Below are 72089 nucleotides of genomic sequence, written 5' to 3'. Positions count from 1 at the left end.
GGGCTATGCTTTCTTTTCATGGATCGTTTTGCTTTTCGAAAGATAATATTGTATACACAATTTCATCCTATATCTAGGAGTATATATTTCAAGACAATGGCTAGACAGCAGATACTTTCTCATGATATACACCTTTTTAATTTCATTTTTTCAAGCATCAGAGGTTTTAATTTATTGAAATATGTACATGTATGATTATTAAACCAAGCAATTTTTATTGAAGTTTTTCAATCTCCTGTGTAATGGATTAAGCTAATTATATGAATGAATTTTGTCGGGAATGCATTCACAAACACTGTCTGCTACATTACATCTGGAAGAGTCCACCCTAACTTAAAGAACAGCCTAGTGGGGACAAATGCCATCCATTTGCACCAGTTGCTTGGACAAAGGCTCAGCCGGGGAAACAATTTAAGCAACGCATAATGTAAATTTGCATTTACACACGGCCAGGCTTGGTTAAATTTACACTTCCTATCAATAAACCACAAAACCAACAGCTTTGGTAACTATGCACACATGCATATTTGTCAGGTGTTATGCCCGCCTGAGCGCCACACAACCACAGTCAACAACAATATTTGCTCAGTCAGCGATGGCTGCTTAAAGTGAATCGCAGAGCTTTTGCTAAAAATTAATGTAGCATACCGCACGGCGCACAACGCAACTCACTGGCAGGAAGCGCATACAATTAAGACGAAACTGGCGGAGAGAAAAAAAAATTAAATCAAATACAAAGACGCAAGGAAGTTATAAAAATAAAATTTTACGATTTTCCTGCAAGTGCAGCGGCTGGAAATTAATAGGCAACTACAAGACAATACGAAAAACTTCGGCTAACATATTTCAAGTTGTAGCGCCCACCCCGACCACGCCCTGCGACGGTGAGGCCGGCCAGCAGAAACGGAAGTGCGACAAATGGGGCGCGCCAATAACAGTAAAAACCAATTGCCAATCGTTAGTTTTTACAACACAAGACATTTCTCGTGAGCTCAACATCAGATTTCTTCTTTCCAATCTCTTTTTTTTTGCGTTTCGCCTAAAAGCTGATTAAATCACTCAAAGAAAACTCATTTATACTTGTGCAAGGACGACGCAAATCCGAGTCAAAGGGGCCGAACCGCACTGACCGAAGTCAATCACGAGGCTAGTTGGTCAGAACGGAAATGTGTCGAAACGTAATTGTTGTATGGGACGGAAGGAGGAATCAAAAATGTATATTGCCTAAAAACCGATTGGAGGGGGTTGCATTTTTCTAATTGCGCCGCCAGAATTAAAGATCATTCGCAATGTGGTTAGAGCTCTTCTAGCGTTGCTATAATAATTTTTGTGATCATTGATATCCCAACCAGCTTTGATTGAACTGTTTTTCTTTCAAAATTTGAAAAGGTTCTTAATTGTTTTGTAAAAACAGCTATGATATTTATATCAAGCAGTTACGATTTAGCTGCCCATTTTCTAAAAAATTATTTTATTTATATCTATTTAGACGCAGCGTTAAGAGCACAAACTATTGTCGAATGACATGAATGATGTTAGAAATAAATAAATTAAATGTTCATTTAATATTTTTACTAATATGAATAAAAGTGCTATTTATCGCAACGTACAATATATTATAATAACATTTCATTAGAAAATCATCTGCTGGATATTTTTTCAAAAATATCTTCTTTCTTTGGGTTTTCTTGTTCGGAACAACGACAACGATGCATAATCCTTACTACAAAATATAAATTCTTACGACCTTATCTGATACTCACAGAAACAAACAAAGCCACACAATTGTATATTAAAGTATTAAATTGAAAAATATATGACACACATGATGTAATTTTCAATTACAAATAAATTTAAATTCATCTGCCTTGCTCTGAACCTGTCGCTGGCCGTTTTAAAATCCCCAACATCATTTAGCGACGCAGATATTTAATTTATATGCCACACACAAGGCTCAAAGAAAACAATTAACAATTAATTTATTATTTTAAAATTAACAAAAACCACGCAGAACGAATCAGGCGATTATAATTGAAAGCAAGCATGAAAAAATCGAATCAAAGTCAAAATGGCGATTATGGTTCATTAACATAAAACCATAACCACAAATCGGATGCCTGGCCCCGAAGCCCCGTCCCGCTTGTTTAATGAATGTGGCAGCACCGATCAGGCCCGTCCTATCGATGGCTAATGAATCACATCGTCTTGACAGTTATCAAAACGTTAATGATTTTCAATCAAAACCAAAGCATGGGCGAAGGGAAATGCTCTGTCTTCCGTGGCTGCTGCTGTTACTTTTCGTCATGGTCTGAACGACCTCAGCTTCGGCTGGTGTCACATGTCAATTTGTGGAAAACCCCGAAATCTGTGGCGCACTCTCTAATGACATAGCCGGCCAAACGAAGGGGTGTCAAGAAATTATGGGTGCTGTTTCGGAAACGACAGCTTTCTTGACAGGCAGCCCAATATTCTCGTAGCGTAGTACCAGATCCATACACTACGCCCAACGTGTTAAATCTAGCCGCTGATATTAATAGTCTATCACGTTGCGCTGCGTGTTGTACGTGACTTTTTCTTAACCCTTTCCATGCGGCTTCTGGCTGCGACTCACACATCACATCACATCACATGCCGAGTCTAGTTGTTTGCCTTATCGTTTGATTTGTAGACATTTTATTGCTTTATTGATGCGTTTTTATCAAAAGCGCAGCATTTTTTGTTTGATGGATTGTTCAAGTCTTGCCCATATTCCTACCTTGAGGCGCAACCCTAAACATCATTTTATGCTGGTATATGGCTATGCCAAGCAATTCGCCTTGGGAAAGTTTTTCCTTTGTCAAATCTTGTTTGATTGGCACTTATGGGTAAGCAGGGGTATGTTTATGCGGCTGTTATGGGAAAATGGGAGTGCAAGCCAAAAACACGCACACCGCTCGTATTTTAATAAAGAATACAAAAAAAGGGGATTTTTCTCGAACAGTTGTAAAATTTTATGTGCTTAGAAAAAAATATTTAAAAACATAACGAAGTGTCGTTGCCACATTGTGCATCAACCTAAGACTCATTTTCATATCTCGAACCACTAATAAATTACTAATGCGCAGCTACGAGCTCAACCACACTCCCGAGCTGTTTGAAACTTTGCACAAAATATTAAATTTTACGATCTTAATTTGTGTGCGTGTTGAGCTTAACCGGGATGCCCATTACCAGCAACACTGCCGTTGCCATAGAGAGCCCAACAAGCATGCCCAATTGTCAATTACCACGATTGAAAAATGGCCAAGTGGCAAAGCCAAAAACTTGTACTTGCGCCGCGCATAAACCAATTTTATTGAGCACAGGCTCCAAAAACGAAGCCCTCGAACTAATCTTCTTAACAATGCGATGGGCACAGTGGGTCCAACGCCTTTTGGCCATCGAATAATTATTTCATTTCCGACTAATTATTGAACAAAAACATAAACATATTTTTTTAAGCAAGCATAACCATTTGGACTGCAATAAATATAATCAAGCTAAACCAATTCTCTTCAGTTTGAAAAATACAGATCATTTGGCGGAACCCAAAATACCGTTCGATAGAAAATTTAAAGAATCTAACAATTTAATGGAAAGTTAACATTCATTTAATTTTTCAGTCACATCAAACTATTTTCATTGCAATATTTTTTTGTTTGTTATGTTTTTATTATTATTTGTTTTTGGCTATTTTTTTATTTATTATTTTGATGTTGTAAATCTGACATTTTTGTGACCACCCTTTCAGAATTCAAAGACTGCAAGGTTTTTTAAATCATGCTTATGCAATTGATGGCAGCGCCGTGATTCGAACCGAGTGTATTTATTATTTCTTGACATTCGGAATCTGCAAAATCCTTTAGTTATAAATCTATTATCAGTTCACAAAATGAAGCCCACAGTGCAGTGGCAGAGACAGGCATTAGGGATTGGGAGAGCTGATGGGTCAACCTCCTGTGTCTATTCATATTTCAAAAAGCCAACGCTAAGTTGCGCGACTCGCAAAATGGCGTCATTAAAGTTTACGATGTTGCTTGTGCGCCGTAAAGTATGCAAAGCTGTTTTGTAATAAAGGGTATTTGCCGACATTTCGACATGAATTTTGAAATTCTGCTTGGCGCATACTTCAGTTTGGCGTCGGCCACTTTACGAGTGTATCTTTCGTTGTGGCGGCTATTGTTTTGCCTTTGCCACTTGAGTCTTTGGCCAGACAGCAAGTGCAAGGACTTACGAGTATTGTATAAGCTGCAGGCGCAGTTGCCATATATTTTGACATGTCTACACCCAAATCAACAGCCTGGCCGTCATACGATGCCACAAATGTTGGCATAAAATCAACAAAAGTCATCAAAGGATGCGCGCCGACTCAAAACTTTGCATATTAAATGTCATTTCGTAAAGTGGAATTAAGGAAGCGTACAGATATCTCAGCTAAACACAAACATACACACACATGGAAGGAAATGCGTCTACTTGAGGTTGTGGATGGAAGCGAACGCTGTCACAGCAAATTATGTCGAAATGCGTCTGCCAGGATACTCGCATGCTGCACATTTGCACGTCGTCGTCCTCCTCGTTGTCGCGCATTGAGCTATAAATGAAAACTAAACAGGATTATGCAGGGGAAGAAGTTGATGCAAATTTTATGAGCTAATTTTAATGAAGTTGCTCCAAAACTTGATGAATGTTGACAACATGCAGACAGCATCATAAATTATGCAAAAGAGTTGTACAGAAATTTGTTGATAAGCAGCACATTTTAAAAATTGCCCGATTCCATGAACTTCCTATGGCATCGCTTGAAATGCAAAACCAACGACTCAAGCGACTTGCTGACCTCTCGGGAAAATTGGTAATTAGTTACCAGTATGTAGATTTAGTAAGCCATAGAGCAAGGCAAGATATTTCGTCTTAACTGCTCAACTTTCTTCAGCCTCTTTTGATAAAATTTGATTAAAACGAGGCCATGCCTTTTGTAGCTGCTTATTAGAACAATTTTCATCTTTAAACAGTTAAGACTATTATTTTTTAATATTTTTCTGCAACAATAATGTTACGTTTGTTCAAACCTATATACCCTTCTCTGTGACTTCCAAGTTTTTCCATACCATCTTATCTTTTATCAAAAATCATTTGTTACCTAAAATTATAAAACATTCTACTACTTATAAACATGCACTATGAATACAATTTAGAAACCAACAAGTTTCTGATTCAGAAACTATTGTGATATGACTCTTTGAACTGATATTTGAAAGCAAAACTTCAAAGCACGTTTGTCATGGTCTTTAAAAATCATTGACCACACCTGATGGCAGCCTATTAGGATCATCATTAGAATCCACTTTGCAGAGCTGTGAAATTGTGGGAAAAACGATCGGAATTTCATGCTCCATTAAATGATTATGTATCGGATAATGAGAAGAAGAACAAATAGGTTTCAATGGCCAAAAAATACTTGCAACAAGGAGAGCAAAATCTAATTAAATTAAAATCAAAATCAAAATGTCTAACAATGCAGCCCAGCATCTACTCAAGTAGCTGTAGGGTACTGATGGTTAGCTGCCTACGCAGCAGATGCCATGGGGGAAGCACCCCGCTCGGAATCTGGAGAGGGCCTCTCATGGAAGCGTGACCATTTTCATTGATGTGCGCGCCCCGTTTATTATTTGAAGTTGCGCCGAGTGTCAAATCAACATCATTATTCATTGCGAGATAAATTGCTGTTTCTGTGGTAAGTCGAATCACAGTTTGGGATGCTAGTTTTAATTGAAGTCGGATTGAAAGGGGTTTTGGTTTGATACGAGCGTGTTTTAACAAAGCAATCAATATTGAGGGCATAATTAAATAAAACTAATGATGCCATTGACAGCATGCAAAGGCTAATGGTGTTGTGGTCGGTGGAGTAACGACTTGAACGCTGCAAGATCTAGAATAATTCACTTCTAGGTTAGGTTTGCCTTTTTAGTAACCTTTGTCATTTCTGGCGCTCATAGTTGACTTGACTTCGACTCCCGGCTCAGGCAGATTCAGATTTTTATGTAGCGTAACTAAACGTTAATTTATGTGCGCGAACCCCAAGCAACAACTTTCCCTCCGTCCCCAGCCCCCCTCGCTTTCCATTTGCGTGCAGGAATTAAAAAGAAATTAACACGCTTCCCAAATTCTGCTCGTGGGTGTGTCGAGCTCGTGTGTAGCCAACTGAATTTTACAACTCTCGCCCCCACCCACTCGTCTAATTGAGTTTATTTTTTGGCTTGCTGTGAGAGTGTTTGTGTAAGTTTGTCTTAATTTTAATGCACGCTCATAAAACAGGCGAAAAAATTGAAAGCCATAAAATGTCGAGTCCGGGACGAGCCAACAAGGAAAATTAAAATAAACACATAAAACTACGGCGCGATCTCGAGCTGATAACAAGTATATATACATACATATGGCAAATTGTAAGAGATACTCTCACACATGCCCTGCCACACCCCCACACCGCACACCGACTCACACTTGCAGACGACCGTGTGCGCCTATAAATCAAACGAAGCGTAAAGCGCGTTTTATCCTTTTGCCGGTACTCGGTTTATAATTTACATGCAATTTTACAAACGCACAAGTTGTTGGGAATGATTTTAATGGCTTTACGCGCCGCATTTTGTACGCTTGTAGACTTTTATGGGCTATGTATTTTGTACTTTGAATTTAAAGCGAGTGACAGCAATTTCTAATATGACGCTCGCTGCTCACACACTCATCGGTGCAGGACTCCTTTCACAGGTGCAAAGATAGTGGCCACGTTATTTTTTTAATCGTGTATTCAATATTTTCGAAAGCCGACATTTGCTGTACCAGCGAAGAAAGTAAATATCACTCATTTTTTTAGCATTGCTTTCCGAGTGTTTCTTAAGGCTTTTTAGCTTCAAAATATATTACTATGAGGCTCTTTTGCTGAATTTTTATTGCGCTTGCTTTTTAGACTTCATTGGTATTTACGATATATCGTTTTAGGCACTTAGTCTAGCTCTAACCACATGTTAGAGATTTTAAAAAGAGTTGTATACGTATTTATGAGTTAATTAAGGTAATAAAGCTATAGCAGCGCGCGTTTTAAACTGGAGTAGGTGTATTAATTATATACATTTATTCGGTTTTAGCATAGGTCTAGGGAAATTAAAAATTTGTCCACCTTTAGTTTTAAACTATATTTTATCTTGTATTATTTAATTATTTTAATTTAATTATACTTCTTTGTCTTGTACTGCTTTTTTTCTTCTCCTTTTCTTTTTTGTTAGGTTTAAAAACGTCTCTCTCTCTTTTCTGTGAATAGGAGCATAGCTGGCCGTTTGGCAAATAAAATTCCCTCACCGAGTCGGATTCGTTATCAGACATTTTTGTTATTTCTATAGGTTTTGTTTTTCTTTAGTTTTATCTAGTATAAGTTCTGTATTATTTTGATTTTTTTTCTTTCTCAAATCGACAGCTCTGTTTGTCGATAAAATAAAATAAATAAATAAATATATTGATCAGAAATTATATTCTGTTGTTTTTTTTTTTTTGACTTAAGAAATGCTATTGTATGTTGGAAGTTGGTAGGTGCTGTTACTTAATTTATTTATTTATCTTCTTATTTGAAATCGGAGCAATCTTTCGTTTATAATATTTTACCTTATGCGAACTTAACGTTTCATTAATATAATATTTTAAGTTTTTATACTCTACTACACTCCATTCAGATGATTTTGAAAACACACTTCAAAAAGAATTCACGGTACTTAATTACATTCTGCCAGCATTTTATTGTCAGTCCAAAAAAACGTATTCAAAAATGCCAGACACAAACTGAATGCTCAGATTTATAATAAACATTTATTTGTATTATTATTATTATTGACCATTAAAGTTAGATGCTATTTATAGTGGCTCTTCCACAGAGCTGGGAGTAGTAATATTTATAAAATACGATAAAAAAGACAGCAAACCCTCGTTGAGACTCTTATGGGCATAGTTAGAGACTTCGTAATCGAAACCAAGAAATAAATACCACCAGATGAAGCGTTTCATTTCTGAAAAATTTGTGCCAATGAGTCCGCAGAACTTGTCCAACTTTGCTAAGTGAATGCATTTTGTATGCAAATTTATTTTCGTAATGCAGATTTCAAGGTTTGAGGCGTACAGATCTTACAGTCAGGGGGTATTTGCACAGACATTTGCAATTAAACACATTGCCAATACGAGAAGTTCCCCATTGCCATTAGTTACTATCCCGGTCGTCGCATTTACAAAACAAACAGAACTACTCAAGCGTCACGAAAACATGTCATTTAGAAAATTATGAAATACATATAAGCTAGAGACCATAAGGAACATTTAGCAGTAGATGAAAAATTATATGTTGACAAAGGCACGCGACATGGTCATGGGTTGAGCTCGGAATGATGATGACTCTCGCGCGTAAAACAAACATAGAACAGGCCATAAATTAGCCCGCATTCTGGCATCAGGCATCAGGTGGGTACGCAATGATTGCGTAGACAATGCGACACGGAGAGGACAATGGACGGACAGAAACGGAAAGTGCTTTCATGTAGTTTTGCTGTGGGTTGTCCTCTGGGTAGGTGGTAAAAAATGCGTAAGGCATAGCAGGCTGTGTCTATAGAAAACTACCGGGGAAGTTCCGAGGGGGCGATTGTGGGCGACTTGTTGTCAAGCCATAAAACAAAGTGCCCTCCCATTCCGGTATTGTGTCTGCTGTGTCTACAAATAATTCGACTTATTCGTGCAGAACAAATCGTACGTCATTTGTTGTGCCACTAAAAAGTTAAAATGCCGAAACAGGCTGCCAACTCACACCAAACTGTGCACAGTGTGACTTTTTTTGCAATTGAAAAATGGAAAATATATATATTTGTTTGTAGTTTTTAAGAATAGTGTTTAGTTCTTAATGAAACAAACATATTTAAAAGATTGCAAATATGTTCATAAATATTTTCGCTAAGCGGCAAAGTAGGAGAACATATATTTTAATTTTAGTTTAAAGACATTCCCACAGTACAGAAAGTATTCCAGCGACATTTTTCAATTTAACTAAACATTTTAATGGTATTATATACGTATAAGTGAAGTCTACCTTATTGGAGTTTTAAGGTGTTCTCGTAATTAATTTCCATCTTAGCACACATTTTTCAATAATTCCGTAAATTGCAAGCGATATTAAAAATAAAAAATAACATCTTCAATTTTTACATTCACAAACAAAATGTTTTGCTGCATAAAAATAAATAGTTAATGAATTCCTTTTATAGTTTTCTAGAATCTGTTCTTCAATCTTTTAATTTTATTTATTATTGTTTTAATTTTATCTAGTTTCTTAAGATATTTAAACGCAAAGTTTTCCTGATGAACTTTCTTGATTGGAGGTTTTTGTGCTAACTGGAGTATTTTTCTACACACAATTGTAAAATCAATGCCTTTTGCGATTGCTTCGGGCTTTTTGTTCACTTTTTGGTTCAAACTATTACACTGTGCGAAACCATCGCCCCCTCCTCGCAGACTTTGGCAATTGCGCAATTAATGTTTTTGCAGCGTGAATTACTCGTGTACTCGTATGTGTGTGAATGTGCGTGACAGCCAGAGACAAGAAGGCGCTGACAATGACGTTTATGTCGTTGCCACTGATAGAGCCATAAAACCTAGGCTTCAATTTCCAATTGCTTGTATCTTGTGTGCCGTCGCTTTTACGGCTTTCCACATGTGCTTGGTTACCAATTGCAGTTGACAGGCCAAGTTTTATGACGCAAGTCGCGGCTGTCGTCATCATCCGTTTAGTTCATGCTTTGCCAAATTAAATCATAAATTTATAATTAATTTGCATATGCATTTCGTGCCAACATTTTGCCATAGAAAATTGGCATCATGGCTCAATTTTAATGTGCCTTGTGTGGCACAGAAAAGAGGAATTAAAATTAATTTATTACCAAATGTGTAATGGGCGTCTTGTGATGCGTCTTTTGTTTGTTTGTCATGTGAGAGCATTTAAATTATTCGTTTTGTTTTGTGGAATTTTGCATAATTATATAGACATTTTAATTGCTTTTTCAAGTAGTTCTCGGTGGTGGAGTACAAGTATGTCCATACGTGAGGAAGAAATACAAGTAGATTTATTTTAGCTTGGCATAAATGTTGGACCATTTGTGACGATGACGCCATCGAAGACAACTTTTTTTGGATCATTCACATTACTGTCTATTATTAGGTTTTTTTAAGCCAAGAATAAAGACAGGAATACCATAAATTATTAAGTGTACAAGTATTATGATGATAACTCAAAGGCAGATTATTGCCTGACACAACGAATTCAATAGTAGGAATATTCCTGATTCCAAATATCCCGAAATAAATCACTCTGATTACATTTTAATATTCATAATATTCATATCCCGTACTTAAGTGCAACAGATCTGTTAATTCCTTACTCTGTATTGTTCAAAGCCGAAGCATTTCAAAGCACTAACATTTTCGCTTTAATATCCCAGAAAATAACAAAATTTGTGTGCAGTTAGGCTCGTTCAAGGGAACAATTCACAACAGCAAGATAAAAACTGACCAAGTTAAATAAAAGAACGAACATTTAACGATTAAGAATTTGATACGAGTGTTTATATTTCTAAAGGTAAACAGCTGTTATAACTTTTTAAAGGAACTCCAGCTGAGCAAAACTTCACATGAAAATATACGTTTTTAATAAAATATTTAAAATCTCGTAGATTGACAGTGTCCTTCTTTATAAAAACGGGTAATCATAAACCCCTGACAGCATCAGGTTCGAAAATCATCAACAACAACAAGTGTGGCAAGAAGAACACATCAACGCTTACACTGTCTCGAGCACTTTATTGTTATTCATTAATTTTAATGTTTGTACAACCTGTGTGGAAATGCAATTCAAAAACATACCGAATTGAATTGAATTTCGAGTGCCCGGCACTGAGACAGAGCCAACCAAAATGAAATGAAATAAAATGAGAACCGTCTGCTCCAGTGGCGCGCACGATAAAGCCAAAAGCCAATGAAGCTAAGTGCGGTTATGAACCCTTTTCGCATTTAGTTGAAACAACAAAGGGCCACAGGAGTGCAGATTCGAGAACGTACGAGTACATGCCACTCTGTAGGTATGGGCGGGCGTGTGGACGGATCAGGAGTTTGCTAACGCATTTGCGTAATGGGCGGCTACTAAAAGGTATCGGCACCAGCACCAGCAACAGCACTGGCTTTAAACATTTAAGCCAGCAGCAGTTCAATAAACCCGCAGCAAGCACAAAAAGTATTCACATAGAAATGTTTTCACCATTGTACGCATATTCTAGTAAATAATGCCCAGTAGTACGTACAAATATAATTGCCCGATTGATGCTTCGCCAACATGCAAGCCGTGTAACAAAGAAGACCGCGTTGGGCACACAATGTGCGGCAATTAAAATGCATACGGAATGGCGACACCGAAAAATTATTTTATTATTAGAACATAAGCGTCTAAATAAATGACAATTGTCTGTTTAAATGCAACCATAAGTTGGACAACCCTCTGTACAAGTGACAGACCCTCCCCCTCCTCGCACACCACCCGCACAAAATATATGCGTCCCCGATGCAGAAATGTGGAAAATGTTGCATGTAGTGGGGCGTGAAAATGTGAGTACAGTTGCTGCTTCGGAGCAGAGTCTGGACCACCACCTGAGGCTGTTCATATTCGCTTTTCATAACATGTGTCAACTCAGCAGCCGGAGTCAGCAGCTCAGCAGTGTCTTGTCATCGAGAAACTAAAACCGAAATACCTGTATCAATGTCATAAAGGCGGGCGCACCATAAACTCATCTTCGTGCACAGTGGGCTGCATTATGTAATGTTATGGGCAAATATAACCTACAGCGGCATTGCTAATCAAGACGAATTAGACAATTCTAAATAGCAATTAGATCCCAATCAGATATTTTTCTACGCCGTGATATCTCGGGGAAACGCTCTGCTAAAAAAATGATGAAAATGTTATGTTCGAGGAACCACTCTTTAATATTCGAAGTTAGAAAATCTAACAGCATTTTGTATTTGCAACTAGCTTAAGCTGCCATATTGGCAGCAGAATAGTTTAATAATTGTAATATAATTGTTTACTAAATTGTAAATAATTTTTTATAATAAAAAAAAAAAAACAGCATGCATTTTGTATTCTAAATATCCCATAGACTTTTTTCAAAAATGAGACACACATTTTTGTGTGGGATCATTTTTAGAAAATGTTACATAAATATGAATATGAATATCTACTGCCGCCGTCTATAGATATTTCACAGGTATTTATATCAATGATAACTTACACGTATATCACTACAGATATCACTGCTTCAAAGTTATGCATATTTGGAAAATTGCAGTACCATTACATAATATTGCTTGTATATGTGTGATGAAAGAAAGATATGCAGCCAATTAAATTTGAATAAGTTTGTAAGCCTGAAGACAAGCTTTTCAATTAAGATTATTACAAGTAAATAAAAAGAGATTCTAGCTTTATATATGCACATTAAAAATAAATACATGTGAATACCAAATCAGTGTACTAGTTTTCAAGAAAAATACTTCACCCAGTTTCATTTCAAAAGCGTGTTATAATAAAACCGACTCAATTAATAATTCAAAACAGTTTGTTATTTACTCTCATTTCTGTTCATTTCAATTCTTTCTCAAATAAAGTCTTTGATCAACATTCCCATTTCACACATAAGAAAACAAAAGACAACTTTTTAAATGATACTTTATGTGAAAGCAGAAGAAAGCACCCCATACGATATTTGCCCACTTGTTTGCATATCTATACCACTGTGTGTTGCGCCTTTGTAGAGAAGCGACTGAGCCTGAACATATGTGCGTGCGTGAGGGCGTTAAACTTTCTACGTCTGCTGCCGTTCTATGAGCACAGCATGTAATTTGTTATCCAACAATTTATAATTGCATCAAAATACACAAACACAGACACACATACTCGTACACACAAATGGAGAAACACGCACAGGAGTAGTGGGAGATGAGCTGACTTTTTGAGAAATTATTATGAAAGCATACATGTTTCTATTTTTGGTTAGATGGCTGAAGGACTAGAGTTTGGACGGAGTGCAGCCCCTAAGTGGTTAGAGAGATGTTGGAACTGTCCAATACAATTTTATGCTATGCTTCACAATTTGTATGTTGCTCGGTTTTGTGGTTGTTGTTCCTTCTGATCTAATTTAATGTTGCCGGCTTGTTTGCTTGGATTTTCACTTTTGGTTGATTTATGAATTTTTAAATCAATTTGACAACTCGCTAGGGACTGGGTCGCAATCGACGATAGTTAATTGAAGTCATGCGATAGTTGACTACTGGATAAAAAATATATGTATGAATAGTATTAATTCCTATTCAATAGCAGACAAAATACAAATTCCTTGATAGCGATAGAGTATTATTCAATTCCCTGTTTTTTTACTCCCCGATGCCCAGTTGAAATCAATTACAATGCCTTTCTCATTTAAATTATAACACTTTCCCATGAAATTTCCCATCAACCGGGCCGGATGTTCCATCAAAATTTAGATTGAAAAGCGAAAGGGACACGCATTTAACATGCATTTTAAAGTACGAGCAAGCGACCAACGCTCGGACCCGCGCCACTGCGGATTGTGAGATTTTTTAACATTCTCTAGATTGATGACGTTGTCGAGCGAGTGGGCGGGGTTGGCAGGCATACCGAAAGGCTCGACGGTGACGAGCCCATTGAGTAATACGTCATTTCAATTGTCAAAACGAAAAATAAAATCCAAAACCAACGACGCCTGCCGCGGAGTACAGAAACGCTGTTGTTGCACGTGGACGCGTTTCCGCACAAGTTGCTGTCGATCAGATGGCGGCTAAGGCTATAGATACGGCTACTGGTTCTGGTGCCGGTGCTGGTGCGGGAACCAAGTTCAACATTTTAACATGTTCCGTCACGCCTGGAAATTACATGTTTGATGTTTGATTTCAAATATTTTTAGAGCAATTTTAAGTAGCGTCTAAGTTGTGAGCGTTTAAAGTGCAATCTTTTGTTTGTTGTTTTTTAAGGGATACTTTTCAATAAAAACATTAAAGATTTCAAATTATTGGGGGTGTGTACCATGAACTATTTCTAAACATTTTGTACGCTTGTCAAAACTTGTAAATGTCAGAAAGTTATGCGATTAAGCTGACAGACAGTAGCAGTTGGATGTGAATTGAAGCTTTGTGGTGTAATTAGTTCGATACAATGCCCAGCATTTGGGCAGTTTTTTAACACAAATTTGGAAAGCGGAAACTACAATGATATCAAAAAAGGAGAAGAAGAAAACTTATTTTCACAGTCCAACAAGCCAGATTCTTCAAGGCTTACATCAGCGAGAAGAACGACAGGATTCCAAGCAAAGTAATCTTGCAATGGGGATTTTATACTCCACAATAATAAGCAATCTTTAAATGAACTAAATGACACCATATTTATATACATTCGTTATTGTTCAAAAAATTTATTAATTACTTTTTTTCTTAATGGAAAACTATATCGAAATAACAAGCGCTATTTTATTTTAGTTTATTCATTTTTGAATTTTTAAAATGTAATATGATATTCTCATGGGTTTTCCGTTCATTAATAAAATGTAAAAGAAGAACATCACTCCCATTTGTGGGTAAATGAAATGAAAAATGACAAAAACCAATGTTATATTAAAAACAAAAAGTTGTTAACTAATGAAAAAAACTAGCAGTGCTTTCGACTTGCCAAACTTTTTTTTTCGAGCAATTTGAGCTTTGCAATATAAGTATTGTCTTCAATATTTGAAAACTTGTTTGAGACCTCACCATCAATATACATATAATGGAAAGCAGAGCAAACCAAATGCCATCATCAGCATTCGTTCACCCAAAACTAATTACAAACACCCGACCACAAAGCGACAAGTCCAAGTGATTCAACCAAACCACCATATCCAACTAAACACCGTCACGAGTTCGCTGCAGTGCGCTGTTTTTGTCAACCGTGCAAAAATTTGGACAAGCAAAAGGCAACGACAACTGCCAAAGCCAAAGGCATAACCAAAACCAAAACCAGAGCCAGAGCAAGAGCCAGAGCAAGCGCCAGAGCTCGGCAAAAACCACTCGACATATCAACTGAAATGGAAACACGGGTAGCAAACTTTTCGGTCTCTCTCGCCTGGCGTCTGACATGAAAAGGACATGTCACACCGTATGGGCACATTAAGTGTAGCCACAATTTATCAAGCCGCATAAATCTAAATAGAGTTGCACAGCCAGCTCGGTGTGGGCGCGCATCAAAAAGTCAGAAAGCTAATTTGCATTTAAAAGGACAACAAGCAGAAGGACCCAGCTGCCAACAATCCAACTGTCAATGCCTGGCTGTCCATGCACAATATTTAAAGTAATATTTTCAATTTAATAAGCCAAGATAAATGAAGAGCGCAAAGTCTGATAGCTTTGGCCAGATAGCTCTTGGCCGGGCTCATATGCAAAAATATTGTATGCCAGGCAGATTGAAGCGCTTTGCACATTTGGCGCCTGACTTGGCACATGTGTCCGCCTTATTTACATAGTTTGTTAGCCAGGCTACATATGTATTACTTGTACTGTCAATATTTTATGCACTTCATCAAATGACTGTTCCGGGCGATAAGACAGCGTCTTTTGTTGTGCGCTCAGTCGGCCATTTTGTGGTTCCTAGTCAAAATTTCGAAAAGTTAATTGACTTTTGTTGCTTGGCTTAAGTTCACATGAGCATAAAAAGCTAAGTATTTTTATAGCCTGTACCCAAAGGGTGAAAGGCTATACTAGTTTTGTGCGCATGTATGTAACACACAGAAGGAGGCGTGACAGACCCCACAAAGTATATATATTCTTGATCAGGATGAGAAGCCGAGTGGATATAGCCTTGTCCGTCCGTCCGTCTGTCCGTCTGACCGTCTGTCCGTCTGTCTGTCCGTATGAACGCAAGGATCTCAGAAAGTATAAGAGCTAGAATAACCAAACTTGGTTTCCATATTCTCCTCAGACCGAGAAAGTACGAGTTTGAGTTTTTTTTTCGATGCACCCCCCCACTCCCCCGCAATTCATGTTTTTTCTTATAACTTCCGTAATTCTCTGAATTTTGAAATAAATTTTGGTAGGTACATCCAGTTGGTACTAATGTGTCCGTGTGCCAAATTTCATCATGATAGGTCAATTCTGAAGAAAGTTATAGCCATAAGTAAAATCGCTGCTCATGCGCTGCCTCTGTCGGCAGCGCTGCCCGCAGCTGTTGTTGTTCTTGCTGCTTTGGTTCAACTTTGTGCTGCATACATGCTGCACACATACATACATATAAACACGCATAGGTACGTGATGTAAATGTATGCTGTTAAAACTGAACATAAACATGTATTCTAATTTAATTTAATTAATTCATTCATTCATTTTTTTTTTAACTTATTTTTTTTTTAATTTTTTTTTTAATTTTTTTTTTTTTTAATTTTTCTTTTTTGTAGAGAGTACAGGCTATTTTACTGTCGGGCTTGCTCGACTGTAGCGTTCTATCTTGTTCATTTTGTGTCTCTGGATATCGAACAGCAAAGAGTGGTCGGGTGTTTGCAGTAAGCAGCTGACAATGTAACAATATAAATAATAAGAAAATAAGTTATATTTTTAAAGAATATGGAATATTGTTTCAAATAAGAAATGGAAAAAATATTGAAATAGTTCCCAAAAAACAAATGGAAATAAAGTAAATATATGCGTCTATAAGTATAGTGACGATTGAACAATAAAAATGATATTTGATATTTATCTTTCAAATTCTTAAAAAAAAAAGAAGAAAGACTCAGTTTAGACTCACTAAGTTGGTTCTCAGGAATTATCTAAAACCAATTTAAAATATTTATTTTAAACTTTTGTGATATAGCTTTAAGAACTATAAATAAAATATAGCGATTATGCAGTAGGGAAGTTTGTGTGCAAAGTGAAAATAATACAATTATTATTATTATTGATCTTTATATTAAACGCAATTACATATTTGTTCACTTAAGATGATAAGAAGCGTCAAAAAAAATTATTCAGAAATATTTATTCACTTAATCATCTGTACTTTAAGTTGACTGCTTTTAATGTAATGGAATCGTAGTCGCTTTCTGAATCAAGTATGCGAGTATGTAGAAATTTCCTGAGGTGCTTTCATGAAAAACTCGCCCCAGTACACACACTACGAGTAACTCCCTCCCAAATCTCAACTGCCTTGGGCAAACCAAATTAGACTGAACTGTAAAATTAGCCCATAATCAAATAAGTCAACGAGCAAGAAACATTGACAATTGCCGAACATAATTGCAGTAGCCAGTTTGTTTCAATACAAATCCAACAATCAGCAAATTTTCAAACCTAATTACGTGACGGAGAAGTGGGGCGGAGACCGAGACGGAGATAGAGAAGTGGAACGGGAACTGGACTGGAACTGCGATGCCAGTTTATTTGTTTACTGCTGAAGTCAAAATCAGAGCCACAATCACAACGACTGGCGACTAGCGACTGGCAACAGTCAAGTGGGTTGAAAGTCCTGTCCAAGTTTGCGGTCGCAACGGAAATGCAATGATGCGTGCGGCAAATGGCAGTCAATAGAGCAGAAAGCACAATTCAAGTGGCCAGGACATTTAGAGGCGCAGCGCAGGACATGGACATGCTCATAAGAAAAGCATTGGAGCGTAACTCGACTGTGGTGTAATTTAGTAGGCGTCGCCAAGATGGACGGACCTCTCGGTCAGGCAGGCAGACAGACAGATAGATGGAGTGGCGACAATTTGATTTTTCAATTGCTGCTAATTAGCGTGTGCCAACTATTGACAACTTGTCAACCAGGGCCATTTCGTCAATTTCAGTCACTTAATGGCAGTGATAATCGCTGCCAATGTTCACGATAATAATGATGATGATGGGCCTCTGATTTGGCGAACAAATTATTCATGCACAGTGTTATGCCCAGCAGGCCGTTGAAGTGGCACTCTGGGGCTTTAAAGGGCCTTGTGACATCAGCAAATTGACAAATCCTTTTAATTTCTCTATGTCTGCGCCTTTTAGCTTCTACTTTCACAATCGTTTTGTTCTTTTTAAGCCTTTACTCTTTGTCACGTTGGCGAGGCAGCGCGTCTGAAAGCCTATTAGCAACTTGCTCTGTTTGCGATGCCATTGCACCTTGCTGTCAACTTTTTTCCAACCTTGATTTGCCTTTCTTTTTCCTGCAGGCACTGCAAATGACAGCTGTCAGTGGCATTTTGCAATCAGCAAGTAGCTGTCAAGCTGACAGCCTGTTGCTTGACTTTTCTGGCTCCTCAACATATTGCCAGAGGCACCTTTTCCTATGCCAGGCAAACTTTTCCTATGTGAAAGGCAGTCGACAGCAGTGTGAGCACCCTTTGAGAAGGCCAAGGGCCAATATAATTGAGTGATTCAGTATTTATTTAAGTTGAATAGTTTTTGCATTTAATGCAGTTCATAAGACAAGATATAGAGATATGTATGATACGTCGTAGATTCCGCCTTTTTGTGCCGAAGCGAGAGTATTCGAGAAATATGGATGCCGATCGGGGTGCTACTAAAGTAACGCTAGATTTCCTCTATCACTATCGGTCGCTAAGGACAATAGCTTAACTGGGATTCTGTATCACTAAAAGTACCATATTCTTTAGTAATACCAGAAGAAGATAATTCACAGACATTCCACTTTTTCTGCTGTTAGTATATTCAATAATAATAAGAATTGAATTATTTTGGGTTTATTGTATAATTTTCCCCTTGTACACTGTTAAACGATTCTTGTTTAGCTTTTTATATTTCTCCATTTTGTTTAAATAAGTAGAAATGCCTAAGCTGTATGCACTCTTAACATTAAGAAATCTTAACCTCACTTGTAAACAATATTATAAGTAAAGTGAATAATTTGAAGTTGAAAATTATTGAAATGTTAGTATTTTATTATTTTATTTTTATATTATTTTATTAAATTAATAATAAAATATTAAAATCAGATTTCTGACAAATCTAACACCATCTGTAACATCTCGTTTTGGGAGGTGCTTAAAGCAACAAAACTACTTCTAATTAGTCATTTTAAAAATAAATTAAACGATGTATTAGATATTTATAATATAAGTTATACTATAACAGTGCAATTTTGATAAGTTATAATTTTTATTTCAAAAGTTCTGTCTTTCGTGGCTTTTCTTGATAATTGCATTTGTGTACAATTAAGAAAATAAAATAAGAAAGAATTGTGAATTAATTAAAAGGGAATTGTTTATGGAGGAGGTCAAAAATCGTTTTTCTCTGTGAGGAGGAAAGGCAAAATTCTTAATATCAGCAATTAATAATTAGAAAATTAAAATATGATCACCTATCTACATATACACTTTGATATTGTGAAATATTATGTCGCCTAATATATAAATATATAAATTATTATTAACACATAACTTGTATCTCAAATACTTTTATAACAACACGATTAGCTCTATTATTATCGAAGTTATCTCCAATTATGGTATAATTGCTTTCCAGTTATAAATTGAGATCAGTTACGTGTTCGAAGCTATATAAGAAGCTAAGCATTCCAATAGATTATCCAGAACATGATCAATTTCGACGCAGCTACGACAAAGAATATTAAGCACTCATTCCCAGATCACTTTTATGTCTTCTTCAAATTTGATTTTGTAGAATTTACACAATTCTTAATGCTTTCAAAACACACACAGCCAGAGCCATAAAATGGTCGTGTCTACACAGCTGCGGAGTTCTCCTCCCCCACCCCTCCCTTCAAACCCAAATTCTAGCCCAAGTATCTATAGTAAGTGTGGATGTTGCTGCTCAACAAATCAAGCCATACAAATTGTTTTCACCAGAATTATGGCATATCTCTACTACTTGTATGTGTGTGTGTGTATGGCCGATGCTCAGAACGATGCCAAGCGACAATGATTAAATATTTGAAACTTCTGTTTGGTCATAAAAATCTGAAGAAGCAGCCGACACCCGGTTGTTGGTTGTTGGGTGTTGGTTGTGAGTTGTTCAGTGTTCGGTGCCCCATAAGGCATTGCGTAAGTTTAACAATTTTATTAATGGGTCGCGTGATTTAATGTGGCCATTTATGAGCTATGGTTGTGTGTGGTGTTGATCCTCTTTGGGGTCCGTTGTCGTTACTTAATTGCATAATGATTGAGTTAGTTGTTGGGTTTTAGTTTACGATCTAACCGCTAATTGGACTGCACTGTACGAGTGTTGAGAACATGGGCGGCACTTGGCTGCTTTTCAATTTGAAGAATATAATAGAGATTGCATGGATCCAACTATAATTGCCGTTTCGTTGCCGTGTTTTGTGGCAGTTAGACTCCCTATGGTGATAATGATAAGTCGAAACCTGTGATGTGCGACCTAAACTTGGCTTCGATCTAAAGAAATCATAGCCCGATCAGTGTATCAGAACTTTCTCACAGTCTTTACACAAGTGCTTTAATTTATTTATAACTCAGCAGGGCCACATTTCGCAACACGCCATTAAAGTATCATCTGCCTTTTGTCATCATCACCAGACTTGAAAACACTCTCCCAAATGGTCATAAAATTTCACTAATTAAATATCGGTTGTGCCTCAAAGCCATTAAAAACTATGACCTCGTTTTGGAGGCTGCCACATAATTATGGTATGGAAAACGAGAAAATCTTTTTAGGGAGTAGTGCTATACATTTATGGCGTCTATATTGTGACACGAAGTATTATTAGGAGCGTATTATATGCACTTTTATAGTCGGCTTTTTTCTTAAATATATTGACTTAAGTTCCAATTTGAATCGCACTATTTCATTATAACAGTGCAGTCTGGAAAGTTGGCTATTTAGATTTCAGCCAGCATTTAAGCCTCGCTCCATAGTAATGTGAAGCACCCGCCGTCTGCCATTTGAAGTTAAGCCCTGAAGCATTCCATTCAAATACGATGCGCATCCAAAAAAAATATACATATATGGATGACAATGCACAAAAATTTGCTACACATTCAGTTTCGAGTTGCAAAATACAGGAGCGCACGAATTTAAGCTTTTAATTCCAAGCGAGACTGACGATGATGGAACGTTGACAGATGTCCAGCTTATGTGAAAACACATTTGCTTCTCTTTTTCTGTAAATGTTTTAAATGATAAAGCCTTGCAATGTAATACAATGGTCACGTATTAATAGTGAGAGATAAAACTTCCACAATATCTATCGCATATCACACATAAAAGGTGACATCTTCTAGCATAGTAAAATCAACTAAAAACACAATAATTTCTTTATTTGCTCATCTGACTTAAAATTAAAACAGCAGACTATTTTTATTGTTTGCACATTAAACTAGATATTGTTTATTTTTTTCATCAAACAATCATGCTATTGAGTAATTGAAGAAGTAATTGTCAAGACTAGTGGGCGTACGCTTCAGACCTTGTTCCCAATCTCTTATAACAGAAATGTCTGATTAATTGTAAGCAAGAGTTTTACAAGTGAAATAGAGTGAGGATTAATGACAGTTAAGTGATCTGCTGTTTCAACTAAAAAGTAACTATTAAGCAAATTTTAATGTTAATATAATGTTAATATGTGGCTTGAATAGGACCCATCTGTGTATACGCAATATTAGAAAATTATATGAAGTCACACTATTCTTTATTTATTAAATAATATGTTTGCTGGAAGATGTTAGTAATTGTGTGTTTTGACTGATGTTGTTTCAATATTTCCTAATTGGGTTAAAAAACAACCATAAATTGAATTACATTTTCAACATAATTATTGACAGAAAAAACGAAATGTTCCAATTCAATACTGTAGAGTGCTATGAGTATCTTAAACTGTATTTGAGATTGGCAACTGATTCGCAGGTAAATATTGACGTTTAAAAAATCAAGAGATTCTAAGCATTATTGCTTTTAATTAACTATAACTTTTTTCTGCAGAAACTGATGCAAAAGCTGACTTGCCCTTCCGTCCATTCACAAAAACCAATTTATAGATAATAAAATAATTAATCATGCACTTGTCCAACTCAAGCTCCTGAGCCAACAATAACAACAACAACAATACACACTCACACGCAAACACCCAGCACATTATCCCTGGCCATTAACTCAGCTGTCGCTGACGCTATGATTGATGTCTGGGCCACGACGAATGCAGCGAATGACTAAACAGTTTTCTAGCAGCAATTTTCCTATGTATGTGCAAAAATCGGAAAATTTTAGGGCAAACGGCTTGGTGAAGTTATGATAAGACAATTTGAAGTTGACTTCTCCCTAATTAAAGTTGTCTGTGAATGGTTTGGATTTCATTTTTGTGGCATCATGGTAAATAAGCGCAGCAATCCTCATTAATGCGTTGGCCAAAACTGTAACTGTTACTGCTCCTCCATCAGCTCTATGAATTATTCATGTGTAATGTGCGTGGGTGTGGCCGACAGACCGTTCAGCCCTTAGTCCCTTTTCATTTACTAACACTTAGAGAGAGAGAGTGGAGTGGAGTGGCCGAAGTGGCACACTTATCTACAGTAAGCCCTCTTATTAAATCTGATATGGATTTTGGAAGAGATTTTTTTAATTCATTTTTACTGCACAGTTCGCAATACTAGGTGGGTTTCTAAAAAACTAGTTCCTTGAGACATATTTTTCGAAATCTTGTTCAGAATTCAATATATAAATAGTGCAATTTTTATAATATATTTTTAGAAATTATGGAAACTTAAATTTCCGTATTATGTCAGTTGTAATACCGAATTTGCAATTAAATTTCTTTAAATTAAATTATTATTATTAACAGTTCGGCAGTGAAGACAGCGAGGATAACAAAATTGCTTTTTTATGAAAGACGCTTACGTGCCTAATAAGCTAGTATTACAGCATTACTAATGAATTAAATTTATTCAGTATTATATTTTATAATTAATTAACCACAAAAAAAAAAATCAACACCTTTAATTAATTTATTCATACACCCAACAAAATTTCGTAAACATTTTAACCTTTGTGTCTAATGTGTGTCAATTGGCTTGAAAAGAGCGTAATTGATGATTGTGCTTAGAGAAGTAACACTGTATTTGCTCTTCCGGGGTTAGGGGCTGCTCAATCATTAAGGCGGCTTATAATTGCGGCTCAAGTGCTCAAAATAGTGGAAGTTAGTGGAAAAATGAAGTGATTGAAACGCTTAAATGACTTGTAGAACTGATATAATGCGCCAACTGAATGACAGGTGTCCAGCATGACCAAAAAGCCAGTAACTACGCCATGCACGTTGCATGTAGATATGTACTCGTAAATACAAGTACATGTGTATATGTGTGTATTTATGTAGGAGTTTGTATGATTTATGTGCATCGGCCGCGCCTACATTTCTGCCAAAGTGGCCATAAATCACACCAAAAGGCAACACTGCAAAAAATGAATGCACTTATGTGTGTATGGCTGTGTACGAGTAAGTACCGCGTCTTGCCAACTGCAAGTGACTGGCAGAGTCGGAGGCAAAGCCAAAGACAAGTCGACAACAAATTGATATTTTTAACATGTGAGTTCAAATAGATAAAGTCAATTGATGGACAGAGTAAGAAAAATAAGAAAAATCAGTAGCAAATCCCGACAAGCGGACAGCCACAGCTAGACAGACAGGCAGACGGACAGACAGACAGACAGACAGACACACAAACAAACGTGCGGGCTACGGCTACGGCTGCCCAAGTCAAATGCGTTGCTGGCATGACAATTAGTTGCGAGTTCGAGTTCTCGGATCGACTGAATGACGACGAGGCGACGCCTCCAAACAAAGGCAAGTGCTGCTGCAACTACTCGTACATATACATATGTAGTACTTACTATACTTACAACAACAGGCATTACAAGTCTGCCGCCGCCGCTGCTGTCAATTGTTGTTTGTCTCTCCTCTGTTGCACAGACACTTGTCACAAATTGTGGAAATTTATTTTACGCGCCAAATGCAAAACGTGCCCGGCCAGCTAAATGGTAAAAATTAAGCGAAGCGTGCGCAAGATTTTTGCCTTATACGAACATACTTATATATATATATATACAAGTACATACACATACATACATAGATATGTATTAGCAATTGCTTTTGTGTCAATAATAACTGTGCTTTGTGCACACATGGCCACCCACACGCCTATCCAAAACCAAGTTGGTATTTTAAATACATACTTATATGTATATATGTATGTATTTGCATATTTATATGTAAATGCCCGGCCAGGCACTTGAAACTTTTGCGCTTTGAACCCTTTGGTGGCTAACAACGCGTGAAGTTTGTCGCCGCTTTTGATGGATTGCGAAAAGAGTTGGCAGTTGAAGCTGCAAAGTGAAGGTGTTTGGCGGCGGATTCGGGTGGTGCGAGGGCGGTGTTGCCTGCTTTAACACTTTGGCTTTTGTGCTTATAATTATTTATATATGGCTTTTGCCATTGCCATTATACAATTCATTTCTGGTCTGCCGCTTGTAGCCTTTCAGTTCATTTTATGGCCTTTGAGCAGGCTTTTTTGATTAATTACCAAGGCATTAGCAAAATAATTCAGAGTCGCTGCGTTTTGGCAGTGCTTGTTCGGGGTACAAGTAAATATTGATATAGCCACGGAAGCTTTAAATAAATAAAATATAATTGTTACATACATTCTTGCAGGCGATAGGACTATGTCTAAGAAAGTGTTGAATATGAACAGTACCTCAACAACTAGTGCATAACATTTTATCCTTCAAAAGAACAAGATAAATCCTGATGACGCCAACGACATATGTATTTCAATAAAATAAAAATAAAAAAGCGCTTTTCCGAATATTAGTATTGTACTTTAATACTTTAATTGAAAGCTCAACCTCTGGATTTTAAATCGATTATAGGATTTAATGAATGTTGGATTTGTTTTTATTTCTTTTAACTAAGGAATGCAAAAATATGTTCCCCCTTTTTAAATAAGCGATTCGAAAGTGTACAATAATGAAACAGTAACATCTATGGCTTCACAATTCCTTTGTTCTACGGTTCGATTCTCATTCCCATCTTCTCATTGATTAATGAATTTTTCTGTTTGAAACAACAACTACAAGCAGCACTCTTGTCAATTATGTTATTTGCATTCAGAGAACAACAACGAACCGAATGCTATGTCCGACACTGAAAATTAAAAGCAATTATTGGATTTTTTTCACTGATCGATCACGGACATTATCAACAGTCGAATAGAAAGATAACAATCACAGCAGCAACAACAACAAGAACGGCTACAGCCAATAACAAAACGATGAACTGAAAATGATTAGTCAACAGGCAACCGAGCAATAAAATTTAAAAAAAAGAAAGAAAAAGAAAACACGAAAAAAGAAACAAGAATCAGGCAGACAATTTCATGAACAAACGCCTTTATGAGGCTCAACAAAACAAGCACAACAGCAATAATAGCAACAACAATTATATGAATTTTCATTTGTAGCAGAAGAAGAAGACAAAAAAAAATCTATTAACAAATGTCAATTAGATGACAGAGGCGCAAAAGTTGAATGATGCCAGCCAGGTCAAAAGAGGAAGAGGGCCAAAAAGAAAGGCAAGAGAATGCGGCAACTAATGACAATGCGACGTGCAGCAGATGCAGCCGTAAGATACATGACACACAAACAAGATACGGATACAATGCAGCTATACAAATACCTTATATCTATATACGCACACATACATATGTGTACATCTATATAGACTTGTATATCCATGCCTGAATACAAGATATGTTTGTCATTTTGTTAACCAATTCGAAGCTGTTACACTTTACAAGTGATGGCCAAAGCGAGTGCTCTCTGGTTATTGTTGTTGTTGCTTTTGTAGCTGGATCTAACGATTTGTTAGCATTGTTAATTTGTATAGTTTGTAGTTGCTTTCAAATGAGTCAGAGGCGTGTGAATCTGTCATGGCTTATGATAAACAACACCTCTAAAACATTTTATTGCCAAGAAATTCACATCTGTATGTAAAAGAAACTGTACAGGGTCTGGTCTACTTGGGAAACATATCATGTTGATACCTTACAATAAAACCAAAGAAAAGTGAACAAGTCCAGACATGCACACTGACAATGCGGCCAAGCTGGCTTCAACAATTGCCCGGGATTTGTATTGTATTGTATTTATATATCTTCTGTAATTATATTTTAAAAAGGTATAACACATGTTTTAATGTTTATTTATCTTATAGCTTCTTAATATACATAGTATGTATAAATTTTCTTCAATGTGAAATAATAGTATTTTTGCAAGCAACTTTTAATTAATCTTTAATTTTCTTCAATGTGAAGAAGATTAATGATTATATCAGATTAGAAAGATAGAAACTAATCTCAAAATGAAATAATTGCATTTTTGCAGGCAACTTTAAATTAACATTTTTTTAAATAATTTCAAGTTCATTCACATTTCATAAATGTTGAAATTATTTTGCATTATTTAATTTACATTGAATTTTTCAGTAAAAAGCTTTCAAGGTATATATTTCACATTTATCAGACATTCTAAAGTCGCTTTTTAGAGCTGAAATTCTTTATCCCGACTTTATCATGTTGCACAGTTTTTTCTCAACCGACCCTCGAGTTTTTTAAATATTTTTTACAACTCAATTCCCAGTTAGTGTGCGGACTTCGTCTATTGTCTGTTTTTATGCTTGAAATCAATTTGTAGCACTTTACTGGAAATTAACATTATTATTTTCATTTCATTTTTTTACTCGTATTATGCCAACGACACTTTTTCTATGAATTTCAACATTTTCCGTATCCCACGTCTGCGCGCTCAATTAAAACCAAGCATTGATGGTCGCCGTGCCGTGGAAAGGCGGCAGCTTAACCCTTTTCGAAGGCAAAGGTGTTGAGTTGAAGAGGCGCAGGTGCCCCCAAATGTCACTTGCCAAGCATGCGAAGCGTTAACGTTTTTTGTTCATATTAACGCTTGAAATAGATTTCAAGTGTGGCACTTAATTGAAAAGGTCCCCGACTGCAAAATTATTTTCCAAATAGGCAACAAAAGCTAGGCAAGGTCTGGAAGCACCAACTCCACTAAAAGCAGAGGGTTGAATGAAAAAAAAAGTAAATGAAAAAATATGCAGAAGTGAGTTTTCACGAAGGCTTCCGAAATCACAGACATCCGTGCAATTGACCGCTGGGAAATGAACCCATAAACAAATTACAAACAAAAGACATTTAAAAGCAAAGCGACGAAGCGGACACGCAACCAGGGCCAACACCTCCACTCCATCATGCATTTGTTAATCGCATGTTAACGGACAAAAAATGTTGCGAAAATTGTGACAGGGCTGGCGAAAATATTAGCACGTAAGCATTAAATACTTTTTAAGCGGAAGAACTAATTAACAAGGAAGTAGCCCACCCACTCATATGCTAAGCTAGCTGGTCAACCACCCAGACGGGCTCAGACCCGTCCGTCGATCCACCAACTGGGAAAAACTCATTAGCACGCTCGAACGTTAAAAATGTCGCGTCAAAATCAGCGCTTAATATTTTTTATGATTAGCCCTCACACGACATGGCGCTGGCATTTTGGTGACATTTATGAAGCCAACAAGAATGTCAGGCGGGACAAGAAACAAAAAAGCGAAAAACTAAAGGGAAAATGCTACGAGCCGAGGCTTTAATGCACTTGATATACATTGTAGTCGGTACTGAAGAAATACTACATGCTCCTAAAGTAATGAGCATTATACTATATTTAAATGTGATTATGAGTATTTTAGCATAAATATAATTAAATTAAATTTGAATTAATTTTTACTTAATTAATATCACTTTCAACACTCGAATTTCAGTTCTAAATGATAAAAAAAAAAAAAAATTTTAAATTAATTAATTAGTATAGATAACCTTAACCTTTTTTGGAGAAGGTTAAGAAACAATATAAAATAATAGAAAAAGCCTTTGATTTATGTTTGACGATAGAAAACTAAAAGAAATACATTTATAATATTGTTATGATGGACAGCCTTTATCGAGACTAATTTACTAATTTACTCTTTAGACTCCAAAAACTATACATACCTTAAGCAACACATTAGCTTTTTAATAACAAAGGATTACCAATTAATTTTTAGCAAGATTGTTATCAGTGCTTCAATATCACATGAAATATATATCTGCAATTTTTTAAAAGCGTTGATTCGGTCTTTCTTTCTTTTTTTTTTTAAAGGTATAGAATTGAAATCTAATTATTAGCTATACTTTGTTTAATTTTGTAAATTTCGTAATTTGTTTTTAAAATGAATTAAACTCACCAGTTTGCATAATCACCAAAGCCATAGGGTGCACTTTCTTTTTTATAGAGTATACTCGAATATTATTTGGTAGCTGTAGTGAGAATTTGTTCACGAATTGTTCGCATTACTTGCTCGCATACCTCTTTGAGGTGTCTTAGAAGCACGGTTTATTTGTACAGACGGGAGTTTTGGCAGAAAAGTAATCATCATAATTTTAGCAATGCGCGGCTAAAACGCCAAAGTCCCATTAATCGTAAGCTGGCACACACAAAAGTCAGACAGGACATTTGTAGCATGTCGCGGGCTTCTGATGTTGCCTGACAGAGCTGTTTTAATTGTTCTGCTTTGTGACTGACTAACTGACTGGCTGGATAGCTGGTTGGCTGGATGGCTGGATCGCTGGCTGCCGGCTTTGAATGTTGCAAGCAAAATACAAACAGAGCGCGACGCATCACACCCACGGCGACAATGGAACCGAGACAGTAAACATCAGCATACTCCTCCTCCTTTTCAGGAACCGTTGTCGTCGTTATCGTTGTTCTTTTTCTGTTGTTGTTGTTGTTGCTGGCTTTTGCTGCCCTCGTGCTCTTTTATCGGTAATAAGGTGTTTTTGATGACGCGCTCACTGGACAGTGGACAGTGGAAAGTGGAAAGTGGACAATGGACAAGGGACTTTGGACGCGACAGCTACATTGCGTTGCGCTTTTATAAATATGACGATAAATTTCGCTTGCCACTGTCGCTGCCCCTGTTGCTGCCACTGATGCCCGTCGTTACTTTTTTCATTTCAACTTCATTTTGGTTTTTAATTTCCTACTGGGATTTACGTAAAAGGTACTCTCTGTATACCTTTTCGCTCCCACCAGAAGTCATCGCGCGGCTGTCTGTCTCTCCGTTTGTCTACAGCTTTTAATAGCGCTCGTCCAACAGTCTGGCCCGATTTTAATATAAAAACTACCAGCTAGCAGCCATCAGCTAAAAGCCAAAAGCAACAGTCATTTGTATATTTGGCCCTCTACGCTCTCAGTACGGGTCCTGCTCCTGGCTCATGACTGACCAAAGCAATGCGTCCTCGCCAGTCCTGAAAAAAAGGAAAATGCCAAAAGCAAAAGTGAGATAAGCGCTTTAAGCTCTATTAACAGCATGTTGCTGGTGAGTTCTTCTGCGTGTGTGTGTGCGTATATGTGTGTGTGTGTGTGTGTGCATATGAAAATCAGCTAACAGTTGTTAGCCTTTTAAACACTTTAACATTTTACTGCATTTACTTTGTTTTGAAACATCTGTTTTGTACGAATTCATTTAATTGATTGGTGGAACTTGCCAAAAATAAAAAACTTCCTACTTAATTTTACTATTAATGTTGTTCGTTAAATATACTATATTTTCAATTTATTAATATTTTATGACTTATTGTTTGCTATTAAATAGTCTAAAAGAACACAAATTATTCAAAAACTTAGCGATGCCAGCCAACACTTTCTAGTCCTTATACTATATAGTCAACAGTCACAGTTCTCTTTAGGCAGCAATGCAATTTTGTGTTCAAAAATATGATTTCTATTGTCATTGAATTCTACTATTCAGGAATAGTTCAGTTATTTAGGGAAGGTATTTTAAACAGGTGTGAAAAATATATGCTCTGGCTTTTGTAGGATATACAAATCTAATTAGAATGTTGTTTAAGAAATTTTAAGCCTATTGTGCATTCCTATTCTAATTAAAAATATTTTGATGGCATTATATGTTAATATTCTATAAGTTGTAGCTGAAATTAAATATTTATTAACCCACAATATACAAACATTGTTGTTCATAAAAACTTTTTGCACATTATGAACTTTATGAATATATAGTATGGAGGTAAGTATAGATTGGTACAACTTTGTTTCATTATTTTTTCTCATCATCATCTGAACGAATTTTATTATTTTAATTTAATTTACATTTTAAATATTTTCAATATTCTACGAGGAATTAAAAGGTAAAAAATGCTATATTAATATACTAGTAATTCAAGTTTTTAAAATGATAGACAGACTGTGGAATCTGGAAAGGCCATTTGGTTTTAATATGCAGCTTAAGACAAATGAAAAGTAACTGAACATAATTGTGAAATGTTGATCGATGTAGTTTGCTAATTAAATGTGTTACAACAGCCTTAAATTTGAAAATGCACTCAGGCGGTGCTTATTTCTGCTTTTCAATATGCACGAACATGTTTCAAACAACCATTCCCTGTCCGTCCACCCACCATTTGCCATTTGCCATTTCGCACTTGCCGTTCTCCATTCGTGGAGTTGAACAAATGCATCTGTAATCTGTCATTCATGTAACACTAAGTAAGTAAATGTGCAGGCATAAAATGGCAACGACGGCTACAATGTCGACGATGAGGATGACGATGACGATGGCGACGATGTACTCGTATGTGCAAAATGCAAAGGCAATGAACGATAAACTTAATTATCCTGCGTAATTGTTGTGCATATGCCATGTACTACATGCAACATTGGGAGTTATCTGTGTGTGGGTGTGCATTATGGATAACCCTAATGCCGCATTATTAATTGCCTGCAAGTGTAAATTCAAAACCTGCAGCGTAAATTACAAAATTACAAGCACACAGACACATAGAGGGAGGGAGTTTTTCCTTTTGATGGTGATGATGATGATCATTATGATGACCAGAGCCTTTTACATTAACTCAATTAAGCGTCTGTCTTTGATTTTAGTGGCAGATTTTTGAGCTTCATGCATTATTTAAGCGACATCTGAAATGTTCCCACAGTCTGTGGCAATGCAATTTGCTCAAAGGATAATGCAAATGTTGTCTATTTGAGATTTGGCTTTTCAAAGCCAACGAGTCGTATGAAGAAAAGTGCACATGATAAAGACGAAGACGCATTTCAATTTTATTTGTTTGCACAACAAATTTTCCGCACGGTAAATTTTTATTGGCAATTAAATTTTGCAAAGAGCCACAAGAAACAGAAAAATTGAACCCAACCGCAAGCACGCAGGCGGCGGTAAATTCAAATGCAAATATGCAAATTTTTAGCTTCCCTCGCCCTCTACCCCCTCTAGCTCTCTGCTCGAGCCAAAAGGCAACAGAAGCCAGACATATCGTATGTAGATACATATATCCTTTTATCAAAAAAAAGGAAAAAGACAAAAAATAAACCCCGAGCTGTTGACATATGCGTGTTGCTTGAATAAATTTCAGTTGTCGTCTGTCGCTCGCCGCCTCAAAACATTTCCGGAAATCATAATAAATGTTGGGAAAACATTAAAATTATGAAAATATAAGAAGAAAAAAAACTGAAGATGCAATCGCCGACTTAAAATAATAACTTCGCCGTAGGGCAGTAGAAAAACAAATCTGGATTTGAAGTCTTATTCGCCTGCTCTGGCACTGCCCCCAGGGTTAAGTGTGACTGACATATGTATGGATTTCGCATATATTGGTCTGAACTCTGCTCCGCCGTCTCTTCGGCGAAGTTAGTTGAGCGTAAACTATTTAAACCCAAAAAAGGTTGACTGGGCAAAAGAAACACAATTGGCTTAACACAATGAAGACAACCACATACTCCTAGCTTTGTCATACTTGAAAGCACTTGCACAAAAGCCCGAGCAGACAAAGCATGAGATCCTCGGCCGTGTATCTTCTTCATCATAATTTCCCAAAGCAGCCTCTGTAATTCTAAGCAGCCTCAGTGGTCGAGCCCAGTAAATGTGCCAATGCTATATTACTAATCAGCTCTTAATTTAGCTTTACGAGAAATTCGCCAAAACACACTGCAAAAAATCGTAACTTTCAAGCTTGAACGAAAAACCAAAAAACTAAGAAGACCAGTCTTGAAAAGATTTGATAACCTTTATAGTAGTGATAGAATTGTCAATTATTCAGATTTTAAAAATTACAATTTCCATTCAAAAAAAAGCACGCATTTGTGTTTAGATTTTTTTTTAACTCTAAATATATTAATTTAATTTTAAGCCCAAATATGATAAAATGTGATATTCTTATAAAAAACTGATAAAAAGAGATGCAGTCGATGAATTTTAAATTTAAATTACATTAAATTCGTGTGATTTTGTTCTTTATAAGATGTCACTACTCAAGACACATCAACTGATTTAATATTTTCCTTATATGTCAGATCAAAAATAAAGCAAAAAAAATATTTAAAAACATTACATTGTAGCATTTAATTTTGAACAACAAAAAAATTATTCGAGCATGAAAAAATATATGAAAACAAACATCAGAAGGCAGTCAAAACTTAATGCAATTCGATTTTGTCGTAAACTAATTGTATAATGTGATCTCACAAAGAAAACTTTTAAAAATATTTTGTTAAAGAGAACAAAAAATATGTCCCCTAGGAGAAGGTCTTCTCATACAAATGATAGAGAAGGCAATATTTAATTATTTCATTCAAAAACACTTTAAATAACATAATTTACCTTTACCATTATTGGGAATGCATTTACTTGACATCAGCAAAGCGGTGCTTTAAAATAATAATTACATTTGAAGAAAACTTTTCCATACTTTTCAGTCCCAAAAGCCCACAATCGAAGCTGTTTCTTAAAGGAGCTAACCATTTTTCTAAATACAATATAAACATGTTGATTCTGTTTTCATCATACTGTTTCTATCGAAGTATTTTTCTCTGTGCAGATTTATCTAATTTCGTAGCCACTCGGATGCTGCCCCACAGTCTAGAACATACACATAAGCAGTAAATTATGTTAAAGACAAGATTTTATTGATTGCCCGAACATGCACAGGCCTTGCCACAGTTGGAGGCTGTTCCTCCACCCGCTTCGCCTGCTGCATTCATTTGACACCTTTGAAGTTGACTGCAGGCCAAGTTGCAACACTTTGTAATGGCAGCGTCTGTATCTTTGCACAAAACAGGCCGACACACACAGATACATATATACATATAATGCAAAATAAATTGGATTATCCTTTGATTCATTCACACTTTGTCGCCCTGCCGGCTTGGCCACATAATTTATATGCTTTGCATACGACTACATACGAGTATTTCAAATGCGACGACTGAATGGCCATTTGATGATTTGCTAGGCAGATGGGCAGTCATTAATTTTCTTGATTCTGTTCGAAGAGGCGATAATAAGTTTTAGCTGATTTGATTGCCGTCTATGAGTAATGAGTGAACGGATTGACAAAATGCACAACTCGTTCCTACTTGGTTTGAGGCGAATTTGAGTTTAATGCAAGCAAGGTTGGATACTTAAAGGCTTTATTACAAATTCAAGAAGTGCCTTTATATTCCTCTTAGCCCACATATACCCCACTCCCGATTAAAGTATGCATTTTCCTGCATAGTACGAGCATAAGCATTCATGTCATCAGTCATTAAAGACGCCATTGCTAGACGCAATTAAAAGCATTGAAAATAAACATTTCATTGCAGATGAATGACTTTTACACTCAGCTCTTGTCTCGTCGTCCTGCCGTCGCACTCGGAAAACTTTGGCACCAGCAGGACCAACAGGACAACATTGTCATAAACCTGGCATTAAGATAACATTTAATCATCGTAAAAAACCGAAAACCAAAAACCAAATTCGTGTTACTTTTTATACTGCTGGGTTGCAACGTAAGCGGCTTTTCGTGTCGACTGCAATGCCATCCATGATAAAAAATTCAAAAATATTTTGCAACAAAACAATCAGCAAGAGTCTTGGACAGGCTTAAATCGTTCCAACCACTACACCGAGCAGTGATGGTCTGGTCTATTAAATTATTTTGCAACTCCGGGCGCTGCCACCGCCGATGACGATTGTTGGCTTGTGGCATGTTCTGTTGGGGCCAGCGAAACGGAAATGTAATGAAAATTCAATTAAAAAATGGCATTTGCCAGATTTTATGAGCTTCAGGCGGTAGAAGCGAACACCGCACAGGACCCACGAAAGGCAAATGTCAGGCCGTGCAGTTATTTCTAAAGAGCTCGTCTCTGCTTGATTGTGGAAGGGTGAATGATGCAGAAATTTTATTTAAAATAACATTTAAGTTTTCGGTGAAGCATACTGTAGATTTCGTGTTCTGAAGTTTCATCGAAATCGCCAAACCAAAACTCACTTCTCCTACCTTTGTGAAGCACATTTTATCTGAATGCCCACAGCTCTCTCTCTCTCTACCGGCAGAATTATTTCCCAACCCACGACCCATCCACTTATATTTTTTGTCCGTCTAAAGACAACTTTAAAATACTTGTAAGTATGTACAGTTTCTTTAAGCATCAAAACTTATTCATAAATTATAGTTCTTTTGAAATTCCACAATAGCTCCATTAAAATAAAAGATTTATAATTAATTCCTATTATTTTTTAAGTTAAGCTTAAGGCCACGTCGCTAAAGCTGAGACTAACATAGCTTATCTGTAATTGTAATTACCTTTATGCTGTACTATATATATAAAAAAAAATAAGTATGTAAATAAAATCAGATATACATATATTTATAGCTGTTTGCCCATATTTTGCATTTCTATTTTAAATCATTTTGAAATGTTATATTTATCGTTTATGAAAATTATGAAAACCTAGCTATACATTGGTCGACTTTTAATTTAAACTTTTTGTCAATTAAATATCCAAATGGCAAATACGTGAGTATTTTTTAATCATTGAATGATATCCAAGGCCTCCGACCATTTTACCAAATTTTATTGTTTCTGTCATTATAGATGGGTAGTCTACGTATTACTTTCTTAGACAAAAACAATGCTTTGCGCGAAACGAAAATAGCACATTTCGTCTGATTAACTGAAGGTAACTTGTAGATTTCAGGCATTGAAATTAATTTTTAACATACCCAACCCTTCATTGAAACGTCACACACCCCGAGGCTTAACAAAAATCGCGTGTAAACAAATCGGCAAAACATGTAATTTCACTTATCTGACATAATGTCAACAATTTGGAAATCGTCTGGCTGTAACACATTACACACACATACTCGTGCACGTATCGAACATTCAAACCAGCATCCAAATTCACATATAAATTACAAAAAAAAATTACCCCTTATCAAGACGCTGGATGCTGTGGCTGCTTACAATGATTTGCGTCGTGTAACAAATAAAAGTCACTCGATAAAGCCAATCCGCTGAGCAACCCCTTGACAGCAACTAGAAAGGGTGCCATGCCAAAAAAATACTGTGTATGCTAATCACACACACACATACACGCACACAACTAATACTCGTACACACCCAAAACAGAGTCCCAGAAAACGGTACCATGTCTATTATGCCGCCTTAAACACGCTTAAGCACAAACAAACGAGCCAAAGATCTTGGCAGAAAAATGGAAATTGTGATTTTTTATGTTCCGGCGCCGCTCCAATGATTTTTATGGTTAAGCCAAAACGAGAAAAATGAAAAAAAAAAAAAACGGGAAGAAAATAAGCAATGCTGCTGGCAAGCTGATTTGCATGTCATCTCAACACTTTCGACTCTCAATTGGGAATTGTTATTTTTGCTATTTGGCTTCTTCCCATTTGTGTGCTGGTTGGTCTTTTTCAATTTATTTTCATATTTGCATATGCAATAATTTACAGAACGTGAGAGAAAATGCTTTGATTGTGCACTGAATGGCTCTTTTTATGTTTGCTTAGTTGAATGCTGCCTATGAATTTTCGATATGGTGTGTGCGGAACGAACAGAGCAGCTGCCATGAATTGGCGATTGGAGCATTATATTTTGTGTGGTTTTGATGACCCAACCGGAGCGATAAGGACTTAGGCACAACAACAAATTGAATGCGCACAAATAAAAGGAAGTATTACTAACAAGATCTTTTGCAGAGCTTAGAACATAAAAATTTAGATTTAGAAACACACCATCCATCAAATCTGTACAATTTAACAATTAATTTAAAGCCAGAGCTTCATAGTTGACGCAGAATAGAAAATGTTATTTTTATCTATTCATGTATAATGAAAAATAAAAAATAAAAGCAGTTCACGATCCCAACACAAAAGTGTCGTTGCAAAGTCTCTCTTATAAATTGCATTCTTAGCAGTCAAGTTTTTGCATTATTAAATTTTTTTCAATCGAGGATTTCTAATACGATTTCTCTACTAATACGAAGCACCTATTTTTTGCTATCTACAAAAAATAACTAAATCATTTTATATTTATAGTCTTATTATATAGTGTTCATTATTATTAAAATAGTCATAGTTTAATATTTGAATAAAACCTTCTGACTCCAATAAAGAGATATGTATGTTGCTAGCTTGTTAGAGCTACTGTTTAAATTTTGTTTAACCAACTTAAATGCCTATTAAATATTTAATAATTCGGTCGATATTAATAAACTTCAAGTAATTTTTCAGAATATTATGTGTATTCGTGTCAACTGGTCGTATTAATTAAGCGAATTGTCCCCCTGCGAGTTGAGAAAAGAAAAGCTCTAAATAGAACGCGACTATTTTAAGCCACAAAGTTTCCAGAGTGCTGCTCCTCCGCTCATGTTCTACATATTTCAATTTCAAGAGCCATTAAGAACTATGCGCAACGCGTGCAATTAACTCGAGTGAAAATTTCATAAAGATAACAATCGACAAAAACAAGAAGTGAAAAGCAGGAGAGCAACAAACAGAAATAGTAAAAACTGCAGTCAGTCAACACTTCAAATAAAACGAAGGAAATGGACAGGGGGGAGCCTGGGATGGATGGGGGGCTGTTGAAGAAGAAGATTCAGCAGCTCAGTCTACATTAATTTGCATTTAAGAACTGTTTTTAGTAGCATTAAAAACAAACATACACACAAATGAAGGCCTGGCCTCTAAGCACCATGTATACATACATATGTAGATACTTATATACATACATACATGTATGAACGCATGTGGATGGCTTGCCAGGCAGGCAGTGCAGGCCATTAACAAAGTGTCTCCAGATGTGGTGCGGAGATGATTTGGGCCGTTGTATCACTTTTTATTCTCCTTTTTGTAAATTTATTTAACATAAAAAGATGAAAAGTTTATTATGGATTGTTGTTGTTGTTGATGTTATTAGCTCAAGAAAATGGTTATGGGCCCAGCGCACGCCATGCGTCCAACAAATGTCAAAAGTCCCAGGCACAGTGTGACCGAAGCACAAGACATTCCTCCCTCTTCTCGGGTGATGCCACTGTGCCGGCTGTGAACCCGTGCCCATGCACTGGAAAACAAACTATAACAAGAAAACAATGAACCAGAAATATGCCTGGACCTAAGGAGGTCGGAAAGACCATTCAATTTAAAATTATTCAGTACAAATGAAATGTCTACAATCCTTGCAGACTTGACGATAGGGCATCCCTAATCTATATGATCATACATATATGAGAAAGAGAAAGTCCCCAGTTTGAGAAGGATATATCCATTTATGGATGTGAGTGTGCGATAATGAAAACTGTCATTAATTCTTAGAGAAAACTATTAAATTTTTTTTAAATCTTTATTCTTTATTTAAGATCTGTCCTAAGGAGGACAATTATTAAATGATGGTAGCATTGGATTTGTTCAATCATGTTCTTCATTTTGTACCATTTCAATTTGTTCTTCATCTATTCATAGTTGGCAAATTAAATACCCCTCGCTATTACATATTTTTGTAATTTCTATTGGCATTTCTGTTCCTTAGTTTTATTTAGTTTAATATATATTGCAATGATTTTTGATTTTCTTCTTCTTTTTTTACATTGACATATTTGTCGAGGAAATAAATAAATACAAGTTTCAAAACAACTGTTTCCTTTTCTCTCAGTGCATGAGCATTATGCGTCGGATTTTTTTTCAAGGCAAACAAGCAAGCGATCGAGCGGGAAGACGATGGCAGCAGCACTTACAATGGTCTTGTCATAAAACGTTCAGAGTCATCAAAGTTGCACTTTATGCGAAACGATCTGCAGCGTAGTTGTTGTCTTCGTTGTTGTTGTTGTTGTTATTGTCGTGCACGTGTTCATCGTCATCAGCATTAGCGGTGCTGCTGTATTAGGCGAGAACACACAGATGATGACAAAGACGATGGCTGCTGGGCCATGTGCTGGACTGGGCTGGGCTGGGCGGCCGACTGAGCGACTGAGCGACTGACTGCCTGCTCTTTGCTCCCAACATAATCATAGAAATTATGTGGGCCCCTGCCTTGGCTAAATGGTGTTGGCAGCGCCATAAGCGGGGCTAATAGACCGCATGGGGTCGCTGTTCATTCGCCTTTGTGATAAGTACCGTGGAGCAGATAGTTTTTAACTGTGAAATACTTATGTTTGTGTTCATCTGCCTAATGAATGAAAAGCTCCATCAAAACATCCCATAAAGGAGCTACAGAACTTTTCAAAGTCTTCGATTGTAGAACGAAAAGAATGAGAGATCACACCATTATGATATAAACAGTTGTATTTATTTATTGTGTTGCATCTGTTTGTATGACTTTCTTACACTGTTTATCTGTTAGCTTCATTTTTTGGGTATTTCGAGAATAAATGAATAGGTTAGGTAAGAAACAGGTGAGTCTGAAATGTGCCTTTGTGTCTACAACTATATGAGATAAGCCTTTCAAAACCTTATCATCTCATCAGGCTAGTTTACACAATTCCTAGCTTAGAGCTTCTTTAGTTGACAGCACAGTATTAGTACTATGTAAATGCACACAACAACAATAATATCGAATAACTACCCTTGAACTGTCTCATCAAATGCAATTAAAGACTTATTAAAGCTAATGGATAGAAAGTCAAAAATAAAATAAAATAAAATAAAAGCAATCCATTAATATTTCCAAGTTAATTTATAATAACTTCAAAATGAAAAGAAAAAGAGAATATTATCTTGACGTAAGGGCGTCTGAGAGATCATCCAGAGTATTTAAAATTTTTCCGAAACATACCCATAATATAGAAATTAAAGCTGACATTAAAGCTGAACTACAAGTTTTCTTTCACGCCAATCCAAATACATTTGTTCATCAGATCGAGGATATTCAATATCAAATAATCCATTTACTTTCCGGTACTATGGAGTAAACTTTTCCTGAAATGTGCTTCATTGACTTTTGAAGAGACCCATTCTATCAACAGCAAAATGTTAAGAGCTGTATTGAACAGGCGGCTTCAAAATTTAATGAAGTTTAAAGTTTAGGAAATAATGAGTAACCCCAAAGTTTGAAGGTTTCTCAGTCATTATCAACTTGTTGCGTTCCACAAAACGAATGAATTTCAATGCAACATCACTTTGGAGGCATATTACACACACATGACAACCCCAAGTGCGCCTCAAGTGTTGTCACTGGCATTAAACACAAAAACTGAGGCATTACAACAGTTTTGCCCAAGTGGCAAGTGGCATGAAACCCAAAAACACAGCAGCCAGCTCAGCCACAAGGGGGCACACTATACAAGAGTACAAGACCATGCCACTGCCAACCAAATAGACACACACTTGACACTTGCGCCGACTTGTGGCATGAGCCGACTTGACATGCTGCTGCTGCTGCTGCTGTGCGCCTGCCGCCTATTCCCGCACCCCCCGGAGCACCGATTATCCCGACTGCTGCTTCTGTTTGTGCTTGAAGATCTTTTTCAAGATCTCCTTTCCACAGAAAATTTGTTTGCCCACGATATGGCAGAGAGTGCATCTGTATCTGGGGACCCCGTGTTGATTGCCTGTCATTGTTAGAAAAATATTATTTTTTATATTTTCATGCTGATAGTAAAGACGAGTAGTTGCCGCCGTAGTTGGGGCGTGTGCTACAAAGGGCGACCTGCCGCCTGCTGCCTGCCGCTTGCCGCTTGTTGCTGTCAGTCAGTGCCTCGGCGCGCTTGAGTGAAAGTTGATGTGCATGAAAAGTTTTAATTGCAGTTGCAGTTGGAATTGGAGTTGGAGTCCGAGTTGGCGTTTTAGCTGCTGGGTGGCTGCCACCACTTCAACACACACGCACACACACACTTTGTCTAAATGAACATCAGACAGTCGAACCTTTCTATGACAATCTTCTTCGTCACTACGGCACTCAATGTGCAGCTCAAAATTACAAATCGTATATAAAATAAAACATATATGTAAAATCTATTTAATTCGAATATAATTATAATTTTCCTATTTCTTAGCTTTGAGCAAAATACAACAACAGGTTTCTTTCCGTCTTACGTATGTAAAAGCATTTTGGATGCTCCAATATTTTGGAAGCGATCCAATAAATACTGCCCCCTTGTAAATACACTAGATCTCTAAAAAAACGGATAATAAATATTATATGATTTCAAGTTATTCCAAAAATTGTACATTCTATAAGCTTAATTTCAAAACTTATTGGATGTCACTTCGAATGAATAATATACTTGTAGATAATTGTCTGTTTCAATCATTTTCTAATGCTTCAATAACATTTATCCCTATGTAAATATATAAAAACTCGATAATATCTTTCTATTTTACACAGGACAAACATTTATTCGTGATTTAAGTTATATATTTAGTTTATTTCAATAATTTGAAAAAGTTTCAATAATTAATTTCCTTTAAATGGGGAATATTTGATGTTAAGAAGCACATTTTTGTTTTGTTGCCTATTTCCTCCAAAAGCAAAGTTTTAGATAAATAAAAAATCTCGTGGCAGCATTTTCCACTGTGGCAATAAGATTATTTGGCTAAACAATTTTAAAACTTTGAAATCAAATCTATTCTCTTGCAATTACTTTTCAGGGAAAGCTGAGCTTTTGCCAAGATTCAAGTATTGTTTCGCTTCACATTTTTGCTCCAATAAATAAAAGGTGAATTGTAAATTTTATTTTGTTAATTTAGAATCATTATTCAAACATTTCTGTCAAACTCATGTCATGGTATACTGAAGCTCGACTGTAGATTTATACACCAATTTTTTTGGGTCATTTTTTCAAATAGCCCCTACGAGTTGTTGCGATAAGCATCTATTGCAGCAAATGAAGTGTAGAGTGCCATGAGGAGGTTGAATGTCTCCTCAAAGGGCACGTGCTGGTTGAAATATTCATGTGGGCTGTTGTACACTTGTTTTTTGAAAGGCCCTCCTAGATGACTCAAGAGACATGCGCCGTCAAATAGCTGACACACACATTTTACAAGACAACAAACTAAGAATCATATCTATTTTTTATGCCACACATTCCATCACACCAAACAGAGTAAAAGCATAACGAATGTTTAAACTATTTCCCATTTACAATGGGGCCTCAAAAGTAGCTTTTAATGAAGTTTTCCACAAATGCCAACACGTACCGAAGAGGCAACAAAACCTCATTTGATGATCAGTGAAATGAGCAAGATTAACTACGGATCGCGTTCAAATGACCAAAAGCTAATAAATAACCAACAATGGGCACATCTTTAAAGCTAAGCATGGATCACTTTATGGCACCTTTTTCCAACAAAAACCAATTCGAACGCCTGGTCCATACATCAAACGAGGCTGTGCAGAGCCCTGGCTCGGCCAATTGAAAAATGTAGATCAAATGCGAGCGATAAAAGGGCAAGCCTTTCACATTAATTATAAGTTTTTAAAACTACATAAAAATTAACTGAAAATATGGCCGTACATTTTGATTGAATGGTTGGTTGTTGCTCGAACGCTTTTCCACTTATTTGTCTGTGGACTTGTTTCTAGGAATGCTTTCCTCACTAAATAGTTTCATTATGTTGCACTAATTTCGTATGAGCGACGCTGTAAAGATCTGGCTGGCGATAAATCATTAAACAATTTTATTAAAAATAACATCAAATGTATTTTACGATATGTGCCCCGAGTAAATATAACGCCGCCCTGCCGCGTAATAAATGTAATTGCCCCGCCACACGTTACTAAAATTCTTCATAAATGGTCTCTCTGGCTCCATAGAGTGTCAGGCCCGAAGTGTGGCCGTAATATTTTTGAGACATACTTTTTACGATTTTTTGACGGCCGTTATTGTCGGAATTGTGGTAATTATGTGAGTTCTTCTTCTATTTATTTCCACGTATTTCTTCAAACATTTGTGTTATTATTTGGTTGGGCCGCTAATTGCATTCTTTTGCCATTGTTCGAGTAACTCTTTGCACCGCCCGGGTTTCAATTAGATAACATTTGGTTGATGTTTCATTGTGGCATGTGTTTGGTTTTATGAGCCAAGTATTTTAGTGGCTTTCTTTTTGGCAATAAAATGCAATTAGCTCCAAGCTCCTATTGTAGTTGGATGTTTATCAATTTACTTTGTTTGCCTTGAGATAAATGGGAGAGCGGGTGGACAAGTCAATCCGTTTTATGGCCGAGCATGCCTCACACCTGTTATGACTCATTTGAATTTCTGTATTTTTTACTTTTTTGCCCCACTATAGCACAGCAAAGAGTCGAATAGCGCAAGTGATAGGCCCTTAAAAACCATCGAGCACTTTTGAACAACTGTGCAAACAGCGAACTTTTGGACCTTTAAGCCGCGAAGGCAACAACTACCGATGATTTCCGGGCATTATCTCCACGGCAATGACCAACAGTCCCGTCGGAACGATGCAACTGCAACAGCACTAACGATTTCATTAAAAACGCAGTCAACTAGAAAAAAACTCAATTAATTTCCAAGCGTAAAATCCGCACATAAAAAAACTTGGCAAGCGCCCCCATAAAACATCAAAAAAAAAAAAAAAAAAAAAAAAACAACTGAAGCCAAAAAACAAATTTTCGTTTTTCTGCAAATCATTCGGCAAACAAACACAAATGTGCTTAAAATTACAGCAACAAAACAAATTGAAAGCCGAGCAGAGGGACACACATATAGTACTTCAAAAAAAAAAAGGAAAAACTGAAGTTGCAGATGACCACCAGCCATCAAATATCAAGGGTTCGCATCCGCCGAGTGCAGTGATATGCAAAAAAGTGCATGTCACTGCGTTGGCAACGCAACATGGTCGCGTTCGGGGGTCCAAGTCTAAGGGTGAGTGACGGCGAACCCCCCTCCTCGGACTGGACGGGACAGGACGGGACGAGACGGACGAGGTCAGGCCAGGCAGTCGATGTTGCAGCCACTGTGGCGGCGATGGCTTCACTTGCTTTTTTATGTAGTTCATTTTTTGAAAAATTGACAGCTTGACCGCAGTGGTTGTTATTACTGGGAGTGTGTGTGTGTGTGTGTGTGTGTGTGTGTGTGCGCGTGGATATATTGTTATTGTTATTACATTGCCATTTGTTGTTGCTGCAATTGCAATTCAAGCGCAAAATCATTAATATCCTTTGCCCTCGCACCACTTCACATTTGGTTTTTTATGCCTCTTTGTGGTTGCATTTGAATGCATTGCAGTCCGACTCCCTCGGCTCTGCGTACGGCTTCCCATTTGGCCATTGTTTGTTGCCGAACTTTGGTCGCGTAATGAACTCTTGTGGAGGTCACATAAGTTGCCAAAGTGACAAATACTTTAGATTGTTTATAGCGCGGCATTAGCAGCCTTTTTAGAGTACGTGTATACGAAGTTACATAAAACTAATATAAATATAAAAGATAGATACGGTCGGACAGGCAAATAATTTGCATACAAATTCTTCAAATACTCCAGGATGGTCACAAATGGTAACATTTGAGCACTCTTCTTGTTCGTTTATTTTTTATTAAAACTAATATAAATGTGAAGGTAAGGTACGATCAGACAGGCAAAGAATTTCATGCAAATTCGTCATATATTTCAAGAAGGTCACAAAATGTAACTTTTTAGCACGCTTCTTTTTTGTTTATATGCACAGAATTGGATTTTGATTGAAATAATACAAATACATTAATGACATGCTTCTGTAAGTGACATTGTTCAAAATATTTTCGATAACTTGAAAAAATATATTGGTTATGTTGAAAACCTATCGCAGTCGATGAACGTAAGTTTTTCTACTGTATAGATATTGCCTTGCTTGCCAGTATGGAGACCAATGTCTATACAGTGAAAACTGTCTTAGCCGGACACTCAGAGTTGGCCAATTTTTGTCCGTCCAAGGGGAGTGTCCACTTAAGGGGATACTTAAAAACTTTATACACCGATCGAATGTTTTTAGAAAAGGTGTCCGCCGAAGAGAGTGTCCGGATAAAAGGTGTCCATTAAGGGAGTTTTCACTGTATACAATTGTATGCTACGGTTATCTTAGGCAACAAAGTAATCATATTTGCAAAGATACTACAATTATATGTTCATTGTACGACTTTAAATTTGTACAAATTTCCGGATTCAATTAGGTATTGTTGTGTGACGAACTTGTTTCTCAAAATGTGAAATTTGAAATTATATGGAATTAATTTACAAAAACTGTGTGTGTGTATAAATTCTATTTCAATGCCTGCAAGTTAAGCCTGGGAGCTCTCGAATATGTTAACATTTATATGATTAACTTTTTTGAATTCACAAATAGTTAAGATTTTAACAACTTCATCTACACTGTAGCATCCCATATCCATCAAAGTCAGAACTAGTAGTCATTGATAAGTCGTCCCTCACCACCCTGTACACTTGCCTGTTTACCCGCCCTATCTATAATGCTCCGGGTACACCTTTCACTTATCCCAATTTCAGCAGCAATTACGCTTAGACACAACACCACTCAGCCATAGCCATAGCCATAGTCATAGCCATAGTCAGTGTCATGGCGATATGTGGTTCAATAGTTTAATGAAATTATCAATATCCTCGGCGTGCATGTGAGTCATCCTCGTAGCAAATGCAAACCCACAGCGGAGAGGACAACCCCGGCGGGACCAGACCACACCACACATAATCACCCACTGATGTAAATACAATATTTTCAATATAACCACTTAACGCTTAAATCCCGCACACAAAACACAGTGCTCAGCACACACACATACGAGTGTACAAAAACACAACCCTCGTCAGGGTAGGCTGAGATACGAGAAGGCAGGCCATCGATGGGTAGGCAAAAAGTGAGTGCCCACATAACTTTATCTCGACGATGTCGACGACTACATGACTACTACTACCTTCTGCCGATTCCGACTACCTTGTGTGCCCCTTGTTGCGATTGTTGGCTGTCATTGCCGGCACATCACCCAAGTGCAATGCGACGGAAGCAACACGCACAGTGGTACCAGCAATCAAAATTATTCAGAAATAAATGTGTGTTCCGATGTACTTTGTACACTGGCAAGAATGAATGAGGCTTTAAAAAGACTGACCCAAAATGTATGTATAATTGAGAGATAAATGTTTAATGAAATAAAATAAACCGTATCAGTCTGGTTGCGAATTCACTAAAATGTTTCAAATTCTGAAATTAAGAACTAGAAAGTATGTTCCAAATGTGTTCATTAATAAACAAAAAGTATGTTCTAAAAAGATATATATTTGATCAACAAATTTAAACTCTTTTGTCATAAATAAACAGAAAGTATGTTCTAAAAAGATATATATTTCATCAACAAATTTAACCATTTATGGCGAAATGTTGAAAAATAAAACAACTTTAGCGAGAGGTGATAAAAAATCATAAAGGCCGTTTTTAAAATAGGTTGAGAATGATGGTTTCCTTTTCTTAATGTATATACCGAAATATCGTTCATTTTAAATAAATTTAATAACTGAATTCCAAGACAGTATAATCCGTGAATGTAGACAGAGCAATGTTTTATTTCGCAATTTCGTTCTTATTATATTTTAAGTAGACATGGCATATGGCATATTTTCAGTTCCTCATTATATTATATTTCTTTAATATATATTTAAAAAAGGCATGTTCTCATCTACAGCTAACCCCAACGTTGTGTATGTAGTTTATAACAAAAGTTGATTTACAAAAGTAAATAATTTTGCTGCAGAAAATACAAAGCATGCCACTGTGCGACGGTGGCGGCGACCACCGCCGACCACAACAGTATCAATGCACAAACTGTACTCAGTCGGTCCGTGGCTTGGTCGGCAAACAGTGACTGTGTTGTGGCAGGGGTCTGAGTCTGGTGAGCAACCCCCAAATGGACTCGGGCGAGGGTTAAAGTGCCGGCCTTCCAGAAGACCGAACGACAACGCCGACGACAGTGAACTGTCATATTTGCTTTAACTGACTGAGTGTCTGACTCGCTGACGAACTGACTGACATACTAGGCGACACGGACATGTACCTAGGCATGGTACGAGTTCGGTGGTTGATGACTTACCAACTGACCATCTGTCATGGGTAAAATATTTTACCCAGCAACAACAACAGCAATAAGAGCACGCAATACGAAAAAAGCACGGCATATTTTTCAGCGCTTTTTCCTTTTGTCGAAATTCAAATGCCTCTGCGACAACTGTACTCCAAGGCAAGTGTCTGTAGCTGGATAGGACGGTGGTGGAGGGCAGCAACGGGTGTGCAAGTGCTTGTTGCTGCTCCTGCCGTTGCTGTTGTTGTTGGTATTGTTATTGTTGTAGTACTTGTATTGGATAGAAGCACACGTGCAGGGCCGAGCTGATATTCGCTACAAATTCGGTTAGACTCTTTGGTCGGCTGAATTTGCATAACTCGTAAGAGGAACGACAATACTTGAGGAATTCCTTTGAATGCTACCCTAAGTTGTGTCACTTCTATATACTTTTCGAGTGTGTCGGCATTTTCTTTTCTATTCTATTAGGTTTCAGTTTACAAAGGGGTTCGGCGTTTAATTGTTTGGAAAGATTTTTGTGTGCATAGGCAGCGATTTCGTTGAATTGAAGAGCCGTCCGAATGCATTGCTACAGCATTAAAGAAGGGGGTTTTAGGTACTTGCCGCTTCTGATCATCCAAACAACCAACATACGTTACAGAATATAAGCTGTTGCCACTAACTAACCACAAAATCCCTTTGTCAACAGACCACTGCCCTCATCATCTACGTCAGTCATCATCCGCAAATGAAAGTCGTCTCACAACGCCAAACTAATTGGCATAGCCAGAGTATCCCAATGGCTGCTGCTTACCCCACCCTGCCCTGCCCCCACAAGGCACAAGGGGGCAACCAACTTGGGCACAATGGCTCGATAAAGAATTATCCATCGAGCGGGAGAAATGTGGTGCTCTTAAAGTGGACAGCAGCATTTACCAAACCACTGAGCCGCTGCACCAAGTGCCTGTTCGGGGTCCAAACATCAATGCTCGCTGCCTGGATGCATCAACACTTCAGTGAGTGCGCCACAGGCTGCGGTTCCTGCTCCTATTGCTGGTCAGCTTGCTGCGCCTTAAGTATGGGTTGCAGAGGCGAGGCTGAGCACAATGGACCACTTCTTCAGTCCTCCCTGGCTGGCACCACAATTACTTCCATTTGATTGAGCAAAGAAGTGCGCGTGGAGTTTTCGCCGCTTTGGTTTCCTTTTTTTTACAGCAAACTGGACACATTGTTGGGGTGCCTGGATCTGGGCAGACGGTGGAAGCATTGGTCATTCACGGCATGGGCTGTGTTTATTACGCTACATGCTTGAATGCATTTCGCTGATTTCTCCATAAGCCTGCTGCTGATGATGATGATGATGATGAAGATACTGATGCTGATGCCGATGCCGATACGAGTGCATTGCAGGAGCTTGCAGTTAGCTTGAGCAAGAAAGATTTACGGCTTCAAATGATGAGTGAGTGAGAATGCGGAGGAATAAAGCCTGAACTATAGAGGTATTTTAAAGAGTTACACGGAAACTTTTTTAAAGAACTATATGATTGGAACAAATACTTATATGCATCCCTTGGCAAAGCAATATTTCATTTACTTAAGCTGAAGTCAATGGCATTTAAAATTTGCCCAATAAATGGTATCAAGGGAAAACATACTTTAACTAAAACGAAGTAATGACAAAAATAGTTTGGAAACTGGTATAAACCAAGTACAAATTATTTATTTATTTTTTTTTTTTATCTATCGAAACGTAATTTTATAACATTTTAATTCCAGTTCAGATTAATTTTCAGCCGCAAATTTGAAATTTTAAAAATGATGTTCCTCAAAATGTCTGCTTTATGTGAATATCAGAGCTTGACTGTATATTTTGGACCAAAGAAGAACTATATTGCAAATCGGAACAAATACTAATGTGCATCCCCTAAAAATAAATAATTCATTTACTGAAGCTGAAGTCAAGGGCAATTAGGGTAAAACATAATTCCGTATTTAAACTAAAACGAAGCAATGACAATAATAGTTTGGAAACTCTAATACAAAGTACAACTATTTTCTTTTAAATTTTTATTGTTTTATATCTACCGAAACGTTATTTTATAAAGCTTTAATTCGTGTTCAGATTAATTTGCAGCCGCAAATTTGAAAATTATATTCCTGTTACATCTCTGAATTCAGGGATTATGTAATTTATAATGCGTTGCATAATAAGCTAAAATTAAATAATATTTGCTGCCACCTCTACATATTCAATATATAAGGTTATATCATGAAAGTACGATTTACAGTCCGAATAACTCACAGGTGACTCACCTCTCAGTTATTCCTGTACTGCTAACATATATAAGCACGATCCGCACTGGAAAAGCCGTTAAAATGCATAATTCACCACACTGTAATTCGTAGAAAAATTGCTGAATGTCTAGGATAATTGGACAAGAATTCTCAAAGGGTGACTAAGTTTGAATGCTTTTTGAATCGAAGGGACTAGTAGTTTAAAGTTAAGCCAACCCGAACAAACACTCAACTACTAACATATTTGCATTCAGCGCCAAAGTGAAGTGCGAATGCGGGTAACTTATGGCCAAGTGCGCATTCCAAGTCAGGAGGCTATTATCATAGTTTCTGCACTATTTGAGTGTCAATTTATTTAATTGGATTTGTGTGGGACCATGTTTAATTGAGCAGAAACGTTGCACCTTTTACCATTTTGTATATTTAAATAGTAAAGGGCTGGTTAACTGGCACACAGCTGTCGACTTAAATACTCTGCAGAATTAATCGTATGCCAACGAGGACATCCGCTGGTAATGAACTTAAAATTATAAATACTCTGCAGAAATAAACTTATGCTAACAGGGATAGCCAATTAAGAAAATACATGCTAAATTACTCGACATGTAAAACCGTAAACTGCTATTTTATTATTAGACTTTTTTTTTGCTATAGGAAGCTTCAAACCTTTACAAATTTGACCTCAACACTATTTATGCTCCACAGTATTCAATTCTGGTTTTATTTTGCTTCCATTAAACCCCTTCCCACTAGACATATACGCATAATATATTGCTTATAATTGAAACACTCGAGAACTGCTAATTCTTTGCCTTAGTTTTGAAAGCTTCTTCTTCTTATTTAACACAATATTTTATCCACTTCTTCCAAGCGAATCGCGTCAAAAGTGTGACATTCTTCAGGCTGGGGGCAATTAGTGCAAATAAACAAGAGCAGCCACTTGAAATGTTGCCAATGCCACGCACTGTTTTCATTGGTGTTGTTATTGTCAAATGCAAAACAGCCTCGAGTGGTGGGCAGACTCAAGGCGTGACATTATCAAGTTCCCACCCAGGGACAAATTAGCAGCGCCAGCTTGTCAATGACAGCCAAAAATTTCAATTTTCCATTGTTATTGCTCTCATTCTAAATCACAGCCGGCCCGACTTTGGTGTTGACACTGAAGCACTTGAGACGATTACAAAACAGATCCGAGGACAGCCAATGGAGAATTGCAATTAGAAATGTAAACAAAACAAGGCAGGGCGTGTAAATATAACCAAGCGCAAATAATTTCAAGTAATTTCTGCAAGACTCACGCCTTAATGTTTTGAAAATTTTGCATAATTAACAATTTTTCAGATAAATACTACGACTAATGGCCATAAGCAACAGCAACAAATTAGTAAGGCTGCTTTGAGATTTCAAATAACAAAATGTAATTTTTAAACACTTTTAAAATGAAAATTGTCTCTTTTTTAAATTCTGACAAATATGAGGGGAAAAATAGCAGCCATCTCCATAAAAAAAATCGAGTTCTATTGAAGAAAAACTTGCACTAAAAAACTATACTGAAATAAACACTAAAACTATCAAATACATAAATAAATAACAAAACTCAAAATTTTAAATTCAGAAATATAGTTTTATTCTCTTCAGTTTCTTCCGCCTTTCTAGTGGGTTCTTTCTTTCATCGAGGCTTAACACAGTTATTATGGCTAATTAAATTGATCATCTTTGGCCGTAATGCCTGAGGGAGGGAACCAACCAAATTGGCCGTTCAAGTGGTAAGTACTTGTAAGCCCATGTGGCTTATTGCATTCCCAGTATTTTAAAATAAACTAATTAAGTTAATTATCTGCGATTTGGGTCTGGTATGCAAGCTGCTGACAAAATGCAGAGCCAGCCTGCCTGCCTGCTGGCCTGCATCATTATGAAAATTGCAAAAATTTGCAACAGCTACCGGTTAACAAAGAGCAAAAATAAATAAAATCCGAAAAGCCAAGCAACACCTTGCCACAATGCAACAGAAACGGAAACAGAAACCGAAACAAAAACAGAAATAAAAATGAAACGCATTTTTAATGGATTTTTCGACGATGTCTGTCGGTGGGATAACGGGAGCAGTTGGGGCTGGGACTGGGGACATGGCATTATGCGGTATTATTACTGTTTGTTTTCACTGAGCGCCGCTGACACCAAACAAACAGAAAATGAGAGGAGCGCCCAACATTTGTGTATTAAAACCTGTGGTCAGGGCAACCTGGAATTTGTTGTTGTTGTTGTTGCTGTTGTTTCTGTTGTATTTGTTCAGATTTTTAAAAGCCACTCGGCCAGGTGACGACCGACAATGATTGCTGAAAGAGGCTGAAGCGTGAAAATTGTTGCCAAAAAGGCGCATAAATAAAAAAGTGTTAATAACACTAATTTGTCTGCGGTCAAAATGGTAATTTTTGTGGATTTTCTCGAATTGCTGGAATTGGGTTGCGGATTTTGGGGTTTGCGTGCTGATTGCAAAAGGTGAAAGGTAGATAATGAGATGTATACTTGTATATACATAAATATGCTTATAAATATGTATTGATTGGGTGTTGGCATGTGATTATTGAAAATGTGTATTATATATATGTATGTAATATAATTGGGTGCAAAACAATTGCATTGAAGATGTTGTTAAGCAACAGAACCGATTCCAGTTGCTGATATACCATTGTATATAGGTGGGGCTTGAAAAAAGCATTTTAAACTGCAAGACGTGTTATACAAATCGTAAATACAGAAGCAATAAGAAACGGTTTACAGAAACATGCAGCAAGGGCTTAAATAAATGTAATGGAATAATAATATCATTTATGTAATTAGCGGACAGAAAGTGAGACGTGGCGTTTATGAAGTGATAAGATTTTTATGCTCGGAAAAATCGAAACGATTCAAAATTCCACATCTTTAATTCCATATATATTTTAATTCAGTGAGGAGCTAAAAATTGAAGCTTTAATTTATTAAATTGCTGGTTTTATGAAGTGATAAGATTTTTATACTCGGAAAAATCGAAACGATTTAAAATCCACATCTTTAAGTCAATATTCTTATAATTTAATTCAATGAGGAGCTAAAAATTGAAGCCTCAATTGAATAAAGAAAATACGAAGTAGATTACATCATCGTGCGTTTTTATGTCGCAAAAAATTAAGAACAACACTTAGACTTAAGATACGGTTGACTGGCTAAGAGTTTTTAATGGAACAGCTAGCCAAAATAGTCCGATGAAAGATATAACTAGCTTAAATGAGAGGTAGTGTGAAAAAGTACCTGTTTGTCAATTTCAAATAACCACTGTTTATAAGTATTTGTTCATGTACTGCTTGGATTTAAGCCTTGGTTACAGTCTCTTAAAAAAAAATGTTGTCACAGGCTTTGCAGGCCCTCATAGTCTCCAACATATTATTTGTCCCCTTCCACCAACAACTTTGGATCATTTATAATGCTGATGAAATGAGTCGCACAATTATTGCACTTAACATCAGATCAGGCATTTGTTTGGATTTCATTTGCCATCGAAAATTATAGCTCTGTTGGGTTCAGATTTGAAATTGGTGCCTCAGTCCACTCCTAGCGCCAGATAATTGCCAGCGCCTAGACAAACACAACTTGCCGCCAGACGCACGCCTATTTACAGAACCGGCGTCGAATGCCGCCATCATCTCGTCGTCCGCGTCGTCATCCTCATCAAGAGAAGTTGCATTCAACAGCTGCGGTCACTTGCTGGCTGGGCAGTGCAGACGAGTCTCCTCATATGTTAATGGCACTTACTGGGCTGGTACTTAATTTTCAAGAATTTCAACCTTCTCTTTTACTAATTTACTTGATTTGCTTTCCTAAAGTTGCTGCATCTCGTGATTTGCAGCAATTTTCTAAAGTGTCTAGCGAGGTTCTAATGTTACGGCCTGGGCTGGGCCACACGTAGCCATACAAGTGGACCTCTTATTACTTCCAGCTAATGTATTTCTGCTTCTACTTTGTCTTTGATAACGAAAATTGTTTATAATGAGGTTTTGTGGTTCTGCGCTACGCTCAATTGAGCATTTTCTGTTTTGTTCGTATATAGTTTTCTTAATTGTTGCGACTGGCCACTGGACTTACGCTGAGACTGAGGCTGAGGCTGCAGATAGCAATTAGCCTACAGCTCTAATCTGAGGCTACTGATTTGTTCTAGGTAGGCAGACAATGGCAGGCAAGCAAGAGGCAGGAGGGTTAATGGAAGCCGAGGAACGGCTTAATGGCTGGCTACGCATTTTCGTGAGCTAATGCTCAACTAATTGAGTAATTTTTGACTGCTTGGTATCAATCATTTGGTAGCTACTGTGCGCACACCCCTTGCCGACTTCACAGCTTCACGACTTCGTGACTTTCTCATGCGCCTAACTCGTTTAGCAACTTTTTCCGGGCATTGCAAATTTGCTGCCAACTCATTCCCAAAGGCGCTTAACTGTATGCTTTATTGTTACAAATTTGTATCCTTTTACGGAACTACGAATCAACTGTATTCCTTAGGGCCACATCCTTTCACTTGCTAACCTTGGCAATCAATCATTTCCTTGACTTGTTTTTCGTTTATCTACTCTGGCATTTATGTGGTTGTAATCTGCTTGGTCCAGTGGTTGGTTGGTTGGTTGGTCGGCCAGTTAGTAAATAAATGTGACTATAAATCGAAAAATTATAAACGCTTGGCATTGACCATTTGTAGCTGCAGCAGTAACGAAGCAACAAAATCACCCCAAAAACTTTGACCAACTGTCTAATCCTTTAACAAATCCGAAATGGACCAAACTATACATTTGTTCAATTCACAAATTCAATTGGCAGCAGTGACAGGATGCCTTCCGCAATTCTAAGAAAATTTATGCATTTATTTTGACAAGCGGCATGATTTATTAACCGTAAGTAATTTGTAAATAGTGTGCCGAGGAGAAGCGGCTACTGACAGCGGCAGGGTAGCCCTATCCTGAATCTTATCACTGGTCGAAAGCAGTCGTAGGTTTGTTCTCCTCTTCTTTTTTTTAAGTTTATTCGCATTGACGACATTTGTAACCGCAACGAATTTGTTTGTAATAAAAATGTAAATGCACACTGGACGCCACTTCAAGACGAGTTTCCTTTTTTTTTCCATTTCTGTGCCTGCCACAAAAACAAAACAGAAACGAGTTGCAAAAGAAATGAAATATGACCGCAAACCCAATTGGGGGACTGGCCATTGTAACCCTTTGGCTTGACCAGGATAGCTTCTTGGTATTGTATTTGTTGTTGTTGGCTCTTTTTTCTGCAATTGCCAAGTGGTTTGGCAGCTTCGACTTGGGATTTGACCCGCTTACCTTGTGTGCATAACCTTTTGCTTGAGTTTGGCTTTCGGGCCTAATAAATGACTGTAAATATATCATCGGTAGTGTGATTAATGGGAAAAACAAATAAAAGTATTCGTTGGTAAATATAAATAAAATAAATATTATATGAGCTTCGTTTTTCTATAAATTTGTTTATGAATTCAAGGAATAGAAAAAGTACTTTTACAAGTAAGCCTTTTATTTATATTGGTATTGTTCATAGTCATGGCTAAAGCAATAGTCTTTGCATAACATGGTGCCACAGTTTCTTCCGATAATAGCAGGTGATACACGAAATTAATTAATTCACTTAAAAGTAATCTGGTATTTGTAACGCTAGGATAAGTTTATAAAAAAATAAAATCAACAAAGTAGTTCTTCCCCAAAAAAGAAAGTAATAAAATAAAGGCTTCCAAACTGATTCTAAGAGACTTATCTAGCACCATGTTAATATACAGTTGACTTAGTAGTTGCGATTAAGTTCAAAATTCGGAGAATTCTAAAATACTAATATATCGAAGAGTATCCTATCCAAGAAAACAAGAGAGAACGCTACAGTCGAGCAAGCCCGACAGTGGAATACCCTGTACCCAGGTAAACTTGCGTCACTGAGTTATATGCGCCCATAGCAGCAGCAAAAAGAGGAAGAAGAAGAGCGAACTTGTTGCTGCAGTTTGTGGGGGTTGTACTGGCGAAAATTTGTTTTGCTAATAACTTTTCTTAGAATTGACCGAATTGAATAAAATGAACAACAATAGACAATTATATATAAATTATGTGTGCAAAGTTTGGTTTAGGTAGCATTTGAAATGTGGACGCTATTGACGAAATTCTGTAGCGGGGAAAGGGGGGGAAAATTAAAAAAAAAAAAAATAAACTTGTCCTTACTCGGACCTAGGAGAATCTGGATGCCAACTTTGGTTATTCCAGCTTTTATAGTTTCTGAGATCCTTGCGTTCATCCAGACGGACGGACAGACGGACGGACAGACGGACAGACGGACGGACATGTCTAGATCGATTTCTCTCGTCATGCTGATCAAGAATATATATACTTTATGGGGTCGGAGATGCTTCCTTCTGTATGTTACATACTTTGCACAAACCTAATATACCCTTTTTACCCTACGGGTACAGGGTATAAAAATAGTACTTTTTTTATTTCACAAGCCATCTGAAGACATGCATACAAGACATACAGAAGTTCAAATAAACGTGTTCCACGATCAGTATTTATGATTCGACATTTAATTCATTTAAGTTGTTACCCTTCCGATTCTGTTAATGAGAGCTTATTATATTTACCATATAGCTGTATATTTTCCAGATTTCAACTCATTACTTACCAAAGTGAAACGTCAGTCTAGTTAGCTCAGAAAATTACAAAAAACAAATCAGTTCAATTAAGTTAGGATTAGAATAATCTACATCATCGGATACCTAAAAAATGTTTTGCTATTTTGTTAGTTTTAATTTTTAATGGGTTTATTAACTGAAACTATAACAAATAGTGTAAATAAACTGACTATAATCGCCGAAACCAGAATATCAAATTGAAAATGAAAAGGAACTCAAAAATATTATTATATTTTATGCCATATCTAAGGCAACACTTTTGAAGATACTTTGGGTGCCAAATGTTTTTCCTTCCCATTTATCAACCAAATCCCTGCCTGCATTGTCAGCTCCGTAATTAAAACTCTGCTGGGGAGCATTTCGAAATCAACCAATTTAAAACACCTCATTCCCTAAACATTTACCGCAACAATAATCCCGAGTGCATGTGTGCTCAAGTGGTAAGCAGCAGATAACAAAAAAAAAAAAGGAGGAAAACTCTCAGTAAAATGCCGGCAATTTTTCCCCTTTTTTCCATAGCCAGAAAATCATTTGCCAAGGTGACGCCTTTTATTGCTCCATTTGTTGTTATTTTTAGCGGCAAAAGCGCACAAAAACGAACTGCCTACAAATTTAAAATAAATTGAGTTGCACCCAACACATCCGCACACACCATACAGGGACTCTGGCTCTTTCCTCGTACCCTGGGCGGATATATGCCATTAGCAGAGGCCCGGTCGACGTCGACACACCCGAAAAAAAAGGAAAAAGAACGCCCGCATTTTTTTCTGCTGTTGTCTTGCAATGACTTATTAGATTTTTTATCTTAGATTTTTACTCGGAGAGCTGTGGTGTGCGCGCAAGCTTAAAACAATGAAATATGTTAATAATTAATTATAAATTTTCGTTCCTGTTGCTTTTGTTGTTGCGTTGTTGTTGTTTTATTGGTGTGGCAGCTGGGGTGTTGCTTGCTGACGCCCACACTGATTGTCACAAATTTACACATAATTTGTGTGCGAGGCTTAGCTGTTGACATTTTTGTGTGTATTTTGTGGAATTTCGGTTTATAAATTTTTTACATATACTCGCACTCGTACATACGTATATTTTCCGACAACAGGACACATTACAATAAATCTTTGGAAAGCCATAGGCGTGTGTTATTAAATGTTGTGTGTGTGTGTTAAGTTTATAAGACAAAACAAATCAAGGCTAATGCAAGTGGGCACTGCCTATAAATTTGGAAGTAATTTAATAGCAATTCCAAACGGCCAAACCGCACCCATTTAATTACCCAAACAGCACTTGAAATGCACTAAAAACAATAAATTTCACGAAAGCATCAGGGGTAAGCAGCAGACCTCGAGGCTTTACGAAACTATCAAAGGTACTTAATAAACAAATTTTCACATAAAATTACAATTTAGTGAAAGCAGCGGAAGAAACCACCAAACAAGGAAGCAGCGAGAGGGTCACAGTCCCACACAAAAAAAAAAAAACGCACAAACACACACTTAACAAAATTTATGTGCAGGAGTGGCTTATAGACCCAGGACACTGACACACACACACACACACACATGGTTACTCACATGCCAGCACTAACCAGTTGGCAACCTAAAATGGAAAGTATGGAGAAACACCATCGACTATTTTATACTCTGTCTGTTTAAAATAAATATTCTTTTAATAAAAATTTAAATATTTATGTGACTATGAGAAAAATTTGTTTTATTTCAATTTATAGGTAATTATGTTGTCATGATTGATATCTGAAATTATTGGATATTCCTTAAAGTCCACTGAACAATATAATACTTCAAAACAAATACAGGTGTACAAGCATTTATAATTAAAATATACCTTTCCTATTTCTATTGCAACATTTCTGTCCAAATGATATCCGATTTTAATTTAATTATTTAAATTAAAATTAAGATGAAAGTAAATCAAAGTTCTGTCTAAATAATAGGGTTATAGGAATAAGACAATATACATGTATGTTCAGAATAACTTTCGATTACACATAAATTGAATTGTTAAGAAATATTTGCTGTTTGCATTCGAGCATGTTACCAAGCTTCCCAAAAATTAAGTGCACCCAAGTGCTTGCTATGTTTAGGGTATTAAAAAAGATAAACTGCCGCATCTAGACAAATGGGAAAACTCAAACCTTCTCCATTGTGTAGGTGTAGGCCAAAGCGCATAATAATTATATTTTTATTGGACATTTATTGCCCAGAAACGGACAACATTTTAATCAAGAGGCACAGGCAAGGCGGTGGTCTGTGCTGGTATTTCTACTTATCTGGGTATAGGCCGACCGCGACCGGAACTTGTGCCTTTTGTTTCAAGGATATGTTCACATATTTAATTTATGTTCCAAAATAACGCAATTTGTGAGTTGTGGGAAAATCCAAGAGCGCGGCACTCTTCATCGAATGTGTGTGATTATTGAAAACCAGACAAGAAAATGCTCTTTAGAAATTGTTGTTGGTTGTTTATTCGGCAAACAAATCGGTAAGAAGCATGACAAAATTAAAGGAATGATTTGTCATTCCGGAGAAAGAATAACAATAGAGGTATTTTGTGGGGATGAGTAGGTGACTTTTTAGCCGAAAGGAAAAATAAAACCAATAGATAGCGATAGACAGATAAATAAATAAATAAATCGCGCTGCTAATTAAAGGCGGCAAGAGCGGCGGCAAAGGCGACCCAAACGGCGGCAGCTGTCTGAAGCAGTTCCAAATAAGTGTTATTTGGGGCCTCCAGAGGAAAATGCAATTGAAGGAAAGCGCAAACACACCACACGGTAGATGACTAGGGCAGGGCAACCAAAAAGAAGCCGAGCATGGAAGCAAAGAATAGGGTAAAAAAGCGGACCCCCTGGCGCGATTTTATATGGAAAAAAGTTTTGCTTTGATGTGTGTCCGGGTGTGTGTGTGTGTCGCCCGATCGGGTTTATGTTGAGTGCGTTTGTTGTTGTACTCGTGTTTGGTGGATTGCATGTTTCAGTTACACAGCAGGGCGGTGATGCTGATGCTGATGCTGGAGTTGGAGTTGGGGCTGCCGCCCAGCAAGTGTTAAACTGCATTTGTCTGACTTTTTGGCATCGAGCACAGAGTAGAGTGTGTTTGAATCCAGAAATTACATTTACGCTGAGAAATGCCACACAATCAGGTGCTGACAGCGACGCCCCTGCCAGCGTGCTGAGTGCATTGCCTGGGTATTACCTTACACGTTTGATATAAGAAATATGCTTACGCTGACAATTGACGTATAGTGTGCAATCGGAGTATCCTCACTTGTCTGACTTCTGCCTCCCAGTCTGTCTGGCTGCCTGTCTCCCTGACTCCCTGCCGCTCTGCCTGGCTGCCCTCTACGTATGTAAATTGCATTTAGTCTGCGATGGAAACTCTGTGGCTGCTTTTGACAAAACAAAGACATTACACAAAAAATTGCACACAATAAGCTTTGACAGCCTGTCAATATGTAGATTGTTTGTTAGCTGCGCACTTCCACGCACGATTTGTGCCCTGAAATGGCAAAGAATTTCATTTTGACATTGTCATGCGTCTTGTGTCTTCTGTCATGTGGCTGGCTGTGAATTTTCCTAAAGAGCTCAAGTTCAAGCTCAAGTGTGTTCTCTGTAATTGCCTTGTAAACATTTCAATTGTTAACACTTTGAGCCGTTTAATTAAACGTTAATGCAAGCTCAGCACAGAAAATTTATGAAAATGTTTTTTGAATTACTTTTCTGCACTTGAAAATAACACAAGCTGTAAGCACTTAAGCGCCGCTGGAATGTCAATGTCAAAGGCAAAGACTATTGGATTGACGACATCGCGAATCAATGTGCCTACAAATATTTGACAAGCTGGATAAAATTCCACACTCCATAATTCCAATTATATTATTTATTTAAAATGACTTAATATTTGTCTTACGGTTTTATTTCATTTTTATTTTTAGAAATTAAATGTAGTATTTAATACTAAACTTAAAATTAAATGAACGAGTGCTAGCTTGACTCGATTTGAGGTTTTAGTTTTCAAAACAATACCAAGTAATTAAATAAAGCTATAAATGATAATTCCAAGCAAAAATAGGAGATCCTGCAGAAGGATTACACAGTCGCAGGATGTCAAGAAAATTCGGGCATTTGTAAAGCATAGACTTAAGGGGAAATATTCATAAGCTTAACAGCATTTTTGCCATTAAGTTCGACGCATTTGTGAATTTCTTCAATCGAATACGCTAATAATTTGGTGGGTGCCATCCAGAGGATTATTGACTTTGGGGTAACTGAACTCAATATTAAAGCGATGGTCTCTTATACTCGTATATACTCAAAAGATGACATTATAGATCAAACTTCTTTGCCTAGTTGGGTTATCTGTCTACTAATTGTATATGATTCTTATAAACTTTAAGGTTGTACTTTCCACAGATCAATCGCATAAGTATAAGCACTCAAAGATCAGCTTCCCATCTTTAGTTAGCATGTCCATTTTTTTAGTAGTGTATGTCTTTAATGTCTACGACAACATATGGCTGTGAATCGGGGCATAGCTGGCTAATATGGCCAACGTGTCGGAGGTATTAATAGACATTACTGTATAGTTATTATTGAGGCTTTCGTATTTTTTAAGTTTAAATTGTAACTTAAAATAAGTAATTTATATTGATAGCATTATTTATTGATATATTAAAAAATAAATAAATAAATAAGAGCAACTATGTATTTCAATAAAGGCCAGTTGTACAATTAAAAAAGCAAATAATCGTTATCTCCGTTTTGCGCAAAATCGTTTAACTTTATAAAAGCTTGTCAGGCATCAAACATTTTCATTTTCATTCCATATCCATATCAACTGCGCTATCATCTTCACCCTTCGTTTTTAAGTAACCACCTTGAAGGTAAATCATTTGTGAAGCCCATGAATGGGCAAACAATGCAGATACTATACGAGTACAACACAACTGGCTGCATAAAAATCACACAAAAATTAATCACAGCAAATTGCGCACGAAAAGCAACCAAACAACAACGGCCGAGTCCGAAGTCAAAAAGTTCTGACAACATGTGAGGATTAATCATCTAATGCGTGTGCAGCTCGACTAAACAAAAACTTGAAATTCGTCTTGGCACTTCACGGCAACAATTTGTAAGAAAGGCCGTGCATGCCAGCCAGCCAGCCAGCCAGCCAGACAAACAGGCCCATGCAGCATCACTTGACAAAAGCCTCAGATGGCAGACAAAGCGGCGCCGCTGCCCAAAACTTTCTGGTCAAGGTGTTGAACGTTGGTTGACTGCAGCACCTGGGGGGAATGAGAACGGTACCGAAAAGGGGTACACGATGACAACAAAATGGCAATTAATTGAAACATGAATTATTAACGCCACGCCGCCATACCACACCACACCACACCACCACCCATTGTAGTTGACCATTGTGTGGCGCGAGTGGAAGATGACCAGGTAAGTTTCCACGGATGCTGCGAGGCAAGTAAGGCAGCGAAACCATCAGTTGATGGCGGGCTGACTGATGGCTGATGTCTGATCTCTGATGGGCGCACCGGACTTTTGATGTCTGGACGCTTTGTTGTTGATTTATAAAACTTCATTAATCTTGCCATATTCTATTTAGTTTCCCTTTTATGTTTTTAAGCATAGAAAAAGCGTAGATAACGCATTGTGAAAATTTTGATAAAACTCGAAGAAATTCAAGTCCATGGTCCATGGTGCTATATAATATTTTTGAAAAGTGGTCAAGAAGGCAAGGACAAGTTTTTCGAAATGATTAATTAATAAATTATTCATTGGGTTTCCAATGTACGCGTAAGCGACAGTTGGCCACTTAGAACGTGAGAAAGTTACTTGGGATATCAATGTAAACATTTTATATATTTACATTCAAAAAGGAATCTGGAACGGACATATGCCTAAGATCAGAATTACTAAGTGCGTTCTGATAATTTTTCCTTACTATTTTTGTAGTTCTTTAGCACATTAGATAAGTTGCTCCTTTTAATTCACAAAATAAAAAGCTCATCGGTCTGAGGATAGTCAAAGAGCTTAGAGCAGCAGATGTTAAACGTTGGGTTAAAAAATACTTAAAAATTCTGTTGATATTATGTTATTATTATCTCTTAGTAGGGGGATAAAAGATAATAAATTAATTTCAAGTCCTATTCAAGCTCCTAACCATGAATTCAATGTAATTGTAATGATTGTTCCTATAATTATTATTATTATAAAGAAAATTTTAGAAGAATTATTAAAATTTAAAAAGAAAATGATTAAAACCTTTATAAATGGGGAATGAACCCAGCTTGATTAGCTTATCTTTTTATATTTTGTTGTAAGATGCACAAAAGCTTGTGATACTTTTAGAAAAAGTTTAATTCTATCATACAAGTATAGTTAAGATGCAATCAGATATGAATACCACCCGGATGAACGACTGATGCTATGCCAAAGTGGATAGAACCCGATGTTATCTTACGTTATCTTATCTAAAGATGATACCGATAACATGGCTCACCAAATATAAAGTAATTATTTTGGCTCCAATTTCTAGAAATCACATGCAGGAATGGGTCAGCCAATAGGCGCTAGTTAAATATAAAAGTATAATGAATAAAAGTATTATTACAACTAAGGACACATGCACAACTCATCCTGAAAATCCTTCCTGATTTTTACTTAAAGTTTTCAATATATATCCAAAACACTAACTTCTTCCAACTAGTATTGGACAAATATGGTATATGGGTTAAGGTACACCAAATTTGATTCAGACAGATCAACATGAACTCCGCCTTATATGTCGTTGCGCTGCGATATGTAGATGCAGCCATAAATCATCTGATTGGCATGAGCTGCTCCCGCTCTGCATTCTCTAATTAAGCCTAAAGGAATGTCTGAAAGAAATCTTTTGGGGTCTGTCTGCTGATTGGCATTTGTAGAGTCAGCAACCATGGCTGACACTTAATTATGTGTCAGGCGGCGAAGCGTGCGAGGGGCGCGCCATCGAAACATAAATCTTGACGAGCAGTATGTGTGTCTCCTTTAACTAACCTAAACCCAAGTGACAGCTCCCTATGCTCGTATATAGTATAGTCAAGGGTTCCATTGCCTAGCACTTCGACTCAGGCTGAGCAAACATGGTGTCGTCATTGAAAAATTGCTGTAAATGTTGGCGGAACTATTCAAATTAATTGATTTAATGCTCGGTGCACTTGGTTATTAATGAAGATTTGAGTGAAATTCTAATTAGAAAGTCAAGCAGGCAGGGTCTGGTCTGCACTCGGCAAGTGACATTATAATTTCAATTTTTCACGCGACAAAAATAAATTCTGGCACGCTGGTTTGGGTTCAGCTGGCAATATATTTTAATAATCTACCTGGAGGTGCTTCGTAATGCACTCAAAATGAACTCATTCGACTTGCTGAATGCCACATGCCTTCTTAGTGCTTTACTTGCGCGATTTTCCTTCTTTCTTAAGGACACCTGCTGCTGCTCTGCACTTTTCCTTCTATTTATACCAATTTTATTTTCATTGCAGCTCTCCTTGTGTGGCTCGGCAATTAAATTAAAGCACACTAAAGAGAATTTATGACAACTTCATTTCATACTCGTACCCGTATATTAAGATTTTACCGAGCGAACCGAAATTGGCGGCGGGTGTGGCTCATAAAACTAAATGCATTTTCTGGTAATTGTCACGACCAAGAAAAGGGTTGGAGCAGCTCATTAGATTAGCTTTGAAATAATCATATTAAAGCTGCAGCACGAAGCACTTTTCAGCTGTCATTCAATCAGCACAGACACAGGCACAGACACAGTGTAGTTCTTACAGGTGTGCACAGAAATGCGCTAACCACACAAAACAGACAGCCAGCCAGTCAGTCAGTCAGTCAGTCAATCAGTCATTCAGTCATCCATTCAGGCGACCAGTTACTCTGTGAGCCGCTTCAACCCACCCACATGCACAATACTGGCCACTTGCCGACAGATGCGAGCACCTGGAACTTGGCCAACTGCATACGAAGCCTGGCACACTGGGCCACATCGCAGTGTTGTCCAAAAATTATATCGTAGCTCATAATATTACTTCGACCCACGTTTTGAAGGAATTTGTAGAAAGCCTTTGGTTGGCTAGCAAATGGAAAAACCATAATATTGTTGGTTCCACATAGCACTAATATCTAATAAGAGAATCTTTAGATATGCTTTTATCAAATATTTGAGTCGTTTTAGTATTTAAAGTTTGTTTTATTAGCTAAGCAGAACCAAGTTGAAAGGATTTACACATATTCTTAGTTAAAGAGACACTGCGAGATTATTGAGCCAACAGAATGATAACATTTGGAAAGTGGATGTTTATTAGAAATATTCAAAAGATAATAAAACAGCTTTGCGTAAAATATAAATTGGTTCTAGAACCAATATTGTTGGGAGCATGGCAAATAAAATTGTTCCGAGCTCATAGCCTTTGAACAATAATTTTATTTTGTGTTTAATTTTACTCAGATTTGGACAGCCCAAATTTTTCGACGCTAGAAATAATAAATGAAGACTTAATGAAGTTTTGCAGAAAAAAGAGGAGGCATAATATTTGTAATTAAAGATATGTTTAACTTTTGATTTTGAAGTTGAGATATAGTCCCCCGCCAACCCACAATTTCAAAAGGCTATAAGGAATTTGTTTGTGGCAAGTTTCTATTATTCATTAATTAAAACAAAATGTTATGAATGTTGCCCGAATGATTAGGTAAAAATTTAGGAAAATTCATGCAGCCTTCAATTGTTCTGGGTAAGACATGTCAGTGTAACTTTGCTGTCAGACCGGCAAATTGTTTGCAGAAAAACTTTTTAAATTTAATAACTAATGCATTTTATTCAATTTCGGATAAAACACCAACAACAATGCTTTAAAAAAATAGAACAACAAAGAATTTAATATTTACTTTTAGTGGACAAATTTGTGCGCACGTTATTATATTCTTATGTAGAATGAATATTCGCTTGATTAAGTAATCGTATTCTATTATTATTTATTTAATATGAAATTTGAGAGATGTTTGGAAAAAGTATTTCTGCAATGGCAGACCATTCTATGTTTCGCTACGTATCCGATTTCTGGCCAATGTGCATTACGATGTTGGCATTGGCTACTTGGCCGCTGGCTGCCAAGTGAGGACTGAGGACTGAGTGCAGCTCTTTTTATGTGTGGCCGTTGACAGCCATGTGAAAAATGCAGAAGTCGCCGGTGCCTCCAATGATGAAGATGAAGACGATGATGTGGATGTGGATGTTGATATGGATGTGGATGTGAACGACGTTACGCTTAACGGACGGGCGGCTGCTTGGGCCATTAGCAAGCAATTGCGCGCATAAAACTCGCGAGATGGAGACGGAGACAGAGACGACAACGACGATGATGACAACGACTAGCGATACTGACATTGCACTTCGATATGGCTAAGCGATCGAACGTCAATATTAAATAATGTTATAAAGTACGAAACATTGAACCGCATGCCAATGCAGCCAGGGAATACAACTTGCTCGTATTTCGCTTTCAATAGACGACATGGCCAAATAAATAAATAAAATGAAATTAAGTTTTGACTTTTTCGTGCAACGCGACATTTCTCTGTCTGACTGACTCGCATTGGCATTAACATTGGCGTTGGCATCGGCATTCGATTCGAATCGATTTCGCCAAATCATGACATGCCAAACAAAGGTGAAATGATGACGCTAAGCGTCAATGGCCAATCGGCAAATCGGCGTCAGTGTAATAAAAAATCGCAGCTCGTTTGAGTTTTTTGATTTGTGCACAACTAATGTTTCTGGGGAACCTAGAAGCGCTCTGCAATCGCGTGCTTGTTCGTTTGTTTTGGCTTTGCTTGCTCGCCCGACTTGGCATTGTATCGAGTTAATTTATTGATGACAGACGCGCGATAAAACCGAAAAATGTGAAGTGTCATTAGAAGCCATAATGTTGATTGGCAGTAGCTGCGATTAACTGCCAGGTATAATGAACTTTCTGCGAAAGAAAATGGAAAGTCTGGCAGTGAAGGTGTTGTGCGGAAATATATTTAAGTTCTGAATATTGACTTTAACTGAATTCCTATTCAAACACTAGATGAATTGGTCTATGGATCTGCAAATGGGAACACACATTCTCCTTAATCTATTAATGGGCAGAATAGTACTTATAATTCTAAGCTGAAGGCTTATCAGATATATGTATACACTTATTTTTAGGAATTATTATTATTATAAAGGCAAACGTTGCGTTGGTTCTAAAAACATACACAAAGCACATCTCTTTTTGTCGATAAATTGTTGTAAAAATGGAGGAAATGTTGTGGTATGCTGTAGAAATACCTTTTGTCAACAGTTTATAAAAACTATTTTATTGAACTCCTAATGAGCATAAATTCTACACCAAAGACACAGACAGCCCCATATGCAAGGTGCAGGAAATGACTGAATCCTTAGACCTCCTCCATTACAGATATCTCATGCTGGTTGAATTAATCTATTGGGCCCCATATTCTAACCATCTTATCATACCGACATAATCACCAATTCATGATGCTGTAATGGCAAATTTGTTTAGAGTCGCGAAACTGCATTTACAAGGCATTACTCGCTCCTTGGATGTGTACGTGTTTCTACTGGAAAAGGTCTTAGTTCTGCACTTAATATTAAAATAGTGTTCTTAGTTACTATTCCAAAACGAATTAGATCTATATCTTCTAATTACAAAAACTTGAAACAATGACAGTCTAATATTTTAAATAACACAGTTAATTTGTGACCGAAGAATTCCATGCTACCCCGTACAACATACCTTTAATTTCATTCAAACAGTACTCTAAACGACAATTTTCGGATCATTAAGCAATTTTCGACACAACTCTCGAACTTAATTAAATCAAATTCAAGCATGAAATTATACTTAATGAAGCAAAAATTACACAAAAACCGCAAAAAACGCAAAGGTAATAAATTTTCAAGAGCACGCTAAGTCCTAAGACGAGCCCAAGACTCGTCTAACCCTTGAGCGCAAAGTAAATTTAAATAAATCTTAGACAGCCAAGTAGTCGCAGAAAAGAAATTGTAGAGCCCAGACCAAGTGCACATTAAATTAAATTGCTCAACAGTTTGTAATGCGGCACATTAGTGTCAGGCGATGAGGACGATGAGGAATTGAGGAATCTGTTGCGCCACCGAAAGGGTTAGACCGGGCAGGACATTAACACATTGTTAGGACAAGCTGCTGACAATGGGCTCAGGATGAGAAACTGAACACGATGCGCTTTTGGGTTGCGGCCTTGCCGAAAATAATTTCGTATTTATGGGCAGGACATTGGTCCAGCGACCATCAACCCCTCTATGGGACAGTTGCGAGCTCGCTCGCTGACTTGGATTCTCGTAGATTTATGTCAACACTTTTGAATGAGCATAATTAGTGGCGAGTTGGCCTGGAAAAAACAATTTACATGCAATTTGTTGCGTTTAAATGCTTTTTATATGCAAATCCTAGACAGAGGGGCCGGTCAACTGACAGGAAGCGACCAGGATGTGACCAGGATGTGACCAGAAGGATGCTGCAAGACGCACATTTTTTCGGTTGTAACAAATTCCCTTTCATGATTTTTAATGAGCTTGTTTTTTATGATTGATGCATCTGGAATGCCGCTGTGAAAATGTGAAATTTGAATATTTATGACCAACGGTCATATATGGTGCGGAAATTTTTATGTTCTTTATGCATTAAAAAACACATTTAGGTTTACTCTCAACTGGAGTTAAACTTGTTTCTCAAGGCGGAAAATTCGTTGAGTTATGAGTCGGTTCAAGACATAATTATGTGCCGGATTTCTTTTAAATATACAAATTATGCAAATTTTCAAACATTTTTATTGCGTTTGGCCAGCTGTACCAAATGTAATTTGAGCAATTTTATGCATTTACGCAGAAAATTTCATGAAATATTCAATATTTTACGGAAATTTTGAAATTGAACGAAATAAAAAATATATGCACAAACAGAAAAATATAACTTTGTTAAAGTTATTTAGTTTTGGAATAACAATCTATATGTAATACTGTTTGTTCTCAAGGTAGTGAGTTCAAGAAGGCAATGGAAAATTGCTTACTAAGCAAAGAAGCCCTATTTAAACTAAACTCTTGTACAAATACAATTTTTGAAAGATTTGTTACTGCTTTCTGTTTCATTTTTTTTTTTTTTTGTAATAAAGTGTTAATGAAGTTAACAATCTTTGGTACAAATGATAAAAAGAAAATCAATCAATATCACACTCTTTTGCACTGGAGCTTTAAATAAAATGTTTTAAGCCAATAAATTAATATTTCCTTTTAAGGACCTGGGACTCACATTGTCAAGCTTCAATGCCACACCCAAGCCACATCATTAATTAATCAAATTTGTCACACTCCTTGTCCGTCTAATACCAAACGCACTCAAGCATAAGACGACGAATTGTCAGACCAACAAACTGTACAGTATTCGAAAAAAGCAAAAAAAAAAACTAATTACTAATTTTTGACAACCCACACAAGCAGAGGAACTGAGCAGCAATCCTTTGGCAGCTACTGTGCTAATCACGATATCGTGACGTCATTCGTTACGCCTCTATTATGATTTTTATTAATGATATCTACAGCATATTCATATTACTAACGCTTCTTTGATTGTGGGTTAAAAGAAAACCAATTTGTCTGACATCTGACTTGGGACAAATGCTGAGACAGACATCCAAAGAGACAGAGAGACAGCTGAGTGCAAAAGTGCCATGAGCTGTTGTTTTAATCCCCACACTTAATTGAAATTGGCTTTGGGCTTTGCTGTGGCGGTGCCGCCGTCGCTTTATGGTATTATGCGGGTCAATCGTCAGTCATGGGTTAATGTTAATGTACGTGCCGCTGGTTACACACAGTGGCTATGGCTTGCCTTTGCACATTGTCAAATCTTATAGATATTAATGATGTTTAGACACACACACACACAACAAACAACGGAATACAATTAATTATGGATTCTTACTGCATGTCTTTGCTTATTTGTTGCACGGGCTTGCTTGGCAATTGGCGGCCTTATGGGGTTAAATAGCCTAAGCTCTTTACCCGCATTATTTAAAAAAGGCTTCACTTTTTAACTGTATCAGTTGGCGGGCAGTAATAATGAGTTATTATTTGAAAGGTGAGTCAGCAGCGTTTTACCAGTTTCAGTTGTACTTTCAAAAATGGAAGAATAATACTACAAGTATAGTACTTCTTCAAGAGAAAAGTATTGGTCCTAATTTCTTTGAGAGCTGAGGTTTACGGCTCAGAATCGCTAATGATGCCTCATTAACCTCATAGGACCAGAAATCGATTTTTAAACTTTGATCAAAGAAAGAATTAAAAAAGGCCGGGATTAAAGTAATCCACGTATAAAACATTATTTGTTAATATGATGATTAAAAGTATGGGACTATTTTGCCATTCCTCAGACAGGCCGCGTACAATCAGGTCCATATACTTTGTTCTTTCTATAAATAATATTTTATTTTATTTTTGCACCTATTCGTTTTCTTCGATAGCATCGTTAAAATCGGAGAGATTTAATCTGCATACAATTCTATAATTCTACAATTCAATAATTTCGATATGAAAGTAAAGAAATGAAAGTCAAGCTTTCGTTTATAGAAGTGGAAAAATGTTTCCAATGAACTACACACACTCATCTTTCCTCTGCCGCTTCCCGCTGCTTATGCCCCCATAACTCAACGCTTATCACATCCGATCAGCCATAACTCTTAGCTGCATGCCATAATGTACCTTCAATGTTTTGTTTATCGTGGCACTTTTTCTACTTCCCTAGCTCTGTGGCACTCTGCTTGCTTTTTAGCAATTGACAAAATATGGCAAAATTTTGCCAGAGACATCATGGAGATCTCGGAGTCCCCAGGGCTCATTTTTTATTTCTTAGGCGGCTCGCTCGAACCTCTCCCAATATTACAGCCACTTATTGGCGTAATGTGCATCTTGATAGCGAGCAATTGGAATACTTTTTTGATATACGAGCGCATTTCGCGTACTGCGAAGAAAGTTCACAGCGGGCTGGTTAGAATAGGATAATGATGGTGGTGGTGGGGATGATGATTTTCTTCTTCTTTTTTTTGCGATGGCAGCTGTGCCAAAAGTCAAGTTCCACTAATTAAAAGAGCAAAAGGCAGTCAGAAGGATCATTAATAAGGATTTTTCACTGTCGCGTTTTTGCGTCGCAAAAGTTCTCACGTGTGTGTTGGAATCTGTTGTGCCAATGCAAATATTTATATAAGACACTTTTCTTCAAATGTCAGCCCCGAACAAAAGGGTTAATGAGTTAAATAACAATGCGGCAGCTACTTAAACGCCTGATTAATGATGTGACATGTGAAAGCAAAACATAAAAAACGCAAAAGAAACATAAAAAAACAATGCTATGGAATATGCAAAATAAAAACTTTGCATAAAATCATTAATTAAGCACAGTCAAAGGATCAAGAGTAGCAGTAGCAGTAACAGTAGCCGCACCAGTAACGCACACAATATGCAAATTTGGTGTAAAAGCGTTTGAAAAATCACATGATTTCCAATTATAAATTCATTGAAATGACATTTAGGCCCAGGCCACAATCACAGCGCATCAGTCAAGCTTGACAGTGTCAACGAAATTAATGAACATGCTGGGAGCAGCATCCGAGAAGGGTTGTGGAACCAAAGTGTGAACCAATAGTTAAATAGTATAACAAATGTTTGTTTTTACGACGCTCGCAAAACCTTGAATATCATTATTTTCTTTTTAGTTTTTCCCGCATGCAAATTCCCTCGCACACACTCAATTAACTTTGTTGTCAATCAAATGCAAATATTGTGGTTCTTCGGAAAAGTGAGAATAGTGAAGGGGACGGGGAAGGGGGAAAGGGCAAGCGAGAGACTGCAATTTGCTGCTTCTCTGTTGTGGCTCATTAGAATCGCTCAATTATTCCATCAATATGCATTGTTGTTAATCGAATTTGTCCACACACTGCGAACCACAGTCGAATTGTCCACGAAACCCTTCCAATTCGATATCCGCTCGCGTAAAAATTCATGAATATTTAAGTAACAATCGCTGGCACGTACATTTCTCCCTGGTGAAGGATTGCAGGCCCAATTGTGTGATAGTGGTTTTCGTGGGAAAGAGCGTCTCTAAGGTGTTCATCACCTTGCCAAGAATGGACATCAATTCATTGAAGGATTGTAAGTAAAACAACAATTCATAGAACCAACTGCTAAGGGCAATAAAAAAACAAAACTCATTGATACAATAGGTATTTGAAAATATTTCAGCAATAACAACCTTGATTCAGGAGCTAATATGTGTTGTAAAGGCACAGTATTCACACAAATCAGAAGCAAACAACGGTAAAATCTTTGCCAGATATTTGCTTACTGGCCGGACGAGTTGATCAATTAAAAACACGAAGAACAAGCAAATACAAAACCGCGAATAACGGTATCCTCTGTTGACACGTGGTCCTGCAGCAGTAACCATCACAGTCCTACATGCTTCGAACAAATCAAAAGCAAACAACAGTAACTTTTATCCTAGATTTTCGCATATTGTCCGGGCAGGATGATCAATTAATGTTATGCGAAGCATGAAGCCAAACACGAAGAAGAACAAGCAAAAGGAAATCAACGGATAACGGTAATCTCTGTTCACAGGACAACAAAAGCAGTAACCATCGCAGTTCTACATGCTTTGAACAAATCAAAAGCAAACAACAGTAACTTCTTTGCTAAATGTTCGCATACTGGCTAGTAAGGATGATCAATTAATGTTATGCGAAGCATGAAGCCAAACACGAAGCAGTACATGAGCAAAAAACATAGTATAACGGTATCCCCTGTTCACACAACACTAGAGGCAGCAACAAGGAAAGCAAAACAACTAAGTGTAAAAGAATTATAAATGCAAAAGATAAAAGCATAAAAAGAAATTCTGCTCAATGAAAAAATCAAAAAAAAAGAGTTCAAAGAGACAACAGAGAGTAAACGAGTGATAGAGAGGAAAGTGCAGAGAGAGACCTCAGAATGAGAGCGTATTGACGGAGAAATGCGTTCGACGTAATAGTACGAGTATATAACAGTGACGGTGTTTGTTTCTGCAGAGCATTGCTATTATTTTCGGTTAAAAATAACATTAACTGTGTAACGGTGCTTTCAAATCAATTAGGTAATTATCTGAAATACTCCCCCACTAGTCCAGTTAATATATAAGTCTATACTTTTGGTGGAAATTTTCTCCAATTCGATCAATTCTAGGAAGAGTTATTGAAACTTTGTTTCGGTGCAGGGTATATAACTGTCGGGTTTGCTCGACTTTGGCCATTGATTACGATTAATCAATTGTTGAACTTACGAATATTATTCTGAGTATGTTTTTCCTCAAAATAAACTGCAAACCGATCTTATT

At 37.0% G+C, this 72089-nt stretch overlaps 1 protein-coding gene and 1 long non-coding RNA gene across 3 annotated transcripts; both read left to right on the top strand.

Annotated features, from left to right (window-relative positions):
* The first annotated feature begins 43134 nt into the window (after positions 1 to 43134).
* LOC115622438 lies at positions 43135 to 48628 on the top strand. 2 transcript variants are annotated; one of them, XR_003995344.1, is made up of 3 exons: positions 43135 to 43387; positions 47274 to 48063; positions 48346 to 48628. XR_003995344.1 is itself a non-coding variant. In XM_030516380.1 (2 exons), the coding sequence occupies exons 1-2, from the start codon at positions 43334 to 43336 to the stop codon at positions 47721 to 47723; spliced, it is 504 nt and encodes a 167-aa protein (XP_030372240.1). In that variant the 5' UTR covers positions 43135 to 43333; the 3' UTR covers positions 47724 to 48308. The 2 variants fall into 2 exon arrangements, 1 of the variants encoding a protein (XP_030372240.1); XM_030516380.1 differs by lacking the exon at positions 48346 to 48628 and having other exon boundaries at positions 47274 to 48308.
* Positions 48629 to 50557: 1929 nt separating this feature from the next.
* On the top strand, positions 50558 to 50927 carry LOC115622441. The gene is made up of 2 exons (XR_003995345.1): positions 50558 to 50625; positions 50722 to 50927. It is a non-coding gene; the product is annotated as an uncharacterized LOC115622441 (long non-coding RNA).
* The last annotated feature ends 21162 nt before the right edge of the window (positions 50928 to 72089 follow it).

Source organism: Scaptodrosophila lebanonensis, unplaced genomic scaffold, assembly GCF_003285725.1.
Source record: "Scaptodrosophila lebanonensis strain 11010-0011.00,11010-0021.00 unplaced genomic scaffold, SlebRS2 tig00000043-arrow-pilon, whole genome shotgun sequence".
NCBI classification, from domain to species: domain Eukaryota; kingdom Metazoa; phylum Arthropoda; class Insecta; order Diptera; family Drosophilidae; genus Scaptodrosophila; species Scaptodrosophila lebanonensis.
The sequence above is the reverse complement of the archived record's forward strand: the minus strand, read 5'-3'. Positions and strand labels throughout refer to the sequence as shown.

Excerpts from the sequence above, each read along its gene's own strand:
- LOC115622438 (XM_030516380.1), top strand. The coding sequence starts at position 43,334 with ATGTCACTGCGTTGGCAACGCAACATGGTCGCGTTCGGGGGTCCAAGT. Across the intron at positions 43,388-47,273 it reads TCGGGGGTCCAAGTCTAAGG|ACCACTGCCCTCATCATCTA; the intron begins GTGAGTGACGGC and ends CTTTGTCAACAG.